Source organism: Bufo gargarizans, chromosome 9, assembly GCF_014858855.1.
Source record: "Bufo gargarizans isolate SCDJY-AF-19 chromosome 9, ASM1485885v1, whole genome shotgun sequence".
Taxonomy (NCBI): Eukaryota; Metazoa; Chordata; class Amphibia; order Anura; family Bufonidae; genus Bufo; species Bufo gargarizans.
Window position 1 is genome coordinate 104,541,416 of NC_058088.1, and position 60,948 is coordinate 104,602,363.

Genomic DNA, 60,948 nt, shown 5'->3' on the forward strand with positions numbered 1-60,948 from the left:
TGTTTTAGTCACCTTTCTGCCTTGAAAACATCAATTTTTCCGGCCGCTGCTACAACAGCGGCTGCAACAATAACTTTGTTTTTCAGGCATATGTACATGCCTAATTTTTCTGGCTTCTGGTGCTGCACTGTGGCTGCAAAAAAAAAAAAAAAAGGCGCATACAAGTGTCAATTCCCCTTTCGTGATCGTTACCTTGTTGTGGTGAAGGGGCTTGCGTATCACAATGAAGCGATCATCACCTCTATGAGTGTGTGAGCAATGTTGCCACACCCCAGATGATAAGGCCGTTGCTTCATTATAATCAGACCAAAAGCGATCGGGGCGGCTGAATGTTTTTTCATAGAAAAAACTTTATATTTTTTTTATTTTTTTAAGTTGTATGGGTGGGTTTTTAATACATAAAATAAAAAAATCATAATAAAGTCTCTTAATAATTTATTAGAAATAATGCAGACAATTAAAAAAATCCCCAACAATTCCAATACAAATCAAGTACAAAGCTCAGAACTAAATTATTCCAGGATGTCGTAATGGTTCGTTAATTCGACAATGGTTAATCAATTCGACACACGTCCCCGGATAGGGGACGTAACAGGGATTAAACTGATAGGAATAGGACTAGTTAAGACACCACTCATATAGGGTGTCACAGCACATTGCTCCGTGCATGCGCAGTGCCCCAACTTGGGAGTAAGAGGACCGACCAAGCTGCTTTTTCCATACCCGGCCTAAATTTTTTTTCACAAAAGGCAATCCCACCCTGATATGGGACGTAACAGGGATTAAACTGATGAGAATAGTACTACAGAAAATAGCACTCATATCGGGTGTGACAGTAAATTGCACGGCGCAGACGCAGTGACCGTGGCGTGGATTCAAACAAAGGGGAGGGAGCCAGCGTTTTTTTTTTTTTAAACATCTCTCCGTTCGAAAAATCCATTTAATAAATGGACCCCAGATTGGGGACGTAACAGGGATTAAACTGATGAGAAAAATACCACTCATATCGGGTGTGAGTGTAAATTGCATGGCACAGACGCAGTGACCGTGGATTCAAACAAAGGGGAGGGAGCCAACATTTTTTTAACCATCTCCCCATTCGAAAAATCAATTCAATTCACCTTTCCGGGACCCTTGGTGTTGTACGTGGCTGGGTGGAGGAAGAAACCTTCAATGACATCAACGGGGACATGGCTAGCTTGGTATCCAACCTTGTGCAAATGGGAAGTTTGCAGTTGGGCAAATGGACTGTTTGCGGTTGTTTGCGGTGCATTAAAAGGGGAGTTTAGTCTGTCAATGTCTGTGAAGCGGGCGTAACCCTTATACTACCTGATCTATACAACATCATACCTGATCGTATACACACACTGGATGTTTTAAACCACGTTGTTCAAAAAAAAAAATTGGATTGTTAAGTGATTTATGCCCTTTATGGATTAAAATCCAACTCTGCGTCAACTATGTAATTTTCCATGGGAGTTTTGCCATGGATCCCCCTCCGGCATGCCACAGTCCAGGTGTTAGTCCCCTTGAAACAACTTTTCCATCACTATTGTGGCCAGAAAGAGTCCCTGTGGGTTTTAAAATTCGCCTGCCTATAGAAGTCAATGGTGGTTCGCACGTTCGCGAACATTTGTAGAAATTCGTGTTTGCCGTTCGCGAACGGAAAATTTTATGTTCGCGACATCTCTATGAATAATCCCTTGTGCTATGCTGGTACTCCAAACTGGACTTAGAAGTGAAAGAGGATGTGGAGTACCAGGAGGAAATAGAGAGAATGTACAGTCGTGGCCAAAGGTTTTGAGAATTACATAAATATTGGAAATTGGAAAAGTTGCTGCTTAAGTTTTTATAATATCAATTTGCATATACTCCAGAATGTTATGAAGAGTGATCAGATGAATTGCATAGTCCTTCTTTGCCATGAAAATTACAGTCATGTGAAAAAATTAGGACACCCTTTGAAAGCATGTGGTTTTTTGTAACATTTTTAATAAAAGGTTATTTCATCTCCGTTTCAACAATACAGAGAGATTAAAGTAATCCAACTAAACAAAGAAAACTGAAGAAAAGTCTTTTCAAGATCTTCTGTAAATGTCATTCTACAAAAATGCCTATTCTAACTGAGGAAAAAGATAGGACACCCTCACATGTATTCCCCCTTAAATTGGCTCAGATCTCACACAGGTATATCACACCAGGTGCACATAATTAGTAGATCGTTACTCTGCATGTTGAATGAGGCTTGCCCTATTTAAACCTCAGACATTTAGTTTGGTGTGCTCCTGACTGTTGAAGTGAGAGTGAGCACCATGGTGAGAGCAAAAGAGCTGTCAGAGGACTTCAGAAAAAAGATTGTAGCAGCCTATGAGTCTGGGAAGGGATTTAAAAAGATCTCAAAAGATTTTGAAATCAGCCATTCCACTGTCCGGAAGATAGTCTACAAGTGGAGGGCTTTCAAAACAACTGCCAACATGCCCAGGACTGGTCGCCCCAGCAAGTTCACCCCAAGAGCAGACCGCAAGATGCTAAAAGAGGTCTCCAAAAACCCTAAAGTGTCATCTCGAGAACTACAGCAGGCTCTGGCTACTGTTGATGTAGAAGTACATGCCTCTACAATCAGAAAGAGACTGTACAAGTTTAACTTGCATGGGAGGTGTGCAAGGAGGAAACCTTTGCTTTCCAAGAGAAACATCGAGGCCAGACTGACATTTGCCAGAGATAAAGTTGACAAAGACCAGGACTTCTGGAATAATGTTCTTTGGACAGATGAGTCCAAAATTGAATTATTTGGACACAACAGCAGAGGACATGTTTGGCGTAAACCAAACACAGCATTCCAAGAAAAGAACCTCATACCAACTGTGAAGCATGGAGGTGGAAGTGTCATGGTTTGGGGCTGCTTTGCTGCAGCAGGACCTGGTCAGCTCACCATCATAGAATCCACGATGAATTCTACTGTGTATCAGAAGGTGCTTGAAGAACATGTGAGACCATCAGTTAGAAAATTAAAGCTGAAGCGGAACTGGACCATGCAACATGACAATGACCCAAAACATACTAGTAAATCAACCAAAGATTGGCTGAAAAAGAAGAAATGGAGAGTCCTGGAATGGCCAAGTCAAAGTCCAAATTTGAATCCCATTGAGATGCTGTGGGGTGACTTGAAAAGGGCTGTACGTGCAAGAAACCCCTCAAACATCTCACAGCTGAAAAAGTTCTGCATTGAGGAGTGGGGTAAAATTTCCTCAGACCGATGTCGAAGACTGGTAGATGGCTACAAGAACCGTCTCACTGCAGTTATTTCAGCCAAAGGAGGTAACACTCGCTATTAGGGGCAAGGGTGTCCTATCTTTTTCCTCAGTTAGAATAGGCATTTTTGTAGAATGACATTTACAGAAGATCTTGAAAAGACTTTTCTTCAGTTTTCTTTGTTTAGTTGGATTACTTTAATCTCTCTGTATTGTTGAAACGGAGATGAAATAACCTTTTATTAAAAATGTTACAAAAAACCACATGCTTTCAAAGGGTGTCCTAATTTTTTCACATGACTGTAACTTAATCCCAAAAAAACCTTTCCACTGCATTTCATTGCTGTCATTAAAGGACCTGCTGAGATCATTTCAGTAATCGTCTTGTTAACTCAGGTGAGAATGTTGACGAGCACAAGGCTGGAGATCATTATGTCAGGCTGATTGGGTTAAAATGGCAGACTTGACCTGTTAAAAGGAGGGTGATGCTTGAAATCATTGTTCTTCCATTGTTAACCATGGTGACCTGCAAAGAAACGCGTGCAGTCATCATTGCGTTGCATAAAAATGGCTTCACAGGCAAGGATATTGTGGCCACTAAGATTGCACCTCAATCAACAATTTATAGGATCATCAAGAACTTCAAGGAAAGAGGTTCAATTCTTGTTAAGAAGGCTTCAGGGCGTCAAAGAAAGTCCAGCAAGCACCAGGATAGTCTCCTAAAGAGGATTTAGCTGCGGGATCAGAGTGCCACCAGTGCAGAGCTTGCTCAGGAATGGCAGCAGGCAGGTGTGAGCGCATCTGCACGCAAGGTGAGGCGAAGACTTTTGGAAGATGGCCTGGTGTCAAGAAGGGCAGCAAAGAAGCCACTACTCTAAAAAAAAAAAACATCAGGTACAGATTGATCTTCTGCAGAAAATATGGTGAATGGACTGCTGAGGACTGGGGCAAAGTCATATTCTCCGATGAAGCCTCTTTCTGATTGTTTGGGGCATCAGGAAAAAGGCTTGTCCGGAGAAGAAAAGGTGAGCGCTACCATCAGACCTGTGTCATGCCAACAGTAAAGCATCCTGAGACCATTCATGTGTGGAGTTGCTTCTCATCCAAGGGAGTGGTCTCACTCACAATTTTGCCCAAAAACACAGCCATGAATAAAGAATGGTACCAAAACACCCTCCAACAGCAACTTCTTCCAACAATCCAACAACAGTTTGGTGAAGAACAATGCATTTTGCAGCACGATGGAGCACCGTGCCATAAGGCAAAAGTGATAACTAAGTGGCTCGGGGACCAAAACGTTGACATTTTGGGTCCATGGCCTGGAAACTCCCCAGATCGTAATCCCATTGAGAACTTGTGGTCAATCCTCAAGAGGTGGGTGGACAAACAAAAACCCACTAATTCTGACAAACTCCAAGAAGTGATTATGAAAGAATGGGTTGCTATCAGTCAGGAATTGGCCCAGAAGATGATTGAGAGCATGCCCAGTCGAATTGCAGAGGTCCTGAAAAAGAAGGGCCAACACTGCAAATACTGACTTTTTGCATAAATGTCATGTAATTGTCGATAAAAGCCTTTGAAACGTATGAAGTGCGTGTAATTATATTTCACTACATCACAGAAACAACTGAAACAAAGATCTAAAAGCAGTTTAGCAGCAAACTTTGTGAAAACTACTATTTGTGTCATTCTCAAAACTTTTGGCCACGACTGTACATACACAGGGGAAAAAAGTCAAATACAACATAAATCCATACATAGGGCCAGTTCACACAGTTTTTGGTGCTGATTTTTTCACTTGGAAAAAAGCAGGGTAAAAATAAGCAGCATGCCCTATTTTGGCACGGAATCCGCAAAACACAGATACTGGCCAAGAGCCTGCCGCCATTTTTTTTTTTTTTACTCCTGCAGAAATGTCCTATCCTTGTCTGGAAAATGGACGTTAATAGGACATGTTATATTTTTTTAAAGGGTTGCAGAACAGACTTGCGGATGCGGACAGCATATAATGTGATGTCCGCATGTTTTATTGCCCCATTGAGATGAGTCCGCATCCGAATTACAAAAAACGCAAATCCGCCCAAAAAATTTTGATTTCTGGTTTCATTTGTGTTCGAAAACTGGCAGAAATAAAGATAAATTTGTCACACCACACATTTTTGTGACTTTTTAATTCCACTTTTCTGGCGCAGGAAGATGATGTTTCCCCCTGTGTGTCTAAAACATCCCAACCCTCAAATAATGCTTGTAAAAACCACATGAATTTCACGGACGCAGCCTTAGCACGTTCTTATTTTGCTTTCACTATTACTTTTGGACTTTTCTTGTTTTAGCATCTCCTTACATGTCATGTAGAAATATTAGAAGATAATATTGGCAGGGGTCTGAAATCTGCTGCTCATCAAATTGGATGCCTCCTTAAAGGGAACCTGTCACCAGTTTTATGGTGTCCTAACTAAGGGCAACATAAATAAGTGACTCAAATGCTGGGTCACTTTCTTTAAGCTAATAATGATGAGTCCTGAATATTCATGAGCTCCTGACTCTCCCCGCCCACCTGCTGCTGATTAACAGTTATTTTCCATAGGAATCAGCAGCAGGTGGGCAGGGGAGTGGCTATAGCTCTGAATTAAATATATGCTGGACTCAATGACATCACGCTGGACTCATCTTTGTGTGTATATTCTGAGGTAACCATCTGTCACACCAGTAAGTGAATACATCTAAGGCACTTTTTAGTAGTTAATGATTGTATATAATTAGTTAGATTATAATCAAATATCCACATGACAGGTTCCCTTTAAAGATGGGTTTGAGAATTCAATAACTCATAATCTTTAATCTAATCCTTAATTTAATGACCAATAATTACCATGGTGCACTGTATTGGCAATACCAAGTTACCAACCAAAGTGGTTTAAATGCAGTCCTTACCCCTCTGGGGTTTCTTGGAACCCGGTCAGAGGTTCCCCAGAAGACAGGAGCAGTAGTCTGATCATACTGTAGATGCGTGACATAAGTACAGGTACAGCAGTCAACAAATCTGGACTAAAATATAAAAGTCTAGAATTCTTATCTCATACTTGCAAAAAAATATATAAAAAATGTAAAATTGTTAATTAAATATCTTCATCAGAAAATGAATAATTCGTCACGTTCACGCCATGGCTATGGCTAGAAAAACATTTCTTCTGTACTGAGCCATGCATGGCTATTTCTTGCTGAGCTCTGCACAGTTCCTGCAATCTGTTTAATTATTCAATATAGCTTTGAATGCAATTACTGCAAAAGTAACCTTGTCTTTTTATTAGTTTCAGGTTGCATTAGCATAAAAGAAATGTTTATATCGATTGCGATATAGCTGGATCTGATCATATCTCATAGTGCCGCAAGTTCAATTAAATATGCATTTTATTGGCTCTATTTAAACATAATGCATTTGCATTTTAAAATGTGCAAAAATATTCCCAGGGAAGCTGAGGTGAATATCAGGAATATTTAAAAGGGTATTCCCCTCTGGACTTTTATGTCACATCCACAGGACGTGCCATGAATGTCTGATTAGTGCGGTACTGCCTCTGGGATTCACATATCTTCACAACAGGGCCACAGTGAATGGAGAGGCAGCCATGCATGGCTCTACCCATTTAACCAAGCATGCTTACTCAGCAATTTTTTTAACTCCCATAGAAGTGTATAGGGAGCCTGTGGACATGCCATAAATATTCAGATGTATATACCTCTTTACCCCTCTAAAAGTTCTGTATATATTTCAAATATAGCATTACTTACTTCAGAAAAATTGTAAAAGGCCTTTCCACGGTCACCAAGTTAAAGGTAATTAACAGCCCAGATGTCCTAGATACAACCAAAGATAAAGTATAGTCACGTTTTTTAGGAGAAGATGGTCAAGTATAGATTTGAGCGGACACCTGGATGTTCCGGTTCTGCAGGTTCGGCCGAACTTGAAAAAAAAGTTCGGGTTCAGGACCCGAACTTGACCCCGAACCCGAACCCCACTAAAGTCAATGGGGACCTGAACTTTTGGGCACTAAAATGGCTCTAAAATAGTCCTGGAAAGGGCTAGAGGGCTGCAAAAGACATCAAAGTGTGCTTAAGAGCATGGCAACTGTTCTGCAAACAAATGTGGATAGGGAAATGACTTAAAATAACATAAAATACAGAAAAATTTTAAATAACAATCAGGATCTAGGAGTAGGAGGTTGAGGAGGCGGTGGACGGGTGGATGTGGCGGTGTAGGTTGATGTGGCGGTGTAGGTGGAAGCGGTCGGTGAAGGAGGAATAGGTAGCCAACACTGATTTGTATTATTTTTTATTTTTAAATTTGGGTATCCCCCAAAATATTGGGACATATAACAAAATAAAACTAAGAATAAGTGCACTTGAGTACAAGAATGGATGGTTGAGGCTGGTATAAATGTCTATTCTGCACAAGGTACAGACAAGTCCTGTGGGATCCATGCCTGGTTCATTTTAATAAACGTAAGCTTGTCCACATTGGCTGCGGCCTGTGATAATGCTCTCTGCCGTGAAAGGCTGACAAAGCTTTTCCACATTTGGGCCATGCTAACCCTGCCTTCTCACGTGCTGGCGGTGCCCGAGCTGCGTTGGCGACCTCTTCCTTCTCCTCTGCCTTCGCCTTGTGCTTCCACTGTGCCCCCGCTGTCGCATTTTCCGATCAGTAACAGATGTTTTCACTAAATTTAGTTCCCTCTCAGCAATGCAGAGAAGGGGTTCATTCACGGCAAAAGGGGGTTCATGTCACCCAGCAATAGAACAGAGGATTTTGAGAGATTTAGGCCCCTGTCACCCAGGCACAGCAGGGGTTCATTCACAGCAAAAGGGGGTTCATGTCACCCAGCAATAGAACAGAGGATTTGGAGAGATTTAGGCCCCTGTCACCCAGGCACAGCAGGGGTTTGTACACGCCAAAAATTGTAAAATGTCCCCCGACAATTGAAAATAAGAATTTTTTCAATTTAGGGCACTGTACAGGGATGTAAAAGGCAGTAAAATGTGCTTAAGAGCAGGGCAACTGCTCTGCAAACAAATGTGGATAGGGAAATAACTTAAAATGAAATAAAATAACTAAAAATTGCAAATTATTAACCTGCAACTCAGAGAAGGAGGTGGATATGGAGTACGAGGTTGAGGAGGCGGTGAATGTGGTGTTGTAGGTGGAGGCAGCAATGGAGGAGGAACAGAGAGCCAACAATGTTTTTTTATTTTTTATTGGGTAGGTAGCCCCCAAAATATTGGGACAAATAAAATACAAATAAAAAAAAGAATCATTGCACTTGACTTGAGTACAAGAATGTATGTTTGATGGTGGTATAAATGTCTATTCTGCACAAGGTACAGACAAGTCTTGTGGGATCCAAGCCTGGTTCATTTTAATGAACGTGAGCTTGTCCACGTTGGCTGTGGACAGGCGGCTGCGTCTGTCTGTAATAACGCCTCCTGCCGTGCTAAATACGTTCAGAGGCAGAAGTTCCAAGGCATACAGGGCAAGCTCTGGCAATGAGGACAATTTGGAGACCCAGAAGTTGAATGGGGCAGAACCTTCAGTCAGTACGTGTAGTCGTGTGCACAGGTACTGTTCCACCTTGTTGTTCAAATGCTGCCTCCTGCTAACACGCTCCATATCAGCAGTTGGGGCCGGTTGTTTCGGCAAGGTGACAAAGCTTTTCCACATGTCACCTTGCTAACCCTGCCTTCTGAGGTGCTGGCGCTGACACAGCTGCGTTGGCGACCTCTTCCTCCTCCCCTGCCTTCGCCTTGTGCTTCCACTTGTCCCCCGGCGTCAGTCGGGAATGCTCTCAGGAGCGCGTCTACCAGCATGCGCCTGTAGTCGTGCATCTTCCGATCACGCTCCAGTGAGGGAATTAAGGACGGCACATTGTCTTTGTAACGGGGATCCAGCAGGGTGGCCACCCAGTAGTCAGCACACGTTAAAATGTGGGCAACTCTGCAGTCGTTGCGCAGGCACTGCAGCATGTCGTCGCCCATGTGTGCCAGGCTGCCCAGAGGTAAGGACAAGCTGTCCTCTGTGGGAGGCGTATCATCTGCATCCTCCGTATCCCCCCAGCCACGCACCAGTGATGGGCCCGAGCTGCGTTGGATGCCACCCCGCTGTGAACATGCTTCATCCCCATCCTCCTCCTTGTCCTCCAGTAATAGGCCCTGGCTGGCTGGCCAAATTTGTACCTGGCCTCTGCTGTTGCAAAAATCCTCTTTCTGAGCCACTTCTAAAAGACTGGCCTGAAAGTGTTAGAGATGACCCATCTTCCTCCTCGTCGTCCTGGGCCACATCCTCTTCCATCATCGCCCTAAGTGTTTTCTCAAGGAGACATAGAAGTGGTATTGCAACGCTGATATCATCGTCATCGCCACTGGCCATGTTGGTGGAGTATTCCAAACAGCGCAACAGGGCACACAGGTCTCGCATGGAGGCCCAGTCATTGGTGGTGAAGTGGTGCTATTCCACAGTGCGACTCACCCGTGCGTGCTGCAGCTGAAACTCCACTATGGCCTGCTGCTGCTCGCACAGTCTCTACAGCATGTGCAAGGTGGAGTTCCACCTGGTGGGCACGTCGCATATGAGGCGGTGGACGGGAAGGCCGAAGTTACGCTGCAGCGCTGACAGGCGAGCAGCAGCAGGGTGAGAACGCCGAAAGCGCGCACAGACGGCCCGCACTTTATACAGCAGCTTGAGGCCCACTGGCAGCAACCACTCGTCGGTCTGTTGTTCTATACCCTGCCACAACTCCTACGCAGTGTGGGGCCTGTCCCCCAAACACATCAGTTTCAGAACGGCCTGCTGACAATTACCCCGGGCTGTGCTGAAGTTGGTGGTGAAGGTCTGTCGCTGACCGGATGAGGAGGTGGAAGAAGATGAGGAGGAAACTGAGTAGGAAGAGGAGGCAACAGGAGGCAAAGAATGATGCCCTGCGATCCTTGGCGGCAGAAGGACGTGCGCCAAACAGCTCTCCGCCTGGGGCCCAGCTGCCACTACATTTACTCAGTGTGCAGTTAGGGAGATATAGCGTCCCTGGCCGTGCATACTGGTCCACGTATCTGTAGTTAGGTGGACCTTGCCACAGATGGCGTTGCGCAGTGCACACTTGATTTTATCCGATACTTGGTTGTGCAGGGAGGGCATGGCTCTCCTGGAGAAGTAGTGGCGGCTGGGAACGACATACTGTGGGACAGCAAGCGACATGAGCTGTTTGAAGCTGTCAGTCTCCACCAGCCTGAATGACAGCATTTCAAAGGCCAGTAGTTTAGAAATGCTGGCATTCAGGGCTAGGGATCGAGGGTGGCTAGGTGGGAATTTACGCTTTCTCTCAAAGGTTTGTGAGATGGAGAGCTGAACGCTTCCGTGTGACATGGTGGAGATGCTTGGTGACGGAGGTGGTGTTGTTGGTGGCACATCCTCTGTTTGCTGGGCGGCAGGTGCCAACGTTCCTCCAGAGGCGGAGGAAGAGGCCGAGGCAGCAGCAGAAGAGGGAGCAGGAGGGGCCTGAGCCCTTTCTTGGTTTTGAAGGTGCTTACTCCACTGCAGCCCGTGTCTCGCATGTAGATGCCTGGTCACGCAGGTTGTGCTAAGGTTTAGAACGTTAATGCCTCGCTTCAGGCTCTGATGGCACAGCGTGCAAACCACTCGGGTCTTGTCGTCAGCACATTGTGTGAAGAAGTGCCATGCCAGGGAACTCCTTTGAAGCTGCCTTTGGTGTGCTCGGTCCCTAGTGACGGTGGCCAGTAGCAGGCGAACTGTTTTGGCGACGGCTGCTCTGCTTTTGCACCCTGTTCCTGCTTTTTCTACGCTGTTGGCTCGGTCTCACCACTGCCTCTCCCTCTGAACTCTGAAAGTCAGTGGCACGACCTTCATTCCATGTGGGGTCTAGGACCTCATCGTCCCCTGCCTCGTCTTCCACCCAGTCTTCCTCCCTGACCTCCTTTTCGGTTTGCACACTGCAGAAAGACGCAGCAGTTGGCACCTGTGTTTTGTCATGATGAGAGACATGCTGAGGTGGTATTCCCATGTCCTCATCAGGAAACATAAGTGGTTGTGCGTCAGTGCATTCTATGTCTTCCAGCCCTGGGGAAGGGCTAGGTGGATGCCCTTGGAAAGGGCCAGCAGAGTCTTCAAACAGCATAAGAGACTGCTGCATGATTTGAGGCGCAGACAGGTTCCCCAATATGCATGGGGGTGATATGACAGACTGATGGGCATGGTTTTCAGGTACCACCTGTGCGCTTTCTGCAGAAGACTGGGTGGAAGATAATGTGAACGTGCTGGATCCACTGTCGGCCACCCAATTGACTAGCGCCTGTACTGGGACCTGAGGTAGTAGGTTCAGTAGGACGTGTAGCTGTGGCAGAACGGCCACGTCCTCTCCCTGCACCAGAGGCTTCACCAACACCATGACCGCGTCCCTTATTAGATGTTTGCCTCATAGTTAGCGTTCACAAAGCAAAGTAAAAAGTGGTTAAGTATGTTAAAAATAATTAACCGCCAATATAAACCCTGATGTAGGGTATTGCACTCAATATTTTTTTTTTAAACTCTATATGACAGCGGTATTTGTGGCCTAAATGTAACACTCACTTATGCATGTCTTATCCCAGATGTGCAGTATATCAGAGGGTTTTTTCACCCCAGTAACCAAAAAGTGGTATTTCTGTCCTAAATGTGACAGTCACTTATGCTTGTCTAATCCCAGATGTGTAGTATATTAGAGGGTTTTTTCACCCTAACCAAAAAGCTGTATTTCTGTCCTAAATGTGACAGTCACTTATGCATGTGTAATCCCAGATGTGCAGTATATGAGAGGCTTTTTTCACCCCAGTATGCCAAAGCCGTATTTATGGCCTAAATGTGACAGTCACTTATGCAAGTGTAATCCCAGATGTTCAGTATATAAGAGGGTTTTCCACCCTAACCAAAAAGCTGTATTTCTGTCCTAAATGTGACAGTCACTTATCCATGTGTAATCCCAGATGTGCAGTATATGAGAGGCTTTTTTCACCCCAGTATGCCAAAGCTGTATTTATGGCCTAAATGTGACAGTCACTGTAAAGGGGGAATATTAATCACCAATATTATACGAATATCGATAATTAATATTCCTAAATAGGAGGAGGCGTCTAGTGATGACTCCGCCTATTTATACCTTTATATAATAACAACACAATACTTTCGCTATGCCTTACACTAATCACTAATGCTAGCTGCATGCGCCTTACTAACTCGCTACCGCTAACAAGTACACGCTACACAAAGGGTACAAATATAACGGTATTTATTTAACACACTAAGCACGCAATACACTAACAATACACAGCACTACACATATACAATACTCAAACTACGCTACAAGTTCCCAATTCCACCCTTAAACTAACTATACAATACACACATACAAGTATAACAACCCACCCGCCTAGCTCTATACTGTCCCTACGGGTCCAGGGACACAGCAGGGCAGAGTAGGAGAAGGTGTGCAGAGTAGGAGAAGGCGGTTAACAGGGGACTGGCGTAGCAGGGGTTAATAACAGGGTAACAGAATGCACAGGGTAAATCAGGGGAACAGGGTTAAAGGGATAGGCAGGGAAGGGGTGAATATGGTTGGCACTGCAAGGGAGGTACAATGCCATGCCAGAGTATACTCAGCCATCTCCAGGGCCAAATGGGCCTCTCTTCCTTCAGGCAGCAGTCCTCATGTGTTTCTGAATCCAGTCTGGTTGCAAGGGCCAGGCCTCTGTTCGGTTTGGGTTATTATAGCCCCAAAACAGCCCCCTCCTCCTTCCTCAGGCATGTGACATCATAGTGTGGTTTTTGATGTCTCTGGTTAGAAGGTCCCCTCACAAATGGTGCCAAAGTGTCTGATTGCTTTAGGCCTGAACAAAAGGGGACTAGATGCTAATCAGCTGTTATCCTACAGGCTATCAGCACAAGTTTTACTCTAAACAACTCTGTTGATAACAGTTGGAATTGAACCGGGGGTATGAATGGGCAGCAATAAGCCCACATACATACTGTCATACTGACATAAGTGTATATACATAGACACGTGTGCAAATACATACACACATATCTATATATACACACACCCTCGCATATATCTGGGGCATCACATACAGGGGACATGCATATGTCCCCACTTGCCTTACAGGGCCAATATATACACGGTCATACAGGAAATATATACTAACTATAAGGGGACACATATATACTAATATAAGGGGGATTATAAGGGGGCACAGCTTCCAGGGACCACATATTTCCCACAGGGGCCACCATGAGCCCCTGGGGATCACCATGGGCAGACGTGCGCAGATGCTGGGCACATCTGCGCACATCGTCCCATGATGCTGTGGTTAATGTATGCACATATATATCATACATGCCCGCACGTGTTTGCAGGCATGCATGGATATATATGCATACGTCTCAACCCTTCCTCAACAGTCACTTATGCATGTGTAATCCCAGATGTGCAGTATATGAGAGGGTTTTTTCACCCCAGTATGCCAAAGCTGTATTTATGACCTAAATGTAACAGTCACTTATGCATGTGTAATCCCAGATGTGCAATATATTAGAGGCTTTTTTCACCCCAGTAACCAAAAAGCGGTATTTCTGTCCTAAATGTGACAGTCACTTATGCTTGTCTAATCCCAGATGAGCAGTTTATAAGAGGGTTTTTTGACACTAACCAAAAAGCTGTATTTCTGTCCTAAATGTGACAGTCACTTATACACGTGTAATCACAGATGTGCAGTATATTAGAGGCTTTTTTCACCCTAACCAAAAAGCTGTATTTCTGTCCTAAATGTGACAGTTATTTATGCTTGTCTAATCCCAGATGTGCAGTATATTAGAGGGTTTTTTCACCCCAGTATGCCAAAGCTGTATTTCTGGACCTGCAGATAGCCTATGCTGGTGCACTATCGTTGCATAAAATGGCTGCCGATCAGGTATTGATATTGATGAAATGAAGAAAAAAAAGTTCGTTTTCCGCAGTAGTTGGCTCAGGGCAGGCTTAAAAAAAATTGTGCACTGCACCCACAAAACACTTTTTCTGTAGATCGCTGAGTACATAAACCAGTTCTTGATAAGATCGCTCCCTGATCTCTCCCTCACAGCAGCTGCAGCCTCTCCCTACACTAATCCGAGCAGAGTGACGGGCAGTGCTAAGTGACTCCAGCTTAAATAGAGGCTGGGTCACATGCTGTAGTTGGCCAATCACAGCCATGCCAATAGTAGGCATGGCTGTGATGGCCTTTTGGGGCAAGTAGTATGACGCTTGTTGATTGGCTGCTTTGCAGCCTTTCAAAAAGCTCCATGAAAATCGCCAAATCCGAACCCGAACTTTTACGTAAATGTTCGGGTCCGGGTGCCGAAAAACCTAAAGTTCGGTACGAAACCAAACTTTACAGTTCGGGTTCGCTCAACTCTAGTCAAGTAGAATGTAGTGTAGGTTAGTGGAGGGTCAAAGGGACCATGTCCAATGCCAGAAACACCAGACTACTAAAAACTATGAAGAACCAGGAAGGAAAGGTCTAACAATTGAAGAACTTCCTCCTGAAGACAGACTGAAACCAGGCAGTTACAGACAGGTCCCTGTGGGATAGCTGATCACTAAAAGAGGTGAGGAAGAAGTTCCTGAAGTGGCAGCAGAGCAAAGGTAAGTTCTCCAGTGCTCTGGAGTTTACAAATATAACACAGGACTCATGGAAAGACTTAAATCTCAGAGACAGGAATCAATACTATATCCGCAGTGAATTGAAGCAGTAGGCCTAGGGCAGTGATGGCGAACCTTTAATAGACCGAGCGCCCAAACTGCAACTCAAAACCCACTTATTTATCACAAAGTGCCAACACGGCAATTTAACCTGAATACTACAGTCCAATATCTTCCACGTACTTTATCATTTAGCTATAATAGCCTGCCTACATTCAGTGCGCTGCCTGTGCTGTTCATAGTGCTCCCTGATGAATGGCAGGAAAAGTCTAAGGCATATTCGTCCACCATAGACTTTTTCCAGGGCGCAGGTGCCCACAGATAGGGCTCTGAGTGCCGCCTCTGGCACCCGTGCCATAGGTTCGCCACCACTGGCCTAGGGCAATCTCCCTAGTCCCTATTAAATACCCCAGAACATTATTTTCTAGTGGCCGTTCAAGTAGGGGACGCTCACGGCCAAAGACTTCCAATCTCGAACTAGCTATTGAGAGAAAAGAAAGGATCCCAAAGAATGTGCCCAATAACACCTTTACCCTCTAGCGCATTTTAGGAGGACGAATTGCAGATTGTAAATCTGTCAGACAGGACACTCACAGAGGTAAAGACTAGTATTTTAAAAAGGGGCCTTTCCTTTGTCCCTACCCATGTTTTTGATTTATTTGGTTGGGTGAAAGACCTTATCAGTGGACTCCTGTCTATGTTTATTCAAGGCAAATTCGGCTAGAGACAAGAACGAGGACCAGTCATCCTGGTTCTCGGCAACAAAACACCTCAAATAGGTCTCCAGGTTTTGGTTAGTGCGCTCTGTCTGACCATTCGACTGGGGATGAAAAGCCGAAGAAAAAGACAGTTGAATTCCCAGACGAGAGCAGAACACCCTCCAAAACCTAGAAACAAATTGCGTCCCCCTATCAGACACCACATCAGAGGGAATGCCATGTAGTTTTTACAATGTTATCGATAAAAACCTGAGCGAGAGTTTTGGCATTGGGCAAGCTAGGCAACGATACAAAGTGGGCCATCTTACTGAAGCGGTCCACTACCACCAAAATCACAGTTTTCCCAGAGGAATTCTGTAAATCCGTAATAAAGTCTATGGACAAATGCGTCCAAGGACGACACGGGATGGATAAAGGAAGAAGGGATCCTGAAGGCCGAGTGTGAGCCACCTTCACGCGTGCACAGGTCTCACAAGCTGTCACATAACCCTTCACACCCTTGCGCAACCCTGGCCACCAGAATCTCCAGGAATAAGATCTATGGTGGATTTGCTTCCAGGATGTCCCGCAAGGACCGTATCATGGTTATAAGGGAAAATAATAGCATTCTTAATACAGAATGCAAAGTAAATTAGGGATGGAGGGGTTAAAAAAATTAAATAAAAATTTTACTCCCCTCATCCACTTGTTCGCGCTGCCTGGCTCTTCTTCTTTCTTCTACTTTGATGACCTGGGAGGAAAAGGACCTTTGGTGATGTCACTGCGCTCATCACATGGTCCATCACCATGAAGAAGAATGAAGACGAGGCAGCGCGAACAAGTGGATGAGGTGAGTTTGATTATTATTATTATTTTTTAACCCCTCCATCCCTAATTTACTATGCATTCTGTATTAAGAATGCTATTATTTCCCTTATGACCATGTTATAAGGGAAAATAATAAAGATCGGGTCCCCATCCCAATCGTCACCTTAGCAACCATGCGTGAAAATTGCACCGCATCCGCACTTGCTTCGGATGCTTGCGATTTTCACACAGTCCCATTTACTTCTATGGGGCCTGCGTTGTGTGAAAAACGCACAATATAGAGCATGCTGCGATTTTCACGCAACGCACAAGTGATGCGTGAAAATCACCGCTCATGTGCACAGCCCCATAGAAATGAATGGGTCTGGATTCAGTGCGGGTGCAATGCGTTCACCTCACGCATTGCATCCGCGCGGGAAAACTCACCCGTGTCAAAGAGGCATTAGGCCTTTCACACGGGCGTCGCGGGTGAGGGCCGGATGTGTTTAGGATGCTTTGCGGGAAACCCGCACGAGTATGCACGCAATTGCAGTCAGTTTTGTTCCGATGTTCAGTTTTTTCCGTGCGAGTGCAATGCATTTTGCACTCGCGTGACAAAAAACTGAATGTGGTATCCAGACCCGAACCTGGACTTCTTCACTGAAGTTGAGGTTTGGGTTAGGTGTTGTGTAGATTTTATTATTTTCCCTTATAGCATGGTTATAAAGGAAAATAATAGCATTCTGAATACAGAATGCTTACTAAAATGTGGCTTTAGGGGTTAAAAAATAATAAAAACATAACTCACCTCATCCACTTGTTCGCGCAGCCGGCATCGTCTTCTTTCTTCTTCTTTCAGGACCTGCAAAAGGACCTTTGATGACGTAATCGCTCTCACCACGTGGTGGCGACAGCGCAGGTCCTGCTGAATGAAGATAGAAGGATCTTCTATCTTCATTCAGCAGGACCTGCTCTGACGTCACCACGTGGTGAGCGCAATTATGTCATCAAAGGTCCTTTTGCAGGTCCTGAAAGAAGAAGAAAGAAGACGATGCCGTCAGCGCGAACAAGCGGATGAGGCGAGTTAATTATATATATTTTTAACCCCTCACGGCACATTTTAGTAAGCATTCTGTAGTCAGAATGCTATTATTTTCCTTTATAACCATGTTATAAGGGAAAATAATACAGTGAATACACTTTAATGGGGTCCGGGGTTGCTCATCCCTATCATCTCCTAGCAACCTTGCATGAAAATGGCATTGCATCCGCACTTGCTTGCGATTTTCACACATCCCCACTCATTTCTATGGGGCCTGCGTTGCATGAAAAACGCTGAATATAGAACAAGCTGCGATTCTCACGCAACGCACAAGTGATGCGTGAAAATCACCGCTCATCTCCACAGCCCTATTGAAGTGAACGGGTCCGGATTCAGTGCGGGTGCAATGCGTTCACCTCACGCATTGCACCCGCGCAGAATTCTCGCCCATGTGAAAGGGGCTTTATGCTTGCAGACCTAATACACTGCTATACAGCCCCTAGTAGTAGTACATGGGGGAAAACAATGTAAAAAAAGAAACATAAATGTCTAAAAATATATAAAACGGAAAAAAAACCTTTCCCATTATAAGTTGGTGTATTACTTAAAAAGCAAAAAATATTAAAACAATGCACAGGTAACAGCAAAAAAGAAATCAGATGAGCCGCTGTGGTAAGACTACGGCGTGCACTACACTATGTACATGGCACAGGCGCCCTCTGCACCTGCACCGTCCGCCACCAGGAGCAGCGCCGTTCCTGTCTCCATGGTAACGCACTGGCATACGGGAAGTTCGCCTGGTTCGCGGCTGTCGCGAGTTTTTGTTGTGGTCGTGACGTGAGGTCAGCTGACTAGGAGGAGGCCGGCCCGGCAGGGAGATGGGGCGACAGCGGGAGGGGCGTGGGGCTATATAGGGTGAGGAGCCCGGGACGGACGACCATGGAGCACATCTCCACCCCAAAGGTGAGGGGGCGCTTGTGGCTGGCACGTGACGTGCCCGTGGGGTGCGGCGTGTGCCCCCTGTCTGTGGAGGCGATGTGATAAAGTTACGTCCTGCTGCCTGGCTGTGGCACTGTGTGCAGGGCTCTGTCATCAGCCTGGCAGGTGGGCAGTAGTGATGCCCCTTCCATAGTGTGGTGATCTGCCATTAAAGGGCAGGCGGTTATCAAGGGTGCCCATGCTGTACCAGTAATGAGTCTAGTCATTCACTTGCTAGGTGCTTTTCTTCATAAAAAAAGGGGGGTTATCAAAATAGACAATCCCTTTAAGATGATAAGCTGATGTTACTATTGCAGGTTTTCTAGGTAACATTTACCACCCTGGCGATGAATGAAGCTGGCACAATGCCCGCACAGTCTGCCCAAACTGGAACTCTTCCCCTATGGACTGCTCTAAACCTGAAATCAACATTTATCGCTCTTCTTGTTAATGAGATAAGGAGATAAATGGAACGTATCCTAGAAAACCTGTACTGAGAGCTTATTTTTTTAGGGGGAGGGGGACAGGGGCACTTTTAGATTCTTTGAGTGTTCCTAGATCAGACTACTGTACAGCGGGTAGTCTGAACAAGCAGGGGCTGCTGTAAGAATTGAGCTCAGAAAACAGGTAGATTTTGAACACACCTTTGTAGTCCTTCATATGCTTTAGGGCTCATGCACAAGAACGTATTTTCTTAACTTGTCTGTTCCATTTTTTTTAATTTTATTTGCGGACCATATATGGAACCATTCATTTCAAGGGGGCCGCAAAAAAAACGGAAGTTACTCCATGTGCATTCCGTTTCCGTATGTCAGTGTTTACGTTCTGCAAAAAAATAGCATTATGGACAAGGATAAGACTGTTCTATTAGGGGCCAGCTGTTCCTTTCTGCAAAATACGGAATGCACACGGACGTCATCTGTATTTTTTTGCGGATCCGTTTTTTGCAGAACGCAAAATCCATACGGTCGTGTGCATGAGGCCTTATACAGGGACGTGTGGACCCGGCCTGCAGAAGAAGAAGGGGCTGAGACCCCACCATGGTGGCTCAGGATGTGGGTGCTGTATGGTATCTGTGTGCCCTGCACTTCTCCTTTATTGTCTTCCTCTTATTTTTAGGTGGAGAATGTAAAGTTATTGGACAGATACACAAACAAGAAACCTGCCAACGGTACCCTGTACCTGACTGCCACCCACCTCATCTATGTTGATGCTGCTTCTGGTGTACGCAAGGAAACCTGGGTATGTACATAGACTGAAAGGGAGTCAAATGGAAATATTTTTTCACTTCAGCAAATGGCATTAATTATGTAGAAAAAGTTATTACAAGGCACTTACTAATGAATTGTGATTGTCCATATTGTCTCCTTTGCTGGCTGGATTCATTTTTCCTGCACATTATACACTTCTTGTTTCCATGGTTACGACCACCCTGCAATCCAGCAGCGGTGGTCGTGCTTGCACACTATAGAAAAAAGGTGACCGGGACCATGGGTGCCCACATTTATTTTATAGTATGCAGGCATGCCCACCACTGATGGATTGCAGGGTGGTCGTATCCATGGAAATAAACAGTGTATAATGTAGGGTTGTTTCGATACCAAAATTTTGATTCGGTTTCGATACCATAAAAAAGTATTGCGATATTCGATACCACTCGAAAAAAAAATAAAGCACCAAAAAAAGCTGCGGGCATTCCGCATTTTATGGAACGTCCGGCCAATAATAGAACAGTCCATTCCTATCTTTTGGGGGGACAAGGTGACAAAAAAAAATGGCGAATCGCGTATTTTTTATTATTTTTTATTTTATTTATTTTTTCTGTTATGATTATGACGTTCACCACATAGGAGATTTTTAAAATATTTTAATAGTTTGGACTTTTCAGACGAGGCGATATGTAATATGTTTATTTATTGTTTATATATTTTATATGTAAAATTGGGAAAGGGGGTGATTTATACTTAATATTTTGGTGTTTTTTACTTTTTATTAACTATTCCCCCCCTTAGGGGCCAGAAGCTGGGATCTTTTAATCCCTTGTCCTATTCACCCCAATAGAGCTCTATTAGGGTGAATAGTACTTCACACTGTCCCTGCTGCCCTGTGCTTAGTGCACACAGCAGCAGGGAGATTACCATGGCAGCCAGGGCTTCAGTAGCGTCCTGGCTGCCATGGTAACTGATCGGAGCCCTAGGATTACACTGCTGGGGCTCCGAATGGAAGCTACCGCTGCACTACCAATGAGGAGGAGGGGACCCTGTGGCCATTGCCACCAATCATTTTAGTACTGGGGGGGGGGGGCGCACTACACCACCAAGGATAATATAATTAACATTTAATACAGGAGGCAGGTGAGGCACCTGAGGGGTTAACTGCCGCTCATCGCAGCTTCCCACCAGCACCCGCCTCCTGGATTTGTATTAAACATTTCGGCTCCATTTACACGTCCGCAAATGGGTCCGGATCCGTAACGGGTGCGGACCCATTTGCGGAGCACGGCCCTGATCTTCCGGTCCGCAGCTCCGCAAAAGATAGAACATGTCCTATTCTTGTCCGTAGCTGCAGACAAGAATAGGCATTTCTATAAGGGGTGCCGGCCGGGTGTGTTGCAGATCTGCAATTTGCGGGTCCGCAACACACCACGGACGTGTGAATGGAGCCTAAATTTCATTGGTGACGCAGTGCGCCCCCCCCCTCTCTCCTCATTGGTGGCAGCGGCACAGGGGGAGGGAGAGACTGCTTCTTTCTCCCCTGTGCTGCTGAGGAGAACACTGGGCTCTCTGACAGCAGCGCGCTCATGTTCTGTGATACTGGACTGCGCAATAGCGAAGCCTAGTATCGAAAAAAAAAAGGCAAATCCTGGTATCGAGGTCGATACCGGGCAAAGTATCGATTGGGTATCGAAAATTTGATACCCGAAACAACCCTAGTATAATGTGATAGAAAAATAAATCCAGCCAGGAAAGGAGGCAGTATGGACAATCACAATACATTAGTAAGTGCTTTGTGTTAACTTTCTCTACATAATAAATGCCACTTGCTGGAGTGACAAAACCCCTTTAAATGTAGTTAAAGGGATTGTCAGGTTTTGTGAGGAGCCTTGACAACTATGGCTACTTTCACACTAGCGTTCGATCGGATCCGTTCTGAACGGATCCGCTCATATTAATGCAGACGGTGGCTCGGTTCAGAACGGATCCGTCTGCATTATAACTTAGAAAAAATTTCTAAGTGTGAAAGCAGCCTGAGCGGATCCGTTCAGACTTTACATTGAAAGTCAATGGGGGATGGATCCGCTTGAAGATTGAGCCATATGGTGTCATCTTTAAGCGGATCCGTCCCCATTGACTTACATTGTAAGTCGGAACGGATCCGCTCGCCTCCGCACGGCCAGGCGGACACCCGAACGCTGCTTGCAGCGTTCAGGTGTCCGCTCACTGAGCGCTGGCAGGCGGATGCGTTCTCAGTGGATCCGCCTCCACTGAGAATGCATTAGGGCCAGACGGCTGTGTTCAGGGCCGCTTGTGAGCCCCTTCAAACGGAGCTCACGAGCGGACACCTGAACCCAGGTGTGAAAGGAGCCTAAAACTGCTGCAGCCAATTGCTGGCCTTAGCAGTGCACCTGAAGAGGCCAGTGATTGGCTGCAGCAGTCACATGTTGTCGACATGATATCACCACTGCAGCCTGATAAATAGAACCAGATCTGTCAGGTAAGTACTTGCCACTTCTTAATCGCAGGCTGGTCCCAAGAGTTGTTCAGCTTCCTCACATCTGTCTTGGAGCCTCCATCGCAAATTCTATCAAAAACAGTGGAGATATAGTCCTGAGTCCAGAGCTTTATTTCTCCAGTACAAAGTGGGCTCCCAAACAGACCCCAATATAGCCAGTGTGATCTTTGGGGTCCGTTAGGTGTCTGTACGGTATATTGTCATTTATTGTTGTGGATCTGCAGGACCATTGCAGTCATGATGTTCCTTCAGCTTTTGTAATCCTGAATTGTCATGTCCCGTCCCCCAGATTGCCCACCACCACATTGCCTCTGTTGAGAAACAGCCGCTCAGCACAACCGGTTGTCCATTAATCATTCACTGCAAAAATTTTCGAGTGGCTCATTTTGTCATCCTGCGGGAACGGGATTGTCACGAGGTGCATTCTTCACTGCTCAAGCTATCGCAGCCAGGTACTTTCCTTTGGTATTTGGGGTAACCAGTGCATGCAAAAATAATCTAAGTTTCCTATATTGTCTTTGGACTCCTAACTCATCAATGTACCGCCAGACTGTCAGACCTTCTGGATTATTGGACATATGATGGTGACATGAAACGTCAGGCATAATACGTGATGTTCGGGTACCACGATGGGCATCAGTCGTGCATACGTTCTACAGGCAGCCGCTGAGTGCAGACCCCCTATGGGTCTAATAAACCTAGCAGCATCCGACCTCTGTGATGCTGGGACTTTGGGTCGTTGCGTCGGCCGTCCGGTTGGACTCTGCAGTAGAAGGAATAGTAGGTTATTATACAATTTGCACTGTGGAATTGTAATGGTTGTTTCTGTGTTTTGTCAGTAAAATATGAAGACTTGTACGCCTTCTCCTACAATCCAAAGTTCGCTCAAGACGAGCGCCTTATGGAGTGGAAGTTAATTGACCTGAAACTGGAATACACGCGGATGGGGATCCCCAACACCTATTGGGTGCTAAGTGACATCAATAAAGACTTCAAGGTGTGTAGTCATGGGTAATGGGATATCATATGCATCTCATGTGAGTATTCAGCCTGCACTTCTCAGTGGACAGTACCGCATGGCAAGTCGGATTGGAGGGACGCGGCATTGAGGGAAGCTGTCACATTGAACATGCAGTGCAATCTGCAGATATGTTAGTGAGCGGATTGATACCTAGTTTTGTATGAATACTGAGTTAGCTGTCAAACACTGATAGCACCCCCTGCTGGACTCCTAACCCCAGGATGAGCTGGAATTTCAATGAAAGAATTAAAGGGGTTGCCCGGGTTCAGAGCTGAACCCGGACATACCCTTATTTTCCCCCAGGCAGCCCCCCTGACTTGAGCATCTCATGCTAGATTGCGCAGGGCACGGGCTCTTTTGTTTATCATAACACACTGCCGGGCGGAAGCTTCCGCCCGGCAGTGTGTTTGGTGACGTCACCGGCTCTGATGGGCGGGCTTTAGCGCTGCTCTAGCCGTTTTACTGGCTAGGGAAGCGTAAAAGCCCGCCCATCAGTGCCGGTGACGTCACCGGGCTTCCTGGCAGCCCCACGGAGAGCCCAGGTCCGTCACCAGAAATCCTAGAAATGCCTTTGCCCTGAGCGATTTAGCGCAGGGCAAAGGAGAGCATCTGCGCATGAACTGCTCCGATGCTCAAGTCAGGGGGGCTGCCTGGGTAAAAATGGGGATACCCCTTTAATCCTGTCCAACAAAACTACATATCCATCTGCCTTATAACATGATGCAGATTAGACTGCCCTTCATATGGTATACAGACTAATGTAAAACATGGTATATGGCTGTACAGTTTAGGCAGAGCTGTAAAAGGTTTGACTGTCACACAGGAAAAGGGCAATTGGCATCTTTAGTGTTATCTTATCTGTTATCCTAACGTTAGAGCAGATGAGGTTTAGGACTGTATTACACTGGCATATGAGCCTTCCGATGGTCAGGAAGTAAGCATTCCTCCCCAACAATCGCCTGCTCGTCATTGGAGATCACTGTAATCTCCTCCACAGTATGGGGAGGAGCGATCGCTAACGTCATCGCTCGTCCCCATACAGAATCCTTATTTGCTGGCACCAGGAGCGCGATTAGACGCCACAATCTGTTACCAGCAAATGTTGTTTTTTGTGCCTCCATAAAAGATACCATTGTTAGTTTATCGGGTAATCTGTAGCATGACTTTTTTTATTTATTTTTTTGTGTGCATCCATTGTAACAATGCCTATTGTCAGCATAACAGAGAAGAATAGGACATCTTCCATCATTTTTGCTGGGCTACAGAACGGACATGGGTGTGCTGTCCGCATTTTTTTGTGGACCCATTGAAAGGAATGAATCCACATCCTGTCCGCCGAAAACGACCGAAAATACAGTTGTGTGAATGGTGCCTGGCCAGAATGCCCCTTTAACCATCCTCCTGTGTATAAGTAGAAGACTAACCAGTAGGGCAATGACGAAAGAGCTGCTTTCCTTTCCAGCCAAGACAGAATAATTATACAGTGCAGATCCCTAAACTGCTTTTTATCAGGTAATGACTCCGCACGGACTGAAGGAAGCAATCTTTAGTAAGAGGGAGGCCGGACACCCATGTCTGGGAGTAATCTGAAGGAAGAATTACAAGGTTGTGTCTCCACAATGGTACCTTTTATCTGCAGCACAGACAACTTGTGGCAATCATACCATCGTATCTGCTTCTCCCATTCGGGATTTTAAGATTGCAGCTTAGTTGAGACAACTGGCAGCCATCATGTTAAAAGCACATTGTATCACCCACGTTCAGACAGGTGCAGTATTGTGGCCACAGCAGAAATGGAATTTGTGGCCTGTTATAGTGTACATCTGTCTGTCTGTAAGGCTAATACTGTGTGTATATACTATATTACAAAGGTATGTGTTACATGACTATACCATCATAGGAAAACTGCCCTATTTTACTATAACCCATGCCTGTAGGGGCCTGTAACCCATTTTGGTGTTTTTCTCATATGGCGGTAGTTGTGTGTTGTCCATGTTAGGGCTCATGCACACAAATGTATTTTCTTTCGTGTCTGTTCCTATTTTATTTTTTATTTTTGTGGACCATATGTGGAACCTTTTCATTTCAATGGGTCAACAAAAAAAGTGTGTATTCCCTTTCTGCGTGTCCGTTCCCCCAAAAAATTTAACATGTCCTTTTATTGTCTTCATAACGGACAAGTATAGTACTGTTCTATTAGGTGCCAACTGTTCCATTCTGCAAAATTCGGAGTGCACACAGACCTCATCTGTATATTTTGCAGACCACAAAATGCATATGGTCGTGTGCATGAGCCCTTAGGCCTAGTCCACACTTCAGTGATTTTTAAACCAAAAGAAGGAATGGAGCCTCCAATGATAAGGTAGAATAGAAAAATCTGCACTCGTTCTGTGTTTTGGAGCCACACCTTGTTTTGGCTGAAAATCACTGATGGAAATCGCTGACCAAACACTGAAGTGTGATCTAGGCCTTGGGCTAGTTCACATCACTTTTTAGCTTTCTGTTCTTCTGATCCTGTTGCATCAGTTGTCATCTGTTTGAGCCATTTCTGTCTAAGATCCATTTTTTTAGACTGGAAAAAAAGTCCTGCATGCAGGACTTTTTTTTTCTTTTTCAGTTTAAAGAAACGGATCTGAGACGGAAATTGACAAAACGGATGCCAGCTGATGCAACAGCGTCCATCTTTGACAGTATCCTGATTTTATTTTTTTCTTCTTCTGATGGATCAGAAGAATGGAAAGTTAAACTGTGATGTGAACTCAGCCTTACTGGTTTTGGGGTCTTTTGTATCATAATATTTTTTAAAGACCTTTAGGGGACCTGCACATATTGTGAATCCAGCGCAGATTTCATGCAGAACATCCCCATTGACTGCAATGGGGAGGTTACTTTCTACATGAAAACTGCATGAATAATTGCTGATGCGGATGTAACATAGAACCGCATAAAAATCAGAGAAAAAAAAGAAATTCAAAAAAAATCGACCCCTCTACTGCTGCTCCCTTGCTTGCTCCCATGCCCGTCTGTGTACAGCCCAGTCTCCTGAGATGACGTCTTGTCCCATGTGCATACCGCAGCCTATGATTGGATTTGATTTCGGATTTGCAGTTACAGATTTCCCTTGTGGAATTGCTGAGGAACGTTTCTACAGCAGTTCCACAACCTGTGCGGGTACCCTCAAAGGTGAATGCAGCCATTCAGCACATGTGACCTGTATTTAGCTGATCTTGAGATAACTGTGAATTGTTCTGCTTCCTCTTACAATGTGAAATGCTTTTGCAGGTGTGCAGTACCTACCCAACCTGCCTGGTTGTACCTAAAGAAGCCTCTGAATCCACAATTATTGGAAGCTCAAAGTTCCGGAGCAGGGAGCGGTTTCCCGTGCTATCGTACTATTACAAAGACAACAATGTGAGTCACATGCGCTGAAAACACTGACACCCGCTGTTATGTGTGGAGCTTCTTACAAAAGGAAGCTAGATTTCCTGACTGATAACATGGGAAGCTGATATGGGTAACGTCTTCACTGTCAGTTAACACTTCCAGATAAATAGACACCAAATGCTCTTCTTTTAAAGACGACTACAATGCAGCTGTTTGGCCATACACATAAGATTAAAGTCGGCTGTATGGCAGATTTTGACCATTAGTCGTAATAGTACAACATAAAAATTCAAGGCACTATAAAAGAGTAAATACATGGTTGTCACATTATTACGACCACTTAATACTATCAACGTCGGCAGCGTGTAGCTCGCGAAGGAAGTCGCATGTCATGAGCCGGCTTGGTGGTATATATGGCGTGTGATAGGCTGTCTGCACACATATCCCTGGTTACAGTCATCTGTAACGTGCCACTATGGGGAAAAGTGTATCATGAGTGGACAAATGGCACCTTAAGCGATGTGGAAACTGGAGCACCATGTACAATTGATATGGTAGGTGACCGTCGGCTATGAAGGTGCACGGGGGCGAATTGACATACTACTATGGAGCAGCTCACTGCCAAAATGTACCAGGGGACTAGCAGGCATGTGTCTAAAAAAATAAAAATGGTTTAGTGAACCCTATTGCCTATGGGGTTCTGCAGCAGATGGATGGTGACTCTGTTAACAGAGGTGAATTGAAAAGATCTTGACTAAGGCTACTTTCACACTGGCGTTTTGGCTTTCCGTTCAGGGCTCTCGCAAGCCATCCAAAACGGATCAGTTTTGCCCTAATGCTTTCTGAATGGAAAAGGATCCGCTCAGAATACATCAGTTTGCCTCCGTTCAGTCTCCATTACGCTTTGGAGGCGGACACCAAAACACTGCTTGTAGTGTTTTACTGTCCGCCTGACAAAACTGGCCAAACGGATCCGTTCTGACACACAATATAAGTCAATGGGGACAGATCTGTTTTCTATGACACAATCTGGCACAATAGAAAACGGATCCGTCCTCAATTGACTTTCAATGGTGTTCAAGACGGATCCGTCTTGGCTATGTTAAAGATAATACAAACGGATCCGTTCTGAACGGATGCAGATGTTTGTATTATATGACGGATCAGCACCAAACGCAAGTGTGAAAGTAGCCTAAGGCCTCTTTCACACAAGTGTCATATTTTTGGCCCGGATAAGATGCGGATGCATCGCGGGAAAATGCACAATTTTTCCGCGTGAGTGCAAAAAATTGTAATGCGTTTTGCATGCGCGTGAGAAAAATCGGCATGTTTGGTACCCAAACCCGAACTTCTTCACAGAAGTACGGGCTTGGGATCAGTGCACTGTAGATTGTATTATTTTCCCTTATAACATGGTTATAAGAGAAAATAATGGCATTCTTAATACAGAATGCATAGTACAATAGGGCTGAAGGGGTTAAAATAATAATAATAATAATTTAACTCCCCTTAATCCACTTGTTCGCGCAGCCCGCCTTCTCTTCTTTCTTCTTCTTTGAGCAATAGGACCTTTGATGGCGTCACTGCCCTCATCACATGGTCAATCACATGATCTTTTACCATGGTGATGGATCATGTGACGGACCATGTGATGAGCGTAGTGACGTCACCACAGGTCCTTTCCTGTGCAAAGCAAAGATGAAGACAGAAGAGATGCCGGGCAGCACGAACAAGTGGATGAGTTAAATTTTTTTATAATTTTTTTTTAACCCCTCCAGCCCTAATGTACTGAGCATTCTGTATTAAGAATGCAATTATTTTCCCTTATAACCATGTGAAACCGTGAGTGAAAATCGCACAGCATCCGCACTTGCGGATGCTTGCGATTTTCATGCAGCCCATTCACTTCTATGGGGCCTGCGTTGCATGGAAAACGCACAAAGAGGAGCATGCTGCGATTTTCACACAACGCACAAGTGATGTGTGAAAATCACCGCTCATCTGCACAGCCCCATAGAAATTAATGGGTCCGGATTCAGCGCGGGTGCAATGCGTTCACCTCACGCATCGTACCCGCGCAGAAATCTTGCCCGTCTGAAAGGGGCCTAAGACTTCCAGGTACTACCCTGGCCCCCTAACTCCCCAGACTTGAACCCAACTGAGCATCTGTGGGACCACCTCAATCATCATACTTGCACTATGGATCCTACTCCATGCTCCCTCTAGCAGCTGTAGGATGCACTGCAGTCAGCATGTCTCCAGATATCTGTGACAACCTACCAGGACCTTATGGAGTCACTCTGGATATTTACTGGTGGTCATAATGTGATTCGACTGTGTATGAGGGTCCATTCACACGTCCGAAAGTGTTTTGTGGTTCGCAAAACAATGACGCCAGCCATGTGCGTTCCGCATTTTGAGGACTGCTCATGGCTGGCACTTTAATAGAAATGCCTTTTCTTGTCCGTGTCTGCAGATAAGAATAGGACATGTTCTATTTTTTGCGGAACGGAAGTTCGGATGCGGACAGCACACTGTGTGCTGTCCGCATCTTTTCCATCCCCATTGAAAAATTAATAGGTCCGGATCTGTTCCACAATGTTGCGGAATGGATCCAGATCCATTTTGCGGACGTGTGAATGGACCCTTAGCAAATGTGTATTGATGGAGACCATCAAAGCAAACTGGAAGGGAAAGAGTGAGAAGCTATAGTGTCTGCAGAGCGAATTGGACTTCTCATTTATTGGAGGTGTATTATCTATAGTCCTAATTCTCTTTGTTCTACCACAGCAGATGTCCTGCAGCCGGCGGTGTATCTGTTGAGTGACTTTGTAGAACCACGAGGAAGTCTGTAACTTAGAACAAACAATGTAATTTCACGCCACAATCTGAGATCCTTACATTCTCACAAATCACCGCCCCATAACTTGTGACTACCATTGCTGTCTGATCAAAGTTCATGCAGGAAGAATTCACTTATTCTACAAAGTTTAACTTTTTATAACCACATAATAACCTAATGGCTAAAGAAAAAGTGCAACCTATAGAGAAAGGCAGATTCATCTCAAATCATGTGTGTTATTATATATCTTATTTTGAATCGTAAAGTTACAGTAGTGCAAAACATTACCCACATCCACAGTTGTGAACCACACACAACTACAGAAAATATGTAACCGTAGCGGTATTTCATATCTTAGATCTGTGTTTTTTCTGCTTTCTAGGCTGTTATTTGCAGATGCAGTCAGCCACTGTCTGGCTTTAGTACTCGCTGTGTGGAGGATGAGAAGATGCTTGAGATAATCAGCAAAGCCAATCCTGGCAGCCCCTTCATGTATGTTGTAGACACAAGGCCCAAGGTATCACATGCAGAGATTGGGTCATGGTTGGGATGTACTCTCTTATCTTACCTCTTTTCTGCAAGATTAAATTCTAAATGTAAATTCATACCTGAACATTTGCACTACTTTGTTTTCTTTGTCCGTTTCGTTCTTACATTTTGACAAATATGTATACTGAATATATGCAAATAATTTAAAGTATAACACATGCAGTCCTTTAAAGAGTATATATAAGAAACTGTGTAATATATCTTTATCAGAAAGATTCTTCTTTCTCCTCTTACCAGGTTCCTCTTCTGCTCCTCCCTCCTTTTCACTAATTCTCAATTCACTGTTTAAATCCATCTTCAGTGAAGACGGGTTGCCTGCTCACTGAAGGATCAGATTACATAAAAGTTTATGGAGAGGGAAAAGGGAGGGGGTGCTGGAGACAGGCAGAGGTGAAACTGTCACAGAGACTGCTGCTGATTTGTAAGTCATTTACTATCTGAAAGGGGTTGACTCACCTACGACATTGGTGTCCTCCATTCATTTCAGTGGAAGTGCCGAATACAGCCGAGTGGCGTGCTCAGCTGTGTTCGGTGTTTCTATAAAAAATGAATGAAGAGTGCACTTTGCAAGCCTGGCCACCTCTCCATTCACTTCTATGGAACTGCTGGTAATTGCTCGGCTATTTTCGGCACTTTCATAGCAGCTGCAATCCATTTCTCATGTGCGGTGCGTTCTTCACTTTTGAAGTTCTGTTCTAGAGATAGGTGCGGGTACCAAAGATAAGACCCGCACCTATCTGACACTGTTGGCATATCCTAGCGATATGCCACCAATGTCTCAGGTAAGGCAACCCCTTTAATCTAAATTGCACAATACTGCTCTGTAGTGTCCTCCATTACTGCTTCTGAGGTTGTGCTTCAGAGGGTTAGGGAGCAGGATCCCCCTGTTTATCCATGTCCTGTGTATGGGCAGGCATAAAACTGACAATCAAAGACAGATTGCACAGGGGAAAACTGATTTTCGAGTATTCCCTGCCTTAAAAATATGTGCAGGACAAGCCCTTAAAGTGAGTGTCGGAGGACGCAGAGAGATCAGGGAGAATTCATATGCAGGTAGTTTATCAGTTCTGGGACCCAGTAGTGCCAGCGTTTCTACTAGTGGATGATCCTTCCCCCTTTTTTTTTATAGTAAAAATAAATTAAACCTTTTTTAAAAAGAAAAAAATGTGTTTTCACTCTGAAATAAAATATTAACATTTCAAATGAAAATAGTAGAATCGCTCCCAGCTGTTGGCAGACTTGTGTTCTTGCCTACAGAAATCTTGTTTTCTGTAGTATTTGCATATTTTCTATATAGGCAGTAGAATCGTGTGTTCTGATAGTTTGCAGTTAGATGCCAGAGGAATCCATTGAGCACGATGCTGTGATCCCAGTGTTAAAGGGGTTCTATACTTTGTAATTACTTGCTCTTGTATAAATGAGCATAGAAAGATGACCATTCACTGCTGTCCCCAAACCTGAGATGGCAGAGAGAGTGGCTTTGTTAGTCTGTGAACTGTCCTGTGTGGACATGGGGGTGGAAATAGCACATTTGTACACCTACCTCCAAGAGCTCCACTCTAGGACTGCAGGGTGTAATTACTGAAATATTGTGGAATGGACTTTTCATGACACGACTTGAATTTTTCCCAACAGTTGAATGCCATGGCAAACCGAGCAGCAGGGAAGGGCTATGAAAATGAAGACCACTATCCCAACATCCACTTCCAGTTTATTGGAATTGAGAACATCCATGTTATGCGGGGAAGTCTGCAAAAGCTCTTAGAAGGTATGCCCATACATAAACAACACTTTGTCTGTCTAACCGACACATGGTTTTAGCATTAAATACCATATTTTTTGCTTCATAAGGCACACTTTTAGAGGAGGGAAAATAAGAAGAAAAAAAAAGTTTTTTTGTTAGACCTCAGATCAGACCATGAAGCTTCATTACATTTCAGATTACACTCCCAGTCTTTATCAAACCTCAGCTCAGACAGCTCTTCCTGCACTCGCCGCTCCCTGGTCTTCTGCCGACACTGCACGTCGCACGGCGTCAGATCATAGTGCACCTCTACGTACTCTATGTCCGGACGCTATACGCAGGGCCGAAGAGCTGCGAGTACAGCCAGGGCTAGCAGCACTACACCGACCACTCCCCACAGCTCATGCATACTAATTACCACTTCAATAATGAATGTGCTCATTAGTATTCCCTTTCTAAAATATACAGTAATTTTCCCCACTTTTGGAGGGCGTCTTATAAAGCGCGTCTTATGAAGCGCAAATTGCGGTAAAAGTAACATATCAGTATTTGAGTACACAAATAAGAGTGCTGTCTCACATGAAGTTGCAAGCAACTACAAACTTCATCTGCCACCGAGGAAGTGTAGCATCACACGCTGGTCTGGCCAGTATAGGGCTGTGCCAACCAGAACACCCGATGCTGTTTAACTGAGAAACCTAAATTACATAATGTAGAGTTTTTGCCTCCTGCTGAAACATTGTAGGAGATTTTGATTAGGTGGGGATGAGTCTAAGTGGGGTCTGTATATTCTAGGGTAAATTGTTACTGTAGGATAGAAGTATTCTTCTTTTCGAAATTGACATTACAATCATATGTTAATGTTTTTGTGCCAGTCCAGACCAGACAGTGGGTTGACACTGCAATTATACACTTTGTAGCAGTAATTTGATAGTTGTACAAGTATAGAAGTAAAATTCTACTGCTGACCCTATACGTTTGCTGTAAATAAAATATAATGGAACTGCGACTCCTTAAAACTGCTGACAGTGCTATATACATGTTGGGTAGAGCAGGTCAAGCATACCTAGATATATGGCCATGCAGATTGCACCACTGAGAGCTCAAAACTGCTGACATACTGCCTTTAAAGAGAAGCTGCACTTTCCAAAAACTTTTGGTGTGCCGTAGGAACATATTAAAGGTTTTGATTGCTGGACTGGCTCAATAGGAAGTCTTTGAGGCCGTCTTCAGTCCATCTTTATTAGCAAGGAGAGAGACAGCAGATCAGCTGAGCACTTCTCACTTCTCATATTAAAGGGGTTGGCCACCCTAAGTATCAAAAATCCAAAGTGCCCTAGACAATAGCCAAAACCATGACATGTGCTGGCTATATATCAGTGTACAGGGGGTCACGGATCTCTATCTGCAGTGGGGAGGGGGTCACACATCACCATATACAGAGTGCAGGAAGGAGAGGACATTTATAGATGGTGAGACTAGTGACTGCTGCGGCTATTACTGACTTCAGCCATACTGACAGCTCACAAGGGGTTAAAGCTCCTGAACTGTTGGTCTGGCTGTAATATCATGTCTGTGATACAAACACAGAGCAGAGGGGCTATAATCAGGACAGGCACTGGGATTGCTCACAGGGTTGAGCGAACCCAAACTGCAAAGTTCAGGTTCGTACTGAACTTTGCGAGTTCGGGTACCCGGACTTTTTCACTGAACATGGTTATAACGGAAAGTAATAAAGTGAAGTTCTGGTCCCCATTGACCTCAATGGGGTCCGGGTTCGGGCTAATGTTCGGGTCCCGAACTTCCATGGATTCGCTCATCCCTAATCCACAGCGCTCCCCTGGCTCTGCTACATTATTACATGTTGGCAGGATCCTCTCAGTACAGGGGAAACAGAGGGGGCAGAGCCTGCAGTTAGATCAGCCATCACAGCTTCCCCTCAGTCTCCCTTCCTCCTGCAAAAGTTTCTTTATTTCAGCTTTTAACAAGTGTCCCTGCTGAGCGCCTCCAGCCCTGCACAGCCAGGAGTGCCAGTGACAGAAGGAAAGCTCCTCTGAAACAAGCAGGGTGCTTTAGGACCCAGACAGTAGCACACTCCTTCAGGCATGGATGAGGTAGCTCCTCCATAGCAGGCAGCTGTGAGAGCAGGACAGGAGGTGGCGTGGCTGCCAATAGCAGGAAACCAGGCAGATCTGCCTAAGAAAATACAGTTGGAAGAAAAAGTATGTGAACCCTTTGGAATGATATGGATTTCTGCACAAATTGGTCATGAAATGTGATCTGATCTTCATCTAAGTCACAACAATAGACAATCACAGTCTGCTTAAACTAATAACACACAAAGAATTAAATGTTACCATGTTTTTATTGAACACACCATATAAACATTCACAGTGCAGGTGGAAAAAGTATGTGAACCCCTAGACTAATGACATCTCAAAGAGCTAATTGGAGTGAGGTGTCAGCCAACTGGAGGTAGGGTTGGACGATATCAAAAATATTCAGACGATAACGATATTAAAAAATTTATCGCGATAACGATATATATCGCGATAAATACCCGTTTAAAAGAAAAAAAAACACAAGGAGACGTTATACTGTATGGGGGGCCACAAGGAGACGTTATACTGTATCGGGGGCCACAAGGAGACGTTATACTGTATGGGGGGCCACAAGGAGACGTTATACTGTATGGGGGGCCACAAGGAGACGTTGCACTGTATGGGGGCAGCCACAAGGAGACGTTATACTGTATGGGGGCAGCCACAAGGAGACGTTATACTGTATGGGGGGCCACAAGGAGGCGTTATACTGTATGGGGGGCCACAAGGAGACGTTATACTGTATGGGGGGCCACAAGGAGACGATTGCACTGTATGGGGGCCACAAGGAGGCGTTGCACTGTATAGGGGGCCACAAGGAGGCGTTACACTGTATAGGGGGCCACAAGGAGGCGTTGCAGTGTATGGGGGCCACAAGGAGGCGTTACACTGTATGGGGGGCCACAAGGAGACGTTATACTGTATGGGGGGCCACAAGGAGGCGTTACACTGTATGGGGGGCCACAAGGAGGCGTTATACTGTATGGGGGGCCACAAGGAGACGTTGCACTGTATAGGGGGCCACAAGGAGGCGTTGCACTGTATAGGGGGCCACAAGGAGGCGTTACACTGTATAGGGGGCCACAAGGAGGCGTTGCATTGTATGGGGGCCACAAGGAGGCGTTACACTGTATGGGGGGCCACAAGGAGACGTTATACTGTATGGGGGGCCACAAGGAGACGTTATACTGTATGGGGGGCCACAAGGAGACGTTATACTGTATGGGGGGCCACAAGGAGACGTTATACTGTATGGGGGGCCACAAGGAGACGTTGCACTGTATGGGGGCAGCCACAAGGAGACGTTATACTGTATGGGGGCAGCCACAAGGAGACGTTATACTGTATGGGGGGCCACAAGGAGGCGTTAGACTGTATGGGGGGCCACAAGGAGACGTTATACTGTATGGGGGGCCACAAGGAGACGTTGCACTGTATGGGGGCCACAAGGAGGCGTTGCACTGTATAGGGGGCCACAAGGAGGCGTTACACTGTATAGGGGGCCACAAGGAGGCGTTGCACTGTATGGGGGCCACAAGGAGGCGTTACACTGTATGGGGGGCCACAAGGAGGCGTTACACTGTATGGGGGGCCACAAGGAGGCGTTACACTGTATGGGGGGCCACAAGGAGGCGTTACACTGTATGGGGGGCCACAAGGAGGCGTTGCACTGTATGGGGGGCCACAAGGAGGCGTTGCACTGTATGGGGGGCCACAAGGAGGCGTTGCACTGTATGGGGGGCCACAAGGTGGCGTTGCACTGTATGGGGGCACAAGTGTTGCACTGTATGGGGGCCACAAGAAGGCGTTGCACTGTATGGGGTGCCACAAGGAGGCGTTGCACTGTATGGGGGGCCACAAGGAGGCGTTGCACTGTATGGGGGGCCACAAGGAGGCGTTGCACTGTATGGGGGGCCACAAGGAGGCGTTGCACTGTATGGGGGGACCACAAGGAGCGTTATAATAAGGTCTTATGGGAGCGAGGAGGAGGGAGAGCCGGGGCGGCCGCTGCGGGAAGTAGTAATTTTATAACTTTGTCATCAGACAGAACGCACTAGTGAAGCAGCCGCAGGAAAAGTCTCTCCAGAGACAGTACTCACACAGTACTCACACGGCGCCCGGCACTGGTGGGTGACGACGGTGATTATGTCAGATGGTGGGTGGAGACTTGACTAAGGGAGGCGGAGCAAGAAGGAGGCAGGCCAGGAGCGAGAGGAAGAGCAAGGTGCAGGGGCGGGCGGTAAGTGATCAGTCAGTTCCTGAAGGCGAGTTGGTAGAAGCGGGCGGACGCACGTTTAGAAGAGGTCAGCGCTCAATGTGCGCTGACCTCTTTGATGACGTCACAAAATACCGCGGTATTTAGGAAACGGCGATATCGCCATATCGCCGTTTTTTTAATACCGCGGTATATCGTGATACCGGTATATCGCCCAACCCTAACTGGAGGTCAATCAATGAGATGAGATTGGAGGTGCTGCCCTGCCCTATAAAAAAACACCAGTTCTGGGTTTGCGTTTCACAAGAAGCATTGTCTGATGTGAATGATGCTTTGCACAAAAGAGCTCTCAGAGGACCTAAGATTAAGAATTGTTGACTTGCATAAAGCTGGAAAGGATTATAAAAGTATCTCCAAAAGCCTTGCTGTTCATCAGTCCACGGTAAGACAAATTGTCTATAAAAGTTCAGCACTTCTGCTACTCTACCTAGGAGTGACCGTCCTGTAAAGATGACTGCAAGAGCACAGCGCAGATTGCACAATGAGGTGAAGAAGAATCCTAGAGTGTCAGCTAAAGACTTACAAAAGTCTCTGGCATATGCTAGCATCCCTGTTAGCGAATCTACGATATGTAAAACACTAAACAAGAATGGATTTCATGGGAGGATACCACAGAGGAAGCCACTGCTGTCCAAAAAAAAACATTTCTGCACGTTTACAGTTTGCACAAGAGCACCTGGATGTTCCACAGCAGTATTGGCAAAATATTCTGTGGACAGATGAAACCAAAGTAGAGTTGTTTGGCAGAAACGCACAACATTATGTGTGGAGAAAAAGGCACAGCACACCAACATCAAAACCTCATCCCAACTGTGAAGTATGGTGGTGGGGGCATCATGGCTTGGGGCTGCTTTGCTGTGTCAGGGCCTGGACGGATTGCTATCATCGAAGGAAAAATGAATTCCCAAGTTTGTCAAGACATTTTGCAGGAGAACTTAAGGCCAGTCTGTCCACCAGCTGAAGCTCAACAGAAGATGGGTGTTGCAACAGGACAACGACCCAAAGCAAAGAAGTAAATCAACAACAGAATGGCTTAAACAGAAGAAAATACGCCTTCTGGAGTGGCCCAGTCAGAGTCCTGATCTCAACCCGATTGAGATGCTGTGGCATGACCTCAAGAAAGCGATTCACACCAGACATCCCAAGAATATTGCTGAACTGAAACAGTTCTGTAAAGAGGAATGGTCAAGTATTACTCCTGACCGTTGTGCACGTCTGATCTGCAACTACAGGAAACATTTGGTTGAAGTTATTGCTGCCAAAGGAGGTTCAACCAGTTATTAAATCCAAGGGTTCACATACTTTTTCCACCTGCACTGTGAATGTTTACATGGTGTGTTCAATGAAAACATGGTAACATTTAATTCTTTGTGTGTTATTAGTTTAAGCAGACTGTGATTGTCTATTGTTGTGCCTTAGATGAAGATCAGATCATATTTTATGACCAATTTGTGCAGAAATCCATATCATTCCAAAGGGTTCACATACTTTTTCTTCCAACTGTATATTAGTAAGGCTACATGCACACGACCGTGTGCCCCCAGTGACTGTATTGCGGCCCGCATACAGCGGGTCCGCAATACACAGGCATCAGCCGTGTGCATCACGGATCTGGGACCCATTCACTCGAATGGGTCTGCAATCGCGGAGATGTGGAACGGAGACATGGATCGGAACCCGACGGAAGCACTACGGAGTGCTTTCGCGGTGTTTGTGGCAGTGCCTCCGCACCACAAAAATGTGGCGCGTTCACTACTTTTTTGCGGTGCGGATCGTCGGATGCCGATCGCGGACCCCATTCAAGTGAATGGGTCCGCGATCCGCATGCAGCTGCCCCACGGTCTTTGCCTGTGCATTGCGGACCGCACGGAGCCCTTACTTTCATGTGCATGTAGCCTTGGGGTCCATTCACACGCCCGCAAGTGTTTTGTAGTCCACAAATTGCGGATCCGCAAAACACTGACACCGGCCATGTGCATTCCGCATTTTGAGGACCGCTCATGGCTGGCACTTTAATAGAAATAATTTTTCTTGTCCGTGTCTGCGGACAAGAATAGGACATGTTCTATTTTTTTGTGGAACGGAAGTGCGGATGTGGACAACACTGTGTGCTGTCCGTGTCTTTTCCGGCCCCATTGAAAATTAATGGGTCTGAATCCGGATCCATTGAAAATGAATGGGTCTGAATCCGGATCCATTGAAAATGAATGGGTCTGAATCCGGATCCAGTTTGCGGACGTGTGAATGGACCCCAAGTGTAATATCTCCCTACTTTCTTTATAGTTTTAATAAGTGCTAACAGAGTGGCCAACCCCTTTAACTATTGTCGGGGGTCTCAGCACTTTAACCCCCACTGATCTAAACCTTTAATATGTCACTATAAAATATCAAAAGGTTTTGGAAAGTGCAGCTACTCTATAGTGCAGGGGTCAGCGATGTTGTGAAACTACAACCCCCAACATATACTCTGGCTTGGCTGGTCTTGTAACTGCCATAGAAATGAATAGATCATTCTGGGAGTTGTAGTTACAGAACAGCTGGAGGTTGCTGTCCCTGCTTTAGTACATTCAATTACAGTCAAACATAGCAGAATTCAGGAGAACATGTAAAGTGTCCGAAAACTAGTTCTATAATGGTGATATAACTAGAATATGTAAACTAATCTGCTTGAAATAGTGCTCCTGCGGAATACACTGGTAGAAGTATTTTATAGCAATTCATATATTTACTTTTTTTTTTTTTTTTTTTTTTTTCTTTTTAAATAATTTAGCTTGTGAACTTAAAAACCCATCTATGAGTAACTTCCTTACAGTCGTGGAAAACTCTGGATGGCTGCGGCATATAAAAGCCGTAATGGATGCTTCGGTTTTTCTTGCAAAGGTACGTGAAGAGACTCTTTATCATATGTGTAAAATAATATACAAATATTAGTTTTATGTTCACAGTATGTCCAAGTCAAACACCGAAATAATAAGCCTTTGTTCCTTTTTCAACCCTGTCATTTTTTTTTTCTTGCCTCTAAAAATGATAGCTGAATGTGGTTGCTGTGGGAACACCGTTTTACTAATTGTTCACATTGTCAATCCCCCCCTCTCGTGTCTGGCTGCTATAATGGCACGGTGTGGATCCCTTATCTCCTGTTTCATGAAGAATAAAGCACACAAAATGGTTTATAGCCGTTTCTAGTAATGGCAGAGCTTTACATTGACTTGTCCAAGGAATACTACTAAAGCTCCGTATCACAGAAGGGTCTTGCAGCCTCCTAGTTATTGACTTTCTACTTTCGGAGCTGCCACTCCATTCACTGTCTGTGACTGAAGGAAGCAGCAGAGACTTTGAACGTAGCAGCACTGTGCATGTTCTATGCCCACTTCATACTTTGCACTGCATGACCGTATGGAGGGGCCTGGCAAACCCCTTTCTAATGATCATGGGGTCCCAGCGATCAAACAGTTATCACCTACCCTATCTGTGCCCAACTGCAAGACCTTGGGGAACATTGATGAAAATGGTTAACCTTACAACATACTCTAAGGCCAGACGCACACGAGCGAGCTTACTGCAAGAAACTTGCAGCGCGTGTCAGTGTGGGATCCCATTCTGACCTCAGCTCCCCTCAAAACATTGTAATGATTTATACAACTGAGTTTCCCTGCGAGACCTGGAATCTATTGTATTACACTGACAGCATTATGGCAGTGTAATTCAGTAGATTCCAGGACTTTCATAGTCACACAGCCTTATAAATGATTATAATGCTATGTGATCCTATCAGAGGAGAAGAGGTCAGAACGGGGCACAACTGCATATGGGGTTGAGCATTTCCTGCTTTTTGAGACCACGTTATATTATCTACAGAACGGGGGCCTCACACTGACACACAGTTTCTCGCCTTGAACTCACTCGTGTCTGACTGGCCTAATGCTTTGCAGAGAATTGATCTTTTTCCATTCTATCCACCTTGGAAATAATCTTGCTCAACCCCATATGATCAAACCTTCCAGATAATTGCTATTCCAGTTAAAATAATTACTTTTAGTTTTTGTTTTTTTTTGGTAGTTTTTTTTATTTATTATTCAACCTTGCATCTTCTTGTTGGCAGGCAGTTAGAGATGATAATGCCAGTGTCCTGGTTCACTGCTCAGACGGTTGGGATCGTACAGCACAAGTCTGCTCCCTGGCGGCTATACTTCTAGATCCATTTTACAGGACTATTAAAGGATTCATGGTAAGCCCTCTAAATATTTTTTTCTTATTTGCTTTTGTATAATTTGTCAGTCTTACGTCCATGTATGAGAATGTGTTCAGGCTCTGATTTTCTATATTTAACCGTATCAGTGCTGTAACTGGTTTAAAGGGGTTATCCCATCTTAGACAATGGGGGCATATCGCTAAGATATGCCCCCATTGTCTGATAGGTGCAGGTCCCACCTCTGGGACCCGCACCTACAAAGAGGATTAAAGCAGAGAAAAAAAATGACACAATTTTTTGCATGTACTTCAAAGTGTTTTTACAAATGAGAAAAGCCCTTAAAATGGGAATTCCCATCTTAGACAATGGGGGCATACGCAGCCGCCTTCTGTTCATTTCTATGGAGCCGCCGAAAATAGCCGAGCGCTGGCTCGGCTATTCCCGTCGGCCCCATAGAAATGAATGGTAGCGGTGGCCGCACATCCGTGGTGCGCTCCCATTCACTTCAATGGGAGAGGCGGGGAGCTGCGCCTGGTGGTGGGCGGACCCCAGGAAACCTGGGGTCCTCCAGCCACAACTCTTCCCGACTCCGTTCTTGTAGGTGCGGTTCCCACCTCTGGGACCCACACCTATCAGACAATGGAGGCATATCCTAGCGATATGCCCCCATTGTCTAAGATGGGAATTCCCATTTTAAGGGCTTTTCTGATTTGTAAAAACACTTTGAAGTACATGCAAAATATGGTGTAATTTTTAGGGGTCCTCTATAACTAGACAGACAGTAGAATGAAGAATTGTCAATCACTAGTGTGCTGCTTTGATCTTTGACACTATATTCTGCTTTGTAACATAACCTAGGTGCAGCTCATCCCCATAGAAGTGAATGGGGCTGAGCTGTGACACCAAGCACAGCCGCTATACAACGTACAGCGCTGTGCCTTCTCAAACAGATGATTGGCTGATAGGACATTAATATCAGATCGCCGAAGGTCCAGCACCCCTCCCCACTGATTAGCTTTCTGAGGGGGCTGCAGCACTCAGTGTGAGTGGAGAGATTCGGCCCTCCATGATCTGATATTGATGATCTAGTCTGAGGACAGCAGGAATTCTATAAAATGTCTGATTTTATTCTTTTCTGATCTTGTGCAGAAAAGAATACATTTAGGCATGTATCTCAAATCTGTGGCCAGCTTCCATTTACTGCATCACAGTTATATAGTTTATAAGCCTTCTTGGTTTATGTTGTTGCCATCCTCTTTTTCTAGTTTTTGACTTTTTACTAAGTAGGAGAAAATGTAGATCCAGTAAAGATATGCACATTATCTCCGCAGGTACTTATTGAAAAAGAATGGATTTCTCTAGGACACAAGTTTTCTCAAAGGTAGATGTTTAAGACCAGGACCTGTGGTATTCCTGACATTACTTAGGATGAGTGTTCGCTTTTATTCTGTTTCAAGCCATCAAACAAGACAGCCTGAAATGTTACTCTTACCACCAAAACTAATGTACTGTATAGATGACATGACCCCTGTATGGACGCTCATCCTTTCTATTGAGTTGTTCACTTGAAACTGTAATTTGGGAATGGAGAAAAACTAGGAATGGTCAATGGGAGGTAAAATATGCATGGTACCAGTATCTATACTTTGCTGTGTACAAGAGTTGTAAAGGATAGTCTCATGAAGACAAAACCTATTCCTATGCCAAATTGTGGCATATGGACATAATGGTGGGTGACGGGGGGGGCACCCCCAGACTGGAGAGCAGGTCTGTTAGTGTTACCCCTGTTCTGACAGACTTGAACCGTCCATCATGAGATGGGTGCCTCTCTCGGAATCCCCCTTTATGAGTCAGAAAGGAGTATATAGATATTGTTAGTACATAAGCACTTTGTAAAATGGCAGACTAGATATACAGCTTATACATGCTCACTGTTTTCCCAACTGCAGATGTCATCATTTAGAGTTTGACCCAAAAGAAGTGTCTCCTGTGTTCACACAATTTTTGGAATGTGTGTGGCACCTTACAGAGCAGTTTCCTTGTGCCTTTGAATTCAGTGAAAAATATCTACTTGAAATTCATGATCACGTCTTCTCCTGCCAGTTTGGAAACTTCATTGGGAACTCTCAAAAAGAGAGGCAAGAACTTAAGTGAGTATCTGAAGGATCCGGCATGTGAGCTTCTTAAATGCTTCTGATAAAATTATTATTTTTTCAGCTCTTGTGGACTGGTTGAACTTTCATGAATAGTATGTTATAATCCAGTTGCCTATATTACTTTTGGACTTTTTATTTTAGAAATGCACTAAATAATTTAGTGCAGCAGATCTTGCCTACGTGGGCGAAAATGTCTGGAGATCCCTTCCTATTAGTGGGTTTGGCTTCTTCAGCTCTTTTGTTGCTAACAGATGCAGAAAATCCAGCATAAAGTCATGCGATCTGCCTTGTACGGTTATTGTTTGACTAGGGATTAGTACTGAGCGGCTCAATGACTTTTAACTTGGCACTGTCCTATAATTCCACCTTTCCAATAGGGATCGACCGATTATTGGAGTTACCGATATTCATGATTTTTAAAGTTATCGGCATCTAACCTTGCCGATATACCGATAACACCACACAACAAAAAAATAACTTTCTCGTGCGTGGCATTGGGGGACACAGCACCATGGGTATATGCCCAGCTGCCACTAGGAGGCTGACACTAGAAACAAAAAAGTGTTGGCTCCACCCAGGTGGGCTATACCCCTCTGCTAGAGCCAGAACAACTCAGTCTAGTTCTAGTGTCCGTAGGAGGCAGACATGACCTGCTAGCAGGTCCTTTTTCTGCTAATTTTTTATTTTTATTTTTATTTTTATTTTTATTTCTTTTAATTTTTTCCTCTACAGGTTGCAGGGGCGGCTCCATCGTGTTCCACCTTAGTTGCCCCCCTGCGGGCGCGTACTCGGTACCTTGCAGCCACCCAGTCCCCAACGTGACCTGCTTCTGCAGTGGATTCCGGCGGACCCACGGTTCCGTGTTGAGTCCGCCGAGGGGGTGGTCATGCTGCGCCTGAACTAATCGGAGGGTGAGTATGAGCTTCAGCCCCAACCCATCTTCCCCTAGTATAGCTGGGCCTTTGGGGGGGCACCTCTCCTTCACTCTCCTTCTCAGGGGGGTCTCCCTTCTGGAGCCTTTTTTAATGGAGATCGGCTCCTTTAAGACGGCCATTTTCGGCCTTCGCCCTTTCCTACCTCGGTGGCTGTGTCCTCTCCTCTGCCTGTCCTCGGCGCTGTCTGTTTTATTCCTGCGCTGGCGGGCGGGGGTTGCCGGCGGCGGCGCTTTCCTCTGCGTCCGACTGCGCCCTGAGGATGGGGAGCGCATACTAGAGGCCGCGGCTTTTGCTCGGCCTAGGCCGCGGTCACGTGGGCGGGCGTCGTCTCCGCCTCCTGCGCTTCCCGGGCTTCCTCTCTTGCCCCTCCCCTTGTGGGCGTTCCTCCCGAGGTCTCTCTTCCTTCGGCCCAATCCAGCGCCAGCGCGGGCTGCTAGGGGGGCGGTTCTTCTGCCGAACGGTTTCTCTGTGCCTGGGCTGAGCGGTCGCGTGCGTCGCCATATCCTCCTGCGCTCCGGATCTCCAGCGCTCGTTTTTTCTGGGACACAGCACCATTGGTCGTGGTAGGCAGCCTCTGGCTGACTTCTTCTTTTCAGGTTCCACCACCGCCATCATGTCTTCCTCTGGTCAGGCCCCCACTCCCCCTGCCGCCATTTCCACTCATTACGCCTGCTCTGTGTGTAATAGGAAGTTCCCATGCGGCCAGCCTACGTCCCTCTGTGTGCAGTGCCTCACCCCCGGGCCCGCCCAGTCCGCTCCTGCGGCCTCTACCTTGTCGGTTCTCCCGGAATGGGCTGCTACCCTGTCCCAGGCCATAGGTAGCCTTGCTAGCCTCTCCCAATCCCTGGCACAGTCTCTGGACAGTCTCCCTGCCCAGATTGCGGCCGCTTCTGGCAGGGCCTCTACCGCTGGTGATGCGCCTGGCGATGGTTCCCATCCTCGCTCCGGCTCTCGGTCCCGCAAACGACCACGTACGGTCTCGGCTGGGTCCCACTCCTCCTCAGTTTCCCCGGATCGCTCCCCGGCTAGGTCTGAGTCCGGTGAGATTTCTTCTTCAGCCGCTTCCGCCGCTCCTGGGGACTCCTCCGCTTCAGATTCTGAATCTGAGCGGTGTTCGGCGATGTCGGCAGCCGTGCAGGATCTCATCAGGGCCGTTCGGGACGCACTCCACGTACAGGACGTCCCCTCGTCCTCCTCCCTGGAGGCGGTGTCCTTCCGCCGCTCTAAGCGGTCCACGGTGGTTTTTCCCAATCACGAGGATCTGGACGCTCTCCTTGCCAAGGAGTGGCGTCACCCTGACCGGCGCCTTCATCTCACCAAGGCTTCTGATGTCCCTTATCCTTTCTCTGAGGATTCGGTCAATCTCTGGACGATTCCCCCCCTGGTGGATCCTCAGGTCGCTCGTCTGGCGAAGGCTACTACACTTCCCCTGGCTGATGCGGCTTCCTTGTCGGATCCCGCTGATAAACGGGTCGACTCCTTGGCCAAGTCTGTTTTCATAGCGGCGGGCGCCGCCATCCGCCCTGCGTTTGCCGCCTCTTGGGTCGCCAAGGCATGCGCTGTTTGGGCAAAGCAGCTTCTCCGTGCCTTACCTGCTGACTCTGACCAGGGGGACTTGGCAGTGCTTGCCTCCCAGATCTATCAGGCCTCCAAGTTTCTTTGTGACGCCTCTATGGAATCGGCTCGCCGCTCTGGGCGTGCGGCCGCCAACTCTGTGGCTATCCGCCGCACCATCTGGCTTCGTTCCTGGGCGGCGGACGCCGCCTCTAAGAAGGCTCTTATCTCTCTTCCCTTTCTCGGTGGAAAGCTTTTTGGGAAACGCTTAGAGGAGCTCATCTCCGAGGCCACTGGAGGTAAGAGTTCTCTTCTTCCTCAGAATCAGCCTCGCCGCCGTCGTTTCCCCGGGTCGTCCTCCCGGACGCAGTCCTTTCGGTCCTCTCGGGCCCCTCCTGCCCGATCTGACAAGAAGCCTTCCAGGCCTTCCTTCAAGTCCAGGCCCTCTTGGCACGCCAAGCCCAAGCCCGCTCGTCCCCAGTCCACTAAGCCTCCTTCAGCATGACTCGATCCCCGTCATGGTGGGAGGGCGCCTGCTTGTCTTTCGGGATGTTTGGCGGGCAAACGTAGAAGACGCTTGGGTTCTCGAGGTGGTCTCTTCTGGGTACAGAATCGAATTCACCGACCTTCCGCCCAGTCGTTTCTTCTTGACGTCCCCCCCCATGTCTCCCGCCCGGGCAGACAGTTTTTTTCAGGCCATTCATTCCCTGCGCGCTCTGGGGGTCATCGTTCCGGTTCCAGAGTCAGAACGTTTTCGGGGCTTCTACTCGAACCTGTTCACCGTCCCCAAAAAGGACGGCTCACTCCGCCCTATCCTGGATCTGAAGGCGCTCAATCGGTTTGTCCGGGTCCGTCATTTCCGCATGGAGTCCCTCCGGTCCGTGATCGCCTCCCTGGAGTTGGGCGAGTTCCTGTCGTCGGTCGACATTCAGGATGCCTATCTCCACGTTCCCATCGCCCTCTCCCATCAAAGGTTCCTTCGCTTCGCGGTGGGTTCGCTTCATTTCCAATTTGTAGCCCTTCCCTTCGGTCTGGCCTCCGCACCAAGGGTTTTCACCAAGGTGTTAGCTCCCCTAGTGGCTCTTCTTCGTGCCAGGGGGGTCGCCCTGGTGCCTTACCTGGACGACCTTCTGATTCGGGCCCCGTCTCCCGAGGACAATCTGTCCAGCCTGAGCATCACCCTCTCGGCTCTTGCTCAGTTCGGGTGGCTTGTCAACCACTCCAAGTCCTCCCTTGTCCCACGCCAGAAGATGCTCTTTCTGGGAATGCTGTTCGATACTCGCCTCGGGCGGGTGTTCCTTCCCCCGGAGAAGGTGTCTTCTCTTCAGGCGGGGGTACATCTTCTCCGCAGGCCGTCCTCTCTGACCATCAGGACATGTATGCGCGTCCTGGGGAGGATGGTGGCCTCATTCGAAGCCATTCCTTATTCCCAATTCCACTCTCGGGACCTGCAGATGTTCATCTTGTCCAGGTGGGACAAGTCCCCGGAGGGTCTCGAGCGCCTCGTTCGTCTCCCTCCTCAGATTCGCCTGGATCTCTCCTGGTGGTTGCTTCCCCGGACGGTGTCCCTGGGCCGGTCCTTCCTCCCCCCCAGTTGGCGCGTGATCACGACCGATGCCAGCCTCTCGGGATGGGGAGCGGTGTTCGAGTCCCTCACGGTTCAGGGTCTGTGGTCTGTTCAGGAATCCTCCCTGCAGATCAACGTTCTCGAACTCAGGGCAATTTTCTTAGCACTGTCGCACTGGACTTCCCGTCTGCGCGGCCTCCCGATCCGGATTCAAACGGACAACTCCACCGCCGTGGCTTATCTGAATCATCAGGGGGGCACCAGGAGCGTGATGGCCCTGCGAGAGGCCTCTCAGATCCTGCGATGGGCGGAGGAACACGTTCCCGTTCTCTCCGCCGTCCACATTCCCGGGGTCGACAATTGGGCGGCAGACTTTCTCAGTCGTCAGCTCGTCGACCCGGGCGAATGGTCTCTCCACCCGGAAGTGTTTCATCAACTGTGTCTCCGGTGGGGAGTTCCGGACGTGGATCTCTTCGCGTCTCGCCTGAATCACAGACTTCCGCGCTATGTTGCGCGGTCCAGGGATCCGCAAGCTCTTGCGGTCGATGCCCTGGTTCTGCCTTGGTCCCAGTTCGACCTTCTGTATCTCTTTCCGCCCATCCCTCTTCTGCCTCGAGTGCTCAAGCGTCTCAAGGCGGCCCGGGTGCCGGCGATTCTGGTGGCCCCAGATTGGCCCCGCAGGGCGTGGTACGCAGATCTCGTGTTCCTGCTCGCCGACGTTCCATGGCGTCTTCCCCTGCGTCGCGATCTCCTTTCGCAGGGCCCTCTGTTCCACCCGAATTTACCGCAGCTTCGTTTGACGGCGTGGCTGTTGAGACCGCGATCCTGAAGGCCCGTGGTCTCTCGGACTCTGTCGTTCAGACGATGCTTCGCGCTCGGAAGCCCCAGTCGGCCCGTATTTACTATCGGACCTGGAGGGCGTATTTTGCTTGGTGCGAGTCCGCACGTTCTCGTCCTCTCCTTTTTTCGGTCCCTAATATTCTGGCCTTTCTTCAGGCTGGTTTTGATAAGGGGCTTCGCCTGGCTTCTCTCAGGGGGCAGATTTCTGCCCTTTCGGTCCTTTTTCAACGTTCTGTGGCCGCGCGGGCTCAGGTTAAGACTTTTCTGCAGGGTGTCGCGCGCCGAGCCCCTCCTTTTCGTCCTCCGGTGGAGCCGTGGGACCTGAATCTTGTTCTTGATGCTCTTCAGTCCTCTCCTTTTGAGCCCTTGGCAGACATCTCTCTGTCGTTTGTGTCATTTAAGGTTGCCTTCCTTGTGGCTATCACCTCTATCCGTCGGGTTTCCGAACTGGCGGCGCTTTCCTGCCGGTCGCCTTTTCTGGTGTTCCATCGGGACAAGGTCGTTTTGCGTCCCGTTCCTTTTTTTCTCCCTAAGGTTGTCACCCCGTTTCACATCAATGAGGAGATTATCCTTCCTTCCTTCTGCCCTAATCCTTCTCACCCTCGGGAGAAGTCTCTCCATTGCCTGGATGTTGTTCGGGCCCTCCGCTGGTACCTTCGCCTCACGGAACCCTTCCGTCGTTCGGATTCTCTTTTCCTGGTTCCGGCGGGTCCTCGTAAAGGTTTGCCTGCCTCCAAGGCCACCATCTCTCGCTGGGTTCGGTCGGCTGTCAAGGAGGCCTACGCCGCGAAGGGTCGCGCTCCCCCTTCCAGGTTGACCGCTCATTCGACTAGGGCAGTCGGAGCTTCCTGGGCGGTGCGTCATCAGGCTTCGGCTGCCCAGCTTTGCCGGGCCGCCACCTGGGCGTCAGTTCACACTTTTGCTAAATTCTACCACATTCATTCCCTGGCTTCTGCTGATGCCAGCCTGGGGCGTAAGGTTCTGCAGGCAGCGGTGCTTTAGGTTGCCGTCTGGCGATCTTCTTCCCTCCCTCAGGGACTGCTTTGGGACGTCCCATGGTGCTGTGTCCCCCAATGCCACGCACGAGAAAAATGGATTTTTTGTACTCACCGTAAAATCCTTTTCTCGTAGTAGGCATTGGGGGACACAGATCCCTCCCTTTCTTTGGAGCATTTGTTCTTGTTCGTGGTTCCGGCGTTTGCTTGTGGTTGTCGGGTTCCCCAGTTCAAGACTTGTTGGCACTCCGTTTCTTTTTGGTTCAGGTGTGGCGTTCCTACTGCTTTTGGTACTGACTGAGTTGTTCTGGCTCTAGCAGAGGGGTATAGCCCACCTGGGTGGAGCCAACACTTTTTTGTTTCTAGTGTCAGCCTCCTAGTGGCAGCTGGGCATATACCCATGGTGCTGTGTCCCCCAATGCCTACTACGAGAAAAGGATTTTACGGTGAGTACAAAAAATCCATTTTTTTGTCTGCTACTGGGCAAAAAAATTGTCCTCTCCTAGATCGAGTGTGCGGATTACAAATCTACATCAAAGTTTGCGTAGTAAACAGTGTATGAAAATGTAATGGAATAGCAAAATTTCAAAAAGTCTTGTTTTTCAGTTTTAACGGTCTTACTTGAGCAAAGCCCAGTACTGTTAACAGTGCTTCGGGCATCTGCTTTTGCCTTTGTGAACGGTCATATTTTCCTGTTGCAAAAACCAGCAGTAGTCCCCCATCATGTTGGGATTCCTGCGGCCTTGATACCTGTTCTCCATTGTAGAAATATCTTTATGGAACCACTCTCAATGTTCGTCACTTGCGTTTCCCAAATTGGGTGGGAAAAAGTCAAGATGGAAATGTAAGAAATGCATTTTCAATGACATTCGGCAGCCAAGTTGTTCATATGCTGTAAGCATGTTGTCTACTAATTCAGCATAGTTCGCAGCCGGTCTGTTCCCAAGGAAGTTCTGCACTTCTAGCACAAATGCATCCCAAGCTGCAAGACGCACTCGCTTTGTCAGATTCTTGCGCTGATCATAAGTAGGGTATTTGCCACTTATGTAGCAGAAATTGTCTGGATCGTTAACACATTTGCATTTATCCATCTTAAGTTTCAAAACTGATAGCACTATAACAGATCACTTTATCAAAATCTGTCCAGCTTGCCTTTATATACTTACTGCTGACATCAGCCTGAGTGCGTCCGAATGGGTCTGGACATGTCCATTGGAATATCTCCAATATAATGCGTTAATATTATAACTGAATAGGCTCTGCATGTACTTAAAATCTAGACGTGTCAGGCAAATTCTGAGTTCATATTTGGAATTTGCAATCTCTCAGTAGCAAAATCATTGTTGCAGGGTGTAATGCGTCCAGCGCGCTCATGTTCACTCAGCAGTAGTGCTGAGCGAACTTGTGTTTTAAGTTCGGCGTCTAAAGTTCGGGTTCGGGTTATCTAAGAATCGCGTTATGGATTCTAAATTCCGTTATGGTCCGTGGTAGCGGAATCGATAATGCGATTCTTCGATAACCCGAACTTTAGACGCAGAACTTAAAACACAAGTTCGCTCAACACTACTCAGCAGCACAGGAGTGGAGGAGTCACTCTCTCCCTCCCCCTGTGCCGCGCTGCCAATGAGGAGAGACGGAAGGAGGAGGGGCGGACGCACTGTGCCACCAATTAATGTCTAATACAAATACCGGTGCCCAGCCTGAGGGGTTAACTGCTGCCACTGATCACAGCTCCCTGTCAGAGACAGGGTGCCGGCTATGTGATTCTGCACTGACACACCCGCCTCCTGTATAAAACGTTAATTATAATTTGTGGCGCAGTACGCCCTCCCCAGTATTAAAAACATTGGTGGCGCAGTGCACCCCCCCCTCCCTCCAGTATTAAATCATTGGTGGCGCAGTGCACCCCCCCTCCAGTATTAAATCATTGGTGGCGCAGTGTGCCCCCCCCACCCTTCAGTATTAAAATCATTGGTGGCGCAGTGCTCCCCCCAGTATTAAAGTCATTAGTGGCAGTGGCAGCGGCAGCTTCTGATCGGATTCCCAGCAGTGTAATCCAGGGGCTCCGATCGGTTACCATGGCAGCCAGGACGCTACTGAAGCCCTGGCTGCCATGGTTATCTCCCCGCTGCTGTGTGTACTATGCACAGGGCAGCAGGGAGAGTGTGAAGTCCTATACACCCTAATAGAGCTCTATTAGGGTGAATAGGACAAGGGATTAAAATATCCCAGGTTCTAGCCCCTAAGGGGGGGGAAATAGTTATTAAATAAAAAGTTTAAAAAAAAAAACCACCAAAATATTAAGTATAAATCGCCACCTTTCCCAATTTTACATATATAAAATATATAAACAATAAATGAACATATCACATATTGCAACGTCCGAAAAGTCCAAACTATTAAAATATTTTAAAAAAATCTCCTATATGGTGAGCGCCGTAACAGACAAATATTTTATTTTATCGAAAATGAAAATGCACAGATTATCGGTATAAGTTATCAGCTATCGGCCTGAAGTTCACAGGTTATCGGTATCTGCTCTGCTTTGCCTATTGGGTGAAGAAAAGGAGTGGGGAAACGACATTCCCTGATGTGATGAGCATTGCTGTGACTATGGGGTGCAGTGGTGTGAGGTTTGGATCAGCTGTCTGTGTTTTTTCTGATTTTTGTGTGTGTCAATTGTCTTTACAGTATGGTTTTTCTAGTTCCCAACTTTTAGCTGCTAGACCTTTTATAAGATTTGTCTTGACCTTTTATCATAAGTTATCATAGAACTACATATACGTAATGTATTAGACAATCTAGGCCCGGCTCTTCAATACATTCTGAAATGTGTATGACTATATAGGAGATATTGCTGTAAAATTAAACTGCTACCTATTTTCATATTTTCCAGGAGTAAATTAGTGATGAGCTATCCTCAGAATATAGGCCATCACTATTAGATCAGTGCGGATCCGACTTCCGGAACCCCGCCAATCAGCTGTTTGAAAAATACTGCGACCTCTTCCCAGGCCAGTCACGTCACGTTCATCAGTGCAGCTCAATCCCATTGAAATTAATGAGCCTGAGCTGCAGTACCATGCACAACCACTATACAGTGAACGGCGCTGTGCTTGGCATTCTGGGCCCCTTTCAGACAGCTGATTAGTGGGGTGCCAGGAGTCGGATCCCCACAGATCTGATTTTAATGACCTATCCTGAGGGAAGGTCATCAGTGTTGGACTCTAGAAACCCCCTTTTTTGCATATTTTGTCTCCGTGTAATCCTTCTCCATTTGTTTTTGCACACTTTTATACTTGCTGTATCTAAGCTTTAGAGTTTACAGTTTGTCTAAGTGTGGTGTGTTTCTCACTTTCCAGTGTTTAAAGGGAATCTGTCACAATGATCTTGTATTATCTGCAGTAATACATGTCTAGCAGTGCACAGGAGTCCAGATCGCTATTTTTTATGTTGCTACTGCCCCCTGTTGCCCCACTGTCGTCAGTCAAAGCTGTGCTGAAATACATTATGTGGACTGCTGTGCATGCGCACAGTTATATTAGCACAGCAGCCCTGACAGTATATTTCATTGCAGCTGACAGCAGGGGAACAGGGGCAGCAGGAAAATAAAAATCTGGTGATCTGGACACTATGTGCAATACTACTCTTGTGTTCGTGCAGACAATAGTCTAAGATTGTGGTAACGGATTCCCTTTCATTTGATTTTCCTTCCAACAGAATTTTTGAAAATACCCATTCATTGTGGCCATTTCTACTACAACGGAAGCAGGAGTTTGTGAACCCCCTGTATGTGTCCAGCGCATATAATACACTCCAGCCAAATACCTTCCCTTTCTGCCTTAAGTAAGTGAAACCTCATGGTGACGGCTCTTGTTTGCCTTTCCAAGCTGCTCTTTTCAGCAAACATTCATTTTTATTTTAGTTGTTTGCACTCATTACTTTTTCCTTTCTATGTGGCTTATGTACATTTGTCTGGTTGTGTCTTACACTTTTAGTTCATATGATGGGCTTTTTTAAAGGGAACCTGTCACCAGGATTTTGTGTATAGAGCTGAGGACATGGGTTGCTAGATCGCCGCTAGCACATCCGCAATACCCAGTCCCCATAGCTCTGTGTGCTTTTATTACGTAAAATTTTTTTTTTTTTACACATGCATATTAATCTGAGATGAGTCCTGTCCCTGAGAAGTCCAGCACGAAGGAGCCCAGCACCGCCTCGCATCCTCAGAATCTTCTCCTTGCTCCCCGACGTCGGAAAGCTAGAGAGCCATAATCTCGCGATGCACGAGCTAGCGCATGCGCAGTTAGTTCCCTGAGGCTGATGCCAGCACAGGGAAGGAACACTATGACTACACTGCGAATGCGCTAGCTCGCACATCGCGAGATTACGGCGCTCTAGCTTTCTGAAGTCTGGGAGCAAGGCGGAGATTCTGAGGATGCGGGCGGTGCTGGACTCCTTCACGCTGGACTCCTCTCGGGCACAGGACTTATCTCAGGTTAATTTGCATATGAAGCAAATAGTTTTTTACACAATAAAAGCACACAGAGCTATGGGGACTGGGTATTGTAGATGTGCTAGCGGCCATCTAGACACCCATGACCTCAGCTCTATACACAAAATCCTGGTGACAGGTTCCCTTTAAGTTGAGCCAGGAAGGCAAAAGTTGGTCAAATATCATGGGTATAAAACTTTCTGTAATCTAAAAATATGAAATAAAAGCATAAAAGTAGAAATGCATGGTCTGGTGCATGCTGGATTTTATGGTATGAAAAAGAGCATTTCCTGAGAACATCATCCCTCCCAGATCTACTGTATTGGTCTAATACATGAGCGGTCAGACTTCTACACACTGCTATACGTTTTATGCCAGATTACCCAGTGCCGCCATAATAGCCACAGTTACTGCACTTTCTCTACAGCCATTTCTTCTTAATTCGTGATTGTGCAGCTCATCCGCTCTGTCATGCTCTAGCTCGAGTGTGTAATTGGCCATTGGGAGTGCGCAAAATTCTAGCCGAGCGATTGAGTCTCGCAAGTCCCTATATGATTTATTTTACTGCTGATGACCAGGACATCAACTATGAGGTGGCCTAATTGGTAAACTAGTGACCTAGACTGCAATCTACTATTTGGTCTCCTCTAATCTAATACATAATTTACTAAACATATTTTATCATTTGGCTTGATGTGCACTGCGATTTGACAACTTGGTGATTTTTCCATGCGTATCCAGGTTCTGGTGCGGAATGTACAATAGATTTGAAAAGGGAATGCACCCAAGGCAATCTGTCCTGGATCACCTCCTTGAATGTATGAACAGGAAGGCAACTTTAAAAACCAATGAAACTGATATGGAGGATGTAAGTTGATATATTTGGCTGAAATCCATATTTTATTTTTATATATATATATAATATATTATAGTCGCTACTATTAAACATTATTAACTATTTAACTATTAACTAGTTACCATTCTGTTCCAATCCAGAAGCTTCTCAAACAGAACACCCTTCTTGAAGATACTTGCACCTTGAAGAAACACTTTGAAGATGTACCAGCAATGGAAGAACCGTCTGATGGGCTGATTCCAGAAGGGGCAGGAGAAGAATTTCCTGCCTATCTTTCCAATGGCTCTGTGTCAAATAGGGGTGTGTGTTTACAAAGGGAAATGAAAGAGGAACAGCATGGGACCAGTATCCATTACCGACCCCACAGGGACTGGTCTGATAATAAGGTGTTACCTTCCACTGACATAAGTGAAAATAGCAATATCATTGCACCGCAGCAACTACCATAAGGGATGGGAAGAACAAAATGTGCAAAGGGAAGAATGTAAGGACTAAAGCTCAGACACAGCGAGCCTTCACGATCATGCAGGTGCCATGTATGCCATATACCAGAAGCATCAGCACGTCATTGAAGATTTGACTGATTTGTCCTTAGTAATTTATCTACAGATGGTCTAAACAGTGGTCATTTGGGTACTGGGCTGGACTTGCAGAGTAGTGAATGGAAACCTCATATTCTTCAATGGATTTTTTTATATAGATCACCTGAATGTTCTGGTCAGTGTTTTATGCAGATCTATTGCCAGATGGGTTAATATTACCCATACAGTTGTAGGCCATTGGTATGTAAGTGCCAATATCTTTATACATCTGCTCTTGACTTTACCTTGAAACTGTTACATTTGCAGTATTTAGCCAGGAAATGAAAGGCCACGGCAGACTTTTCCCATTTGTAAGACGTACAATTAAAATACCTCTAAATCATCCCTTGCTTCTGGTAATACTCCATTAACTCATCTGATTGCACTTTTACCTGGCTCGAGTCACACTTCCTGTTTTTAATCCAAGAGCACTTCTTGCGGAAATGTAAAGGTCAAAGCGTAACCATTCACGGTTTGTTAAATGCAGAAGGTATTAACTTGGGCAATAAAGGCCAAAAGCTGTTTAAACCTTAATATGCAAAAGATGAATCTTGTTGCCAGGTATCGCGCCCAGAGATTTTGTAGATTTTTGTGATTTATTTTTTATGTTTGCACTCCATTTTGCATATTTACATGGATTTTATTAACAGAGTTCCTTTGACAGGGAAAGCTGTAAACTGTAAGGCCTCTTTCACACGAGCGTGTCCAGATGCGTCCTGGTGCATTGTGGCAAACCCGCACAAGTAGGTACGCAATTGCAGTCAGTTTTGACTGCGATTGCGTTCCGATGTTCAGTTTTTATCTCGCGGGTGCAATGTGTTTTGCACACGTTCGATAAAGAACCGACTGTGGTACCCAGACCCGAACTCACAGAAGTTCAGGCTTGGGATCGGTGTTGTGTAGATTGTATTATTTCCCCTTATAACATGGTTATAAGGCAAAATAATAGCATTCTGAATACAGAATGCATAGTACAATAGGACTGGAGGGGTTAAAAAAAAAAAAAAAAAAAGAATTGAACTCCCCTTAATCCACTTGTTCGCGCAGTCGGCATCTCTTCTGTCTTCTTTTGTGAGGATTAGGACCTTTGAGGACGTCCCTACGCTCATCACATGGTCCGTCACATGATCCATCATCATGGTGATGGCTTATGTGACGGACCATGTGATGAACGTAGTGACGTCCTCAAAGGTCCTTTTCCTCCCAGGTGAATACGGAAGAGATGCCGGCTGCGCGAACAAGTGGATTAAGGTGAGTTTTATTATTATTTTTTTTTAACCCCTCCAGCGCTATTGTACTATGCATGTTATAAGGGAAAATAATAATGATCGGGTCCCGATCATCACCTAGCAACCGTGCGTGAAAATCGCACCGGATCCGCACTTGCTTGCGGATGCTTGCGATTTTCACGCAACCCCATTCATTTCTATGGGACCTGCGTTACGTTAAAAAAAACGCACAAAGAGGAGTATGCTGCGATTTTCACGCAACGCACAAGTGATGCGTGAAATCACCGCTCATGTGCACAGCCCCATAGAAATGAATGGGTCCGGATTCAGTGCGGGTGCAATGCGTTCACATTACGCATTGCACCCGCATCTCGCCCGTGTGAAAGGGGCCTAAAGTTTTCTTTATTTTTTTTTCTAAACCATGACTGAATTTAGTACAGATAATATATGATGCCCGTTATAGTTTATGTGGACTCGTGCGACTGTGTATATGTGCAGTACATTGCTGTATGCTATGAATTATCATTGTTACCTCTAACCATAAGAATTCCTGAAGCTTCATGAGAATGTAGATCTGTGCAGAGTGAAGGTATGTTCCCTGCACACACTGGGAGTCATGGATATACAGATTTGTAGTTCTGCTCCTAGAGGCTCCAACTTTTATCGACTGTATGAGGACGATGAAATGATTGTAAGATGACCGGTTAGGCTACTTTCACACTTGCGTTTGGTGCGGATCCGTCATGGATCTGCACAGACTGATCCGTTCAGATAATACAACCGTCTGCATCCGCTCAGAACGGATCCGTTTGTATTATCTTTAACATAGCCAAGATGGATCCGTTTTGAACACCATTAAAAGTCAAAGGAGGACGGATACGTTTTCTATTGTGCCAGATCGTCCCTGTTGACTTGGGCTACTTTCACACTGCCGTTTCTGGGTCCGCCTGTGAGATCCGTTTCAAGGCTATCACAAGCGGCCCCAAAATGGATCAGTTTAGCCCCAATGCATTCTGAATGGATAAGGATCCGTTCAGAATGCATTAGTTTGGCTGCGTTCCGCCTCCATTCGCCTGGCGGTGCGGAGCCAAACTAATCCGTCCTGACTTGCAATGTAAGTCAATAGGGACTGATCCGTTTACATTGACACAATATGGTGTAATTGTAAACGGATCCGTCCCCTATTGACTTTCAATGTACGTCAGGAAGGATCCGTTTGACTTACACTTAGACTTGGACTTTTTTTTTTTTTTTTTTTTACAGAGTAATGCAGACTGATCCGTTCTTAACGGATGCAAGCGTTTGCATTATAGGTGCGGCTCCGTCTGTGCAGATACCAGACGGATCCGCACCTAAACGCAGGTGTGAAAGTAGCCTTACATTGTGTGCCAGGGCGGATCCGTTTGGCTCAGTTTCGCCAGACTGACACCAAAACGCTGCAAGCCCGCCATCCGGGAATTTTGGGATGTTGCCATGAAAACTAAAGTTAAAAAGACGATAGTCTATTTTGAAATAGATCAGATGTTGCTTTTTACAAAAATTCTTCTGACCCATCATTTAAACACATTTGAAGATTGTATTGCTGAGGCTATTATAGTCGATGACAGGCATGGCGAACCTGAGGCTCTCCAGCTGTTGCAAAACTACAACTCCCAGCATGCCTAGACTGCCTACAGCTATCAGCCTACATTAGGGCATGGTGGGAGTTGTAGTTTTACAACAGCTGGAGGTGCCGCAGGTTGGCCATCCCTGGTCTATGACCTCAAAGTCACTCCTGAGAACACAGACGCTTTAAAGGTCAGTGACCGTCTCAGACCAGGACCTTCATCAAGTTTTGACTTTGTCATTTACCTGTACTTTGATTCCCATTATCACATGTGGAAAGTGAGGCATAAGAAGCCGCCAGACACCCCTGCGATTACTTATCCAAAGTGCCATTGAGCTTGTGTACTAATAGTGTGTGCGGAGAATGGGTGTGGGTGCATCTGTATTTAATAGCACTGACTATATTACACATGCATGCTATTCTGATTTCATGGTCCTGCCCTAACAGCCTGTAACCAGGGTCCTTTAAATGGAAAAGGCAAAATGTAACAATGTGATCTGCAGGTTCTAGTTCTCCACCTGTTGAGATCACAACTCCCAGCATGCTCTGGCAACAACAAGCAGCTATTTTCCCCGTTCCACAGGCTGTTGGGTGTTGTAGTTGCACAACAGCTGGAGAGCCAAAGGTTGCAGACCGCAGAAGAATAGTACTTGTTCATTATCACCTAAGGCTACTTTCACACCTGCGTTTAGGTGCGGATCCGTTTCGAATTGCACTGAAAGTCAATGGGAGGCTGGCACTATATTGTGTCAGTAAAAACAGATCCGTCCCCATTGACTTACTTTGTGTGTCAGGACGGATTCGTTTGGCTCAGTTTCGTCAGACGGACACCAAAACACTGCAAGCTGCATTTTGGTGTCCGCCTCCAAACCGTAATGGAGGCTGATCGGAGGCAAACTGATGCATTCTGAACGGATCCTTATCCATTCCGAATACATTGGGGCTGAACTGATCCGTTTTGGGGCCGCTTCTGAGAGCCCTGAAACGGATCTCGCAGGCGGGCCCAGAAACGCCAGTGTGAAAGTAGCCTGAGTAATGTCTATTGATGCAATGACTGACTGTCTTAAACCTGGAGATGTAGATTTTATATGTGATTTATTATAGTGGCCTTCAATAAATGTAAAGCATGTAATGCATTTGGATGATTTGTTTCCTAGTGTTTCCTTTTACAAGGTTTGGTTTTCACACTGAAATGTCAAACATAACCAAAAGCGGTTTCATATTTGACAGCACTGAATGTCTACATGTAGATAGAATATTCTGAAAGACGTTTCCGATGGGTATAGAAATGTTATAACTGTCCTACAAACGGCATCATGAAATGGGTTCTCTGGGAATTAGAAAGAAGTGCATTCTATGACTTCTGGATATTATGAGGACCACCCTGTGTGTGCCAGCATTCATAGGATGCAGGGGAACTGGAGAACCTGATCTTGATTACCAGAGGAATATTGGAGGTTTCACCTTTTTGTAATTTGCTTTTCATTAAAAACATTCAACTGTTTGTCTTCTGCAGTCAGCATGTCCATACACAGCGGACTTCTCAGGCCTTTTTTCCTTTTCATAGTTTGGGGGGTACTATCTCTCCTTGCGGAGAGGGCGCCTCAGTCGGCATGAGTAGACCTATAGGCCATGCATGCTCCTCTGAAATTCTGGAAAGGGAATGGATGCAAATGAGCTCTTAACAAGCTCCGCCTCTAATGCCACCAGATGTAAGGCATCTATCCTAGAAGGCAATGTTCAGCTCTTAAAATAAGCCTTGAGATATGACTTGGATATTAAACAAGCCAGCACCTCATCTGCAGACAGCTGTTTCAGGGTGATTGCCCCTCATCAGTGCAGAGCAGAGAGTACTGGCTTAACTAGGCGAGAGGCCTGTGTCCAGGTCAGGGGGGAACTAACTCTCCTTAGAGAGAGAGCACCTTAATCTGTGTGAGGAGACTTAGGCCCCATTCACACGTCCGCAATTTAGTTCCGCATTTTGCGGAACGGAATTGCGGACCCATTGATTTCTATGGGTCCACAATTTCATTCCCGAAAAAAAATAGAACATGTCCTATTCTTGTCCGCAAGAATAGGCATATTCTATTAGTGGCGGTGATGGGCGGTCCGCAAAATGCGGAAAGCACATTGCCGGTGTCCGTGTTTTGCGGATCCGCAAAACATGCTACGGACGTGTGAATGGACCTTTATAGGCCATACATGCTCCTCTGGGAGGGAAGGCATGCAAATGAGCTCTTAACAAGCTCCGCCTCTAATGCCACTAGATGTAAGGCAGCTATCCTAGAAGTCAGGCATGCTCAACCTGCGGCCCTCCAGCTGTTGTAGAACTACAACTCCCACAATGCCCTGCTGTAGGCTGTTTGGGCATGCTGGGAGTTGTAGTTTTGCAACAGCTGGAGGGCCGCAGGTTGAGCATGCCTGCTATAAGTCAATGTTCGACCCTTTAAATAGGCCTTGAGACATGACTGAAAGCACATTCTATAGCCCTACTCTGTGGTCTCTTTGAAGGGGTTGTCTCATTGCAACAACTTATCACACACTTTCATCTGGATATGGGAACTGCAGGAGTCAGAACACTGGGAGTTCTGCCAATCACTCGAATAAGGACCTGTGTTCCTTTATTTGAATGGAACGTATGTGTGCTGCCAGCCCATTCAAGATAGCCGAGTATAAGCACCTGGTTATCTCTGGCCGCCCCATAGAGTAAAATGGAATGGCAGCGTTTGTGCATATCTGTTCAAACAGGGGCAATGCAGGACTCCCAGTGGTCAGATCCCTGCTAATCAGACACAGGATAGGGCGATAAGTTATTGTCATGGAACAACGACCTTTCAAGCGGACATCTTTACCAGGTAAAATACATGTAAATATCAGTTTGAAATATAGTTCAGAAGACCAGAGATAAGGGTTAGACTCGGCCATTAGTGAGCTTGTATGATGGATTTTACAATGAATGGGACTGAGCAGCCTACAATAGATGGGAACACTTGCAGGCTGCAGAAGGCAAATGGAGCATAATCTTTCATTAAGACGATTGCAAAAATTATATTTACTGCATAATAAATGCAATTTAACAACAACAACTAAAAATTGATGCAAAGGTGTCCATAGCCTTTAATGTACTCCATTGGTACATGACTTGCGCATTATACAGCACAGATCCTAACTACATGTATGTATATGGGTGAATTATATCACTTTAGGAACTGAAAAAACTAATACCAACTCCGAGAAAACTGTCCTCCACTTGTATAGTCATGTTGGACTGTCTATAAACTATCTGGCAATAATACATACTAAATGTGTGTGTGTGTAATATATATATTGTACATTATCTGCCCTACTGAAAAGCTTTATATCTATATTTTAAAGAGGACCTATGCAGTGCAGGCAGCAGGGTATAGAGCTGGAGGAGCTGAGCAGATTGATAAATAGTTTTGTGGGAAGATTCAATAAACCCTGTAATTTTATATATGTAACGCTCTGCTTTTTCTGAACTTGTCAGTCTCCGTGAACAGCTATCAGTAACTGTCAGCTATTCCTATCAATCACCGATAAGACGGCCTCTGTGTACAAACTTCAATAAATCTGTTCCCACAAAACGATGTATGAATCTGCTCAGCATCTCCTGCTCTATAACATGCTGCCTGTACATTGCATTGCATTTTGTGTTGGCATGTTCTTTTTAAAATCTTATTGGAGTTTTATGCGCAGAATTTAAAAAGAAAACAGACATAACACCT

General features: G+C 46.0%; 1 protein-coding gene across 1 annotated transcript; it reads left to right on the forward strand.

Moving 5' to 3' along the window:
• Positions 1 to 18,429: 18,429 nt before the first annotated feature.
• MTMR8 (myotubularin related protein 8) lies at positions 18,430 to 55,162 on the forward strand. The gene is made up of 14 exons (XM_044305577.1): positions 18,430 to 18,532; positions 19,667 to 19,789; positions 22,569 to 22,731; positions 23,119 to 23,276; positions 26,583 to 26,711; positions 29,909 to 30,043; positions 31,711 to 31,843; positions 38,967 to 39,076; positions 40,299 to 40,424; positions 41,720 to 41,769; positions 42,338 to 42,538; positions 52,156 to 52,281; positions 53,672 to 53,798; positions 53,927 to 55,162. The coding sequence occupies exons 1-14, from the start codon at positions 18,509 to 18,511 to the stop codon at positions 54,233 to 54,235; spliced, it is 1,914 nt and encodes a 637-aa protein (XP_044161512.1). The 5' UTR covers positions 18,430 to 18,508; the 3' UTR covers positions 54,236 to 55,162.
• The last annotated feature ends 5,786 nt before the right edge of the window (positions 55,163 to 60,948 follow it).

Excerpts from the sequence above, each read along its gene's own strand:
- MTMR8 (XM_044305577.1), top strand. The coding sequence starts at position 18,509 with ATGGAGCACATCTCCACCCCAAAG. Across the intron at positions 26,712-29,908 it reads ACTATTACAAAGACAACAAT|GCTGTTATTTGCAGATGCAG; the intron begins GTGAGTCACATG and ends TCTGCTTTCTAG. Across the intron at positions 52,282-53,671 it reads ACCTTCCCTTTCTGCCTTAA|GTTCTGGTGCGGAATGTACA; the intron begins GTAAGTGAAACC and ends ATGCGTATCCAG.